The sequence below is a fragment of the Nilaparvata lugens genome, chromosome 1 (assembly GCF_014356525.2).
Source record: "Nilaparvata lugens isolate BPH chromosome 1, ASM1435652v1, whole genome shotgun sequence".
Taxonomy (NCBI): Eukaryota; Metazoa; Arthropoda; class Insecta; order Hemiptera; family Delphacidae; genus Nilaparvata; species Nilaparvata lugens.
The window spans coordinates 40,972,255-41,044,343 of NC_052504.1; the positions used below are offsets into that span (position 1 = coordinate 40,972,255).

Below are 72,089 nucleotides of genomic sequence, written 5' to 3' on the forward strand. Positions count from 1 at the left end.
CCTTTTTCTTTTCATTCTTCAAAGGTGCTGCGCCGTTTTACTTTTCCTCTCCTTTCAGATTATTATACAGCTGCTGCCAGCCAGGGGCTGTCGTTATCGGTGTTATCGGGAGATAACAAGCGATGAAGTCCATTGCTAATTGCTGTTATAATAGTTGGAGCAACAGGTTATTTCTTTTTCAGCGTTAGGTCATGCTTATCTTGTGGCTTTGAGAAGCCTGACCTACTGCACTAATTATTCTTTTTCTTTTCAGCTTGACACTCTTCTTTCATCTCTCTCTTTATTCATTCTGTTATCTTCTCTCTTTCACTTCCTTCTTGTTTTCTTGAGTGCTGTACTTCAGGTGTGCGATCATGGGTTCAACACGGAGTCAACCGGTACCTCCGATGCTGTATTTTCTTCTCATCGCCAACCCCCCCCCCCCATCCTTAGTAGGAGTGGGGTGTCACAAAGTGAATTTTTGTGACGGACGTAGAGCCGTCGTCTAATGTATAATTTAGCGAATTTATTTTATTTTAGAATAGGAATAGGATCGACTGCCGATATATTTTGTTAGATTTGCAGTTGTGTATATGCACATCATCACCATCGTCGCCAATCCCTATGAATCAGCAGCAGCCGTATCATCAAAACGATAAGCGGCTACCGAGTCGGGTTGGTATCGTTCTTCATGAAATTTCTGGAATAGAAATATTGTTTACCGGCCTGATTTAGTGTAGCAATTAGTATCATTGTCATCATTAGCTGCACCCTTAACATCAGTAGCAGCTGAGTCAAACCTGTCAAATGACCAGTGGCGTGATCGTCTTTTCAGACTCTCATTGGTCGGGGAGCTCTTTCCCCCGGCCCCTAATTTTCAGCGACCCCGTGCTGCTTCAAGAAGACCTGGGAGAGAAGCAGTTGTTCGGTGAAGGGTTTGTGTACGGCTGCGTTCCGAGCGGCGCTCCTAATAGTGGGTACTAGAGGGTTAATATTCTATTCTGTATTTTAGTGAATGGAATATTGTATGTCGAATGCCGACTGATTTGAAGGTGGATTTTCCTGGGGGATTTTCTTTCTTGTCGGTTATTTTTCCTAAATCCGTATCACTGGGGGTGAACGAGTTATCCTTGGTTTTGAAACCTGTAAGGGATCTCAAGTTTGTGCTACAAATAGTTGAGTGGGAAATTTAGCTAGGTTCTTATAGCAGATTATTTTTGAGTACTCAATTTATAAGTCTCAACTCTGTCGCTTCACAACGTTTTAATTAACTTATAATACGGGAAGTGAGGATCAGTTCGCTATTCTCCGTATCAGTATCCACGTCGATTCAGGTAATTGTATGTCAGGACTGGTAGTCCATATATTTTTCCTTCTCTGTAGTAAGGTGGCCTTCAGTTTAAAGAGTAATTCTTCTCCATTGAATTTTTATTCTTGTAGGGAAATCCCTGTCCTTTTGGAGAATAGTTATACTCAATTAATTTTTATTCTTGTGAGAAAATCCCTGTTCCTTTTGAGAAAAGTTTTCTCGATTAATTTTTATCCTTGTAGAGAGATTATTATCATTTATTGTAAATTTTCCTCGCGTAGTTTTCATACTATAGAGTGGCCCAGTATTTTAACTTTTCTTAGCAGTTTCGACTTGCTGTATTCCTAGTAGGAAAATTTCAATCATTTCCTAGAGAACTCAGGTACAGCTGAGTTGTCCTTGTCGAAGTTGGTAGACTGCTGCATCCTTTCTCTTTCTTTCTCTTAATTCTTCCTGTGTTAAAATCCTTCCTGATCTCAGTTCCAGATTCGAGATCGTCCTAGTCGCGGGTTTTCAGAACCGCGAATCCTTTCTAAAATCCTTAGAAACCTGTCTTCATTGATAGCAAATATTATTTGCTGGTTTTCCCTGTGGAAAACGCTATTATGAATACGTTAGCTGGACTTGGTGTTGAAGATGAATATTTACAAATTTTTAAATATATATATGAGAATATGAATTAGAATGTTCAGTAAGAGGAGAGTTTAAAGAGATACATGTGAAAAGAGGATTAAGACAAGGTGATGTTCCATCTGCAAAAATATTTAATGCCATTTTAGAAACACCTTCAAAAATTTAGACTGGCAAGATAAGAGGCATAGATATCAATGGGGAGAGGTTGAACTGCTTGAAATTTGCCGATGATATTTGCTTATAGGAAGAAGTGCAAGTGAAGTTAAGGATATGTAAATGAGATGATGGAAGAAACAAAACAAATAGGCTTAAAGTAAATTGAAAAATCAAAGGTTATGAGTTTCAATTGTCAAGCAGATGAAGTAATTGATTTGAACCAAGGAGGAATTATCGAAAATGTCAACAGCTTCATATATTTAGGGCAAAGAATTGGAAAAGACGGTCAATGGGGAGAAATCACAAGAAGAATTGTGTTGGGATGGTCAATGTTTAAAGATTTAATCACCTTTTCCGCTCCACGGTTATTATGGAAAATAAGCGAAAATTACTTCAGATGTGTATAATCCCAGTTATGTTGTATGTCTGTGAAACATGGACTCTCACAGGAAAAATTATCAGGAAAATGAGAACTAGTATGAGAGCAATGCTAAGGATCATGTTGGGAGTTACTAAAAGAGATAAAAAGATGAAAATATGGATATCCAAAGAGACAATGGTTGAGGACATAGGACGGTTGATAGTAGAAAGAAAATGGAACTGGGCAGGACATATAGCAAGAACAAAAGACAACAGATGGACAAAGAAGATAATAGACTGGTATCCACGAACACTGAAGAGAAGCAGAGGACGACCAACCAACAGATGGGACGAGGAATTTAGGAGAGTCTGCGGTGGAGCAACATGGCAGAGGGTAGCACAGGAGAGGACGGAATGGGAGAGGATGAAGAAGGTGTACGGCGGTGTTTGGCTATACAAAGACTAAATTTCAAAAGTGAATGTTATTTATCATGTTCATATTTCATTTGGTGCCAACCCAAGAAGTAACCTCAGCGGAAGCTGACCATGAAAATTTGCAACCATGAAAATTTATTTTATTTTTACTATGTACCAATAGGTAAATACTGTAAAAGTTGCAATAAAAGGTTTATTTATTATTATTATTTATTATTTATTTATTTCCTGTGGAAAATTCACGAATTTTCCCGTGATCTCAGTTGCAAATTAGAGATCGATCTTGTGGTAGTCCTTAGACTGGCAATTACTTGGAAAAGTCTATTGAAATCTTTTCCTGAATTAGTAGTCTCAGACTCGATATTTCCTCGTGGAAAATCCTGGAAAAATCCTTTCCTACCTGACAACGACAGACTGTTGTTTCCCGATATTATTCTACAGACTGTGTCTGTTAAAAATCTTTTCTATCCTCTCATAATAGTCGACATACTGACTATTAATTTAAAAGCGTTTCGGACGATTGAGAGTGATTCCCATACCCTTAAGGGCAGTCACAGATTGGCCCTTAATAACCGGCGCGCAGTCATCAGATTAGCGCGGAATCCTGTTTAGCAGCATTTCAGAATTGCTGAAAATCCTTTTGCAGCTGCAGGCTCGCGATTCAGAAATCTGACACCCGAAACCTTATCCTCTACACTTTAATTACCACATAATTGAATTGATATACTGTATTAGCTAGCAGGTCCAGCTTGCTGAGAGCTAGAGCGCAATTCTCAGATTGCGGATTATTGAGCAGACGTTTATTTGCTGTAGAGAATAATAATCTTATTATTGATTCTCTGTTCCCTATACCGTATACCTCATACCCTGCACCCTATTCTCTATAGCTCACACCCTATACCGTGCCCTATTTAATTATACCTTGAATACTACTAGTAACTCCATAGTTCCATCATACCTTTACCCCATAGCTCTCACCTTAAACCTCATAGAAAAACCTCGTCCTGGGCTTGCAGGTACCCTGTATTCCCAAAGGCCGAGGGCCGAATCGGCCAGCAACGGCATGGGCGAACACTCTTCCCCTGAAAGTAAAAATCTCGCGAAAGAAACAGAGGGTAAAGAATCAGGATAGAGGGAGAAGTGTAGGTCCGGTAACTCCACCTGTCAGTACGGCTACTGACCCCGACCCATATCCGACTGTAGCTAGTCCGCGTTGTAGCAATACTTCGCAATTATTAGGAAACCTAGAGGGTGGAATAGGTCATTGCTAATAAAATATTATTTGCTTCCATTTCCTACATAGACTCCAAGCCATCACAACCTGAATTTTTGAGTGTGGTCCAAGAATTTGGTCTTCTCTTTGGTCATACACTACATGTTAATGTAATCTACTCATCTCACCAAAGCTCAAGATAGTCAATTTCTCGATTGTCTCCATAGCTTTCAAATTTTGCTGTCATGAATGTGAGAACTTCTTTTTGAAGTCCTGGAAGACATTTGATATTCCTTGTCCACATTGATAGAGTTGACAGTCTATGTTAAAACTCAATTTGCATCATCCTTGATTTTTGAACTTAGCGCGTTGCCAGTATAGCCAACGTTTGGCAGATTTAGTCTGCATTGTTTTCAATATTTGTATCTTTGTAATAATTTCAATTTGTTGTCTAGTATTATTTGATTAATTTCAAATTTGTCCTTTTTCACTTGCTTTTGAATAATATTTGTGTTTTGTATCTTTATTCTTGCATTTCTCACTTGCGGAAATCGTTGTAGGTAGGTTTTGCTCCACTCGGCTTGCCGTGGCGCTGGTGTGCTGCTTCTTTGTTTCAACTCGATTCCAAAATGTAAAAATTGGCCAACTCTTGTTTTCAATTTTCGAATTTGAATTTATTCCAGCTGAATATTCAATACTTTCATGTTTCATTGGCATATTTGCGATAAATATGGCCTAATTCAATCAAACAACTTGTATGTCTTCACGGATTGTGTTTGAATCTCAAACTTCTGGTAGGTGTAACCTCACTTTCCATTTGAACACGCTTTTCTGAACTCAATTTTAGAATTTAGTTTAAAGCTCTTTCCAATTTTACATTGTTCATCTATTTCAATCTTTTTTAAAAAATGTCAATTTAGCATTTTGATCCCATTGAATTCTCAGTGATCTACTTGTCAAGTTGCTATTCCGATTTATTCTTTGTTCGGACATTACGTTTCAAGAGCATTCAATTATTTGCATTTCTGCAAAAATTCAAGATCATCAAGATTGCTTGATGTTTCTACAAATCTTTATTTCATATTCTTGTTTTCAAACTCTTTGTACTCTGAACTCTGTGTAGTTCAGAGCGCTGTTGCTACAGTCAACATATTTTCTTACCGTAGGGTATTTTCTTTCCTCTGTCCACAGTTTGGATTTTGGGAAACTCAATCAATCTCTCTACATCTCTCGAATCAATCTGCTACCGAATCTGTTCTACAATTCTACCTACGATCGAATCTACCGATAAAGGTCTGCAGTCTCTATTGACAGTTGAAATTGCATCCACTTTGGGGTTCCATATACCCTCCCACTCACTTGGTCGACTGTGCAATTTAGCATTCCACTTTAGGGTTACGTATACCCTCCCACTCTCTGGCCGGTATGGTGATGATGATTTCCATTGCTGGAGCATTTCTTACAAATGCCTACAATCTTCGACAGCTTTCGACATCCTCAAGATACTCAGTTTGAGTAATTGTATATTCATCATAAATTTGTAATATCATCCATTCTTATTCATTCATCTGTCTATTTTCATTCATTCATTATCATTCTTACTGCTATTGTTCATTTACTTATATAGATTTATCTTACTTATGAGCTGTGCCTACAAAGGCAATCAAAGAGTTTGTCATTTCAGGACATTGAATAATATTCAAAATTTTGAATACAAAATCATTTTATTTTTTTGAATCTTGTTTCTTTACAATTTGTTTCTTTACAATTGGCATCACATTCAACTTATGTATTTTGAAACTTACATCACAATCAATTCAACAATAAAAATAACAATTATTCACTACTTTTGAATATGAATATGAATATGAATATGAATTTATTACCAAATACAAAAAATATTTTTACAAACAAAATATTCATTAAATTACAATAGTTTTTGGCGTGACTGGAAGAAGAAGCCTTGAGCTCCAGCCACGAGTTCTAAAAATAAGAAATACATTTTTTAACTAATAACAGCAGTACAAATGATACATTCTGTTGATATATGGTAAATAATCTATGGATGTTGAATTTTATCAAATAGTCAAGTACTTGATAAACAAAATATAGATACACAGAAAAATAATATAAAAATTGTCAAGTTCTAATAATTTTTATACAATTGATATTCCAAAAATTGTTGATTTAGCCAACTCAATTCTCAATTTAAAATAATAGTTCTGTTTTACCCAAGATCTTATTAATCTCATTTGGTTTTGTTATTTTATCCTTAATAAAGTCTTCCGGAATTTTATTTATTAGTTTATTACTCTGATATTCAAATGGTGTTTACTAGATTTTAATGAAGTAAAGTTAATATTGAAAGCATTTACTACAGTTGGCCGTATATTATAAGGGATTGTGCGACGGGTAAATTGATGTGTATTTTTATTAATAAAAATAATTAAATTTGTCACATAAGTTTGACATAACGTTGGTAGATCTATCTCTTCAAATATTAATCTGCTGGGATAGAGTCTGGGTCTTCCAAGCGCAGCTCTAATAATATGCTTTTGTATTATAAAAAGTTTTTTAAAATGAGTGTCATACGCTGCTCCCCATACTTCTATATTATAATGGAAAAGTGAATGAGCATAAGCGTAGTAAATCGTTCTCAAAATATTCAAGTCTTTTAATTGGTTTATTCTGTAAAAAATTGTTATTAAATATTTCAGTTTGAAGCATAGATTCTGAATGTGAACGTCCCATTTAATATGCTGATCCACAGAAACACCTAAATATTTGATTGATTTAACTCTTTCTATTGTTGGACAAGTGCAGTTAATAGTGATGTTGTTATGACAGTGTATTATCAGCTCAAGCTCATCAGGAGGCTGACCACTTATGTTAGGGGAAAAAGATATGTATTTAGTTTTACTCGCATTTAGAGTTAAAATATGGCTGTTCAACCACGATTTAACTATTTCAAGACCACGATTAGCAGAGTTAAATGTTTCATTCCATGTTAAGCCTGAGAAGATTAGAGCAGTGTCATCGGCAAATGATAGTGTGACACCATTAGGAATATCAATTTTCAATAAGTCATTGACATAAATCAAAAAAAGTAGCGGCGATAGAACAGTTCCTTGTGGAAGTCCAAACTCTTTTATATTTGAATGTCAGTTTTATCATTTATTGTTAAAATTTGGATTCGATCTGTCAAATAGCTTGCAAATATATCTTTTGTTGTTCCTCTTATTCCACAACACTCTAGCTTATGAAAAAGGATAGAATGTGGTATAGAATCAAAGGCCTTTGCCAAGTCCAAAAATATAGCAAGTGTTTTTCTATTACTATCAAAACTTTTATTTATTAAATTTGTCAAGTGTAAGACAGCATCTTTGGTGGATTTACCTTCTTGAAAACCATACTGGTTACTCGAAATGAATTGTTTTTCCTAAGAAAGTCCATCAATCTAACTTTTATAATTTTTTCCATAATTTTTGATAAATTGGTTAATAAGCTAATAGGTCTATAGTTTTGAGGATTTGCAAGGTCCTTGGATTTAGGTATTGGTTTAATTAAAGCTATCTTGAATTTCTTTGGAAAATATCCTAATAAAAAACACTTATTAAAAATGATTTCCAGAGGGAAACAATGAATTTTGAGATTTTTTTAAACATATTCCACTAATGTTATCCACACCCGAGACGAGTTTGGTTCAGCTCATGTATAAATTTATTATTTCCGCAGTATCGGTGGTTTTAGGAAGAAGCTATTCAAAGGTCTCCAGGAGGTAGACTCTGGGATTTCAATTCGATTATTCTGTATCAAATTATTAGCATAAGACTGGCCAACTGTTGCAAAGTGCTTATTTAATACATTAGCTTCAATTTTGGGTTGAAAATCCCTATTTTATTGTTTGTAATCTCCTTTATGCATTCCCATGTCTTCTTCATATTACCTTATAAAATTGAAATTTTTCGTTGTAGTATTCTATTTTTGCATTTTTTATCACGTTGTTCAGAGTGTTTCTGTACCGTTTATATTCCTCCTTAATCCATTATTGAATGGTTGCTTATTCAACTCTCTATGCATCTTGTCCCTTTTTCTAATAGAATTAATAATGCCTTGACTAATCCATTGTTTTAAGGGTCTCCTTTTATGTGGTATTTTAAAAGTTTTTGAATTTTTTTTTATGTGGTCCGTCAGAGTATTTACAAAATTATTAACCAAATTATCAATGTTCTCTGAATTATTATCAAGTATATTATCCCATCTTTCATTCTCTAAGCATCGATAAAGATTCTCATAGTCGATTTTCATTCTAGTATTAGTCAATTCATTACTTTCAGGTTTATTCTGCTATTATTTATATGCATGGTTGTGATAAAGTGGTCGGTAATATTTGATTCAATTATAGTTGCTAATATATCAGGATTTATATTATTATTTTTGAGAAAAATATGGTCTATACATACTATATATCTATACATACTATGGTCTATACTTGATTTTGCAATTATTCGCATTACCTATTGTTTTGGTAGGATGAGTTGTATTCAGGACTCAGCCTACCTGGTCCTCTATTAATTTTGCTACCAGAAAAGTTATTTTGATAGATATCAGGTGCATATTTATCATTATAAGTTTGGCCGTCTCCGGTCCGGATATTTCATATTGACATATGCTTAGAAAATACATTTATTCTTATTCATTATTTTACATCAATTGTGTAATGATTATTGTCTTATACTTTTATTCATAGTGTTTATTTCTGTATGTTCAAGGGTAATATTTGAATGGAGTTGCTCATACTGATACATTCAACCAAGCACTTATGTCATTGTTCCCAACAATTGGATACAACACCAGTAGCCATCCAGTGTAAGAGGAGGTCGAACATTTTCAATTGAGGTATCGTTCCAATTTTCAATATGCCTCCTAAAGGCAAACGAAACAGCCTTCTCACTTTGAGAAGTGGCATCATTAAAAATCTATCTTGGCTTTATACTGAATATTTCAATTTTAAAATCAATGATGAAAATGATTTTCAAAGATTCCCATCAATCAACGTTATGATGCAATCAAAAGGAAAGGGTTGTGTTTCAATTGCCTTAATCCTTACACTGACAATCACAACTGCTCTTCAAAGAGATGCCAAAAATGTGATAAGCGACATCACACTGTTCTACATGATTCCTTTACTAGCAATTCAGGAGGTAAGAATGTTGTTTCTAATGTGATTCAGTCTCAGAATGAGTGCACCGTTTCTAGTGCCCATTCATCTTCAGCGTCAAATTCAGTTAGTTCACAATCTGATAATTCAGAAACAACAGTTGTTTCACATGCTGCTTCATCCATCATTTCTGATAATAAGTCATCAGTTCAAGTATTACCTACCGCAGAGGTTCTGGTTGTTAGTACAAATGGTGAATTAATTGCATGTATGCTTTAATGGACACAGGAAGTGATTGTTCACTCATCACTCAAGAGTTGGCTGATAGATTAGCTCTTCCTTCTCGTCATGTAACTAATCTGATTAATGGAGTGTCCAGTATGCAAGCCAAATCTACAGTTGTTCACTCAGTATTAATAAAATCATCTGATCATACTTGGTCAACGCAACAAGAATGTATCGTTGTTGAGAAATTTGCCTCATGTATTCCTCGTGTCACAATTGATCTTAACTATTACAAGATTCCAAGCAATATTCGACTTGCAGATCCAAATTTTCATAAATCTAAGAAAATTGATATCCTATTGGGTATTGACGTTTATGCCGCAATCATGACTGGCAATCAAATTATTGTGTCACCTGATGTTCCAATCCTACAAAATACAAAACTTGGCTGGATTGTTTTTGGCTCTTGTCAATTACCTAAATCAGTGTCACTCAAAAAACATCTAATCAATTTGTTACCAATTTTGTCTCCACAGCTGAAGTCTCCAATCAGTTGGAAACCTTCTGGAAGCTGGAAGAAGTCTCTTCAGTTATTCCTGTCTCTCCTGAGTGTGCTAGGGTTGAAGCACACTACAAAGAAAATACCATCAGGCATGAAGATGGTCGTTTCCAAGTGTCCTTACCTCGCAAGGATTCATTTGCCACCCTTGGTCATTCAAGGACTCAAGCTATGAAACGTTTCCATTCATTGGAAAAAAGATTTCTTAAAGAACCTGAGCTCAAACCTCAATATGTTGGATTTATGCAGGAATATGAAGATTTAGGTCACATGCACCCTGTACCGCCACCAGCCCCTGAGGAACAAGTCTATTATATTCCACATCACGCTGTCTTCAAGCCCGACTCCACTACAACCAAAACAAGAGTTGTGTTTGATGCTAGCGCCAAAACATCAACCGGAATTTCTCTCAATGATGTTATCTTCAAGGGTCCTGTTGTTCAGTCAGACCTTTTTGACATTGTCCTACGATTTCGTATGCGACCATTTGCTTTCATCGCAGACATAACTAAAATGTACCGCCAAATTCTTTTAGATCCTTCTGATCGTAATTTGCATCGTATTTTTTGGAGAGATGATACTTCAAAACCTCTTCAAGAATACCAATTGGCCACAATTACTTATGGGACAGCTTGTGCATCTTATCTCAGCACTAGAACCTTTAATTTACTTGCTGAACTTGAATCAACACCTGATTCTCCATTGTATCATTCAATTCATCAAAATTTTTATGTTGATGACCTAATCTCTGGTGCATCTACATTGGAACAAGCCATGGAATTGTCACATCAATTGCTCACCACTTTGAATAAAGGATGTTTTGAATTAAGGAAGTGGATGTCCAATTCCCCTGAGTTACTGAATTCACTACCATCCAATTTGCTAGAAACTTCCATTGTTAAACCAATTTCAGATCCTGATAATGGAATAACCAAAGCTCTAGGTTTACTGTGGAATTCCAATTCTGATAGTCTATCCATCTGTTCTAACATTGATAAAATTTCTGAAAAGACTTCATTCACAAAGCGTGAGTTTCTGTCAGTTATTGCTTCAACTTTTGATCCACTTGGAATCATTAGTCCCATCATAATCCTTCAAAAATCTTATTTCAAAATTTATGGCTTGCAAAAATTGATTGGGATGATAGTCTGCCCAATGACATGCTACTGAAGTGGTTGCAGATCATACAAGAACTATCCAAAATTTCAAGCATTTCAATACCACGTTGTGTAGTATCAAAAGATCAATGTTCCATAGTTGAACTTCATGGTTTTTCTGATTCTAGCGCTACTGCTTATGGAGCTTGTGTGTATGTACGCACCATCCAAAATAATGTTGTTCAAACTCATCTTCTTTGTGGAAAATCACGTGTTGCACCTCTCAAGCCTGTCTCCATTCCAAATTTGGAACTTTGTGGTGCCTTAGTATTATCACGACTCATTAACAAAGTTGTAAGTGCTTTGAATTCTCTTGATTTGACTATTTCAGGTGTTTTTCTCTGGTCAGATTCTCAAATTGTCTGCAAGTGGTTGCAGTCTCCTCCTGACAGAAAGTCAATTTTTGTTCCATTGAGAGTAGGTGAAATCCAAGAATCTACCTCACAGTATGTCTGGAACTATGTGAAATCATCTCACAATCCAGCTGATTTAATTTCTCGTGGCATGATTCCTAGTGAATTAGCAAACAACAAACTCTGGTGGCATGGTCCCCCATGGTTGGCTGATCCAACTGATAGTTGGAGGTCATTCTCTTCTCATGTAGCTATTCTAGCTCCCAATACAGTTCTTGTAAATACTGCAGTTGTTTCACCTTTATCCATTATTTCTGAACGTGTTTCCAATAGTTTTAAAATTATTCGTGTCACTGCTTATGTTCTGCGTTTTTTACATAACATTCATCAGAAAGTTGCTGATCGCCGTACTGACGCCCTTTCAGTTGATGAAATTGAAGATGCTGAAATTCATCTATTGAAGGCCATTCAAGCTGAAGCATTCCACAAGGAGTTGGAAATTTTACGTGCAAATGATGAGTTGAATGCCTCCAGTAAGTTTCATTCTTTGTCTTTGTTCATTCACTCTGATGGCCTCATAAGAGTAGGAGGACGTTTAGCTAATGCTAATATTGATTTTGATTTCAAGCATCAGATATTGCTTCCTGCCAATCACAAATTCACCAAGGCACTGATTTTTTATCATCATAACAAATTGTGTCATGCTGGTGTGCAAGCAACCATGGCTGCAATCAGACAACGGTTCTGGATACCATCAACAAGGCGTACTGTTAAGAATGTTCTGCGAAAGTGTATCAAGTGTTTTCGTTTCACTCATACTCAAGCTGCACAATTGATGGGTCAATTGCCCTCTGTGCATGTAAATATTGATTTTCCATTCATGAATGTTGGTCTAGACTATGCTGGACCTTTTAGTCTCCGTATTGGTGGTCCAAAGTCATGGACATTTGGTAAAGCCTATTTTGCATTTTTCATTTGCATGATAACTCGTGCTGTACATATAGAAATAGTATCAGAGCTGTCCACTTCAGTCTTTCTGGCTGCTCTCACCCGTTTCATCTCAAGACGAGGTATTCCAAGGAATATATATTCAGACAATGCTACCACTTTTGTGGGTGCAAATAATGATCTCAAAGAGTTAGGTGACTTCCTCAACTTGCCTAGCAATCAACAAATGCTTCAAAATTCAGCTGCATCTTTGCACATTCAATGGAATTTCATTCCCCCAAGAGCTCCTCATCATGGTGGTCTGTGGGAGAGAGGAATAAGAAATTTCAAGAGTATATATAAAATTATTGCTTTCAAACATATTTGGAATTTTGAAGAAATGTGTACTCTTTCTGCACAAGTTGAAGCTATTTTGAATTCTTCACCTATTGTTCCATTGTCTGAGGACCCTCTTGATCTTCAATTTTTGTCACCTGGGCATTTTCTCATTGCGCGCCCACTCAATGCTTTGCCTTCTCATAAGCAGAAATTCAAACATGTGAATTTTCTTGCACGTTGGAATAGACTTGCTGAAGTCACAAAGGAATTTTGGCAACAATGGTCTGAAGAATATTTAGTTACTCTTCAGAAAAGACATAAATGGTCTTCTTCATCACCCAATCTTCAAGTTGGCACTCTTGTGCTATTGAAGGATCCTGGGACACCACCAACACTCTGGAAGCTTGAACGTATTACAGAGGTTTTCCCTGGCTCGATGACAAGGTTAGAGTCATCCAGGTTCTAACTGATTCTGGTGTTTTCAAACGTTCTATTGCTAGTGTTGCACCTTTGCCATTAGATGATAGCGAATGATGCAAATCTCTTTAACATATTTTTTCTTTCTTCTTTGTTTTACAATTCTTCTAATTGCAAAACGGGGCCCAGTCTATGTTAAAACTCAATTTGCATCATCCTTGATTTTTGAACTTAGCGCGTTGCCAGTATAGCCAACGTTTGGCAGATTTAGTCTGCATTGTTTTCAATATTTGTATCTTTGTAATAATTTCAATTTGTTGTCTAGTATTATTTGATTAATTTCAAATTTGTCCTTTTTCACTTGCTTTTGAATAATATTTGTGTTTTGTATCTTTATTCTTGCATTTCTCACTTGCGGAAATCGTTGTAGGTAGGTTTTGCTCCACTCGGCTTGCCGTGGCGCTGGTGTGCTGCTTCTTTGTTTCAACTCGATTCCAAAATGTAAAAATTGGCCAACTCTTGTTTTCAATTTTCGAATTTGAATTTATTCCAGCTGAATATTCAATACTTTCATGTTTCATTGGCATATTTGCGATAAATATTGGCCTAATTCAATCAAACAACTTGTATGTCTTCACGGATTGTGTTTGAATCTCAAACTTCTGGTAGGTGTAACCTCACTTTCCATTTGAACACGCTTTTCTGAACTCAATTTTTAGAATTTAGTTTAAAGCTCTTTCCAATTTTACATTGTTCATCTATTTCAATCTTTTTTAAAAAATGTCAATTTAGCATTTTGATTCCATTGAATTCTCAGTGATCTACTTGTCAAGTTGCTATTCCGATTTTGTCTTTGTTCGGACATTACGTTTCAAGAGCATTCAATTATTTGCATTTCTGCAAAAATCCAAGATCATCAAGATTGCTTGATGTTTCTACAAATCTTTATTTCATATTCTTGTTTTCAAACTCTTTGTACTCTGAACTCTGTGTAGTTCAGAGCGCTGTTGCTACAGTCAACATATTTTCTTACTGTAGGGTATTTTCTTTTCCTCTGTCCACAGTTTGGATTTTGGGAAACTCAATCAATCTCTCTACATCTCTCGAATCAATCTGCTACCGAATCTGTTCTACAATTCTACCTATGATCGAATCTACCGATAAAGGTCTGCAGTCTCTATTGACAGTCGAAATTGCATCCACTTTGGGGTTCCATATACCCTCCCACTCACTTGGTCGACTGTGCAATTTAGCATTCCACTTTAGGGTTATGTATACCCTCCCACTCTCTGGCCGGTATGGTGATGATGATTTCCATTGCCGGAGCATTTCTTACAAATGCCTACAATCTTCGACAGCTTTTGACATCCTCAAGATACTCAGGTTGAGTAATTGTATATTCATCATAAATTTGTAATATCATCCATTCTTATTCATTCATTTATCTATTTTCATTCATTCATTATCATTCTTACTGCTATTGTTCATTTACTTATATAGATTTATCTTACTTATGAGCTGTGCCTACAAAGGCAATCAAAGAGTTTGTCATTTCAGGACATTGAATAATATTCAAAATTTTGAATACAAAATCATTTTATTTTTTTGAATCTTGTTTCTTTACAATTTGTTTCTTTACAATTTGAAAGTCTTTACAATTGGCATCACATTCAACTTATGTATTTTGAAACTTACATCACAATTAATTCAACAATAAAAATAACAATTATTCACTACTTGATTTTGCAATTATTCGCATTACCTATTGTTTTGGTAGGACGTGTTGTATTCAGGACTCAGCCTACCTGGTCCTCTATTAATTTTGCTACCAGAAAAGTTATTTTGATAGATATCAGGCGCATATTTATCAGTCCTGGTTAGTTCATTTTTAATCTTAGAAAGTTTTATGCTCTCCTAGATAACGAACAAAGTGTTAATGCTGAAACAATATCACTTTCATTCTATTTCAGTCTTTTATTGTTCAGTAGCCTTGCGATTTGACCTTTGGTGAATACTTTTTCAACACTTTTCTGGATAATAAACAACTCCAAACTGCACAGCTAGCAGGCATTGCAGGAAAATAACTTATGAAGAGGTCAAGAATAAACTAACTATTTACATAAACTAATTATTCACAATAAAGTGAAGTTTGATTTGTATTACAGTCATAATGATGCACACAGAAAGACTACAAACTAATATCTATAACAAAATAATAATCAACTGATAATGCACTGCAAACATTGCCTAACACTGCATTGTTTAACACACTACTCTACTCGACTGTTGATAATTATAATAATATATACACCGATAATAAAAAAAATAAACCAATAAACTGATCCCGATAAATTCGAAGCATTGCATTCATATAATTTTATGCATTGAAGACATGCTGGAATCGAGCACATGTTCTACAATTTATTTTTCCTACAGTTACGTTGAAAAGTGGCCATTGCTGCACTGATTACAGAACACAAAGAATCACTTTTCCGCTCTAGTGCGGGAAAAATTTTTCCTGCACTCCAGATTTGCAACATGGCAACGCAAAATACTTAGTAGGTTATATGGAGCAACAGTGCAGCAAAATCGAAATGAAGTTGGTAACAGTGACTGCTGTGGCTGCTATAGTGAGCAGAGGTGCAACGAAGCACACCGCGCAAATTATTACTATTATATATTATAACCAAGGACAACATTTTTATTCAATATGACAATAAATTAAGGTTTTTATCAATAATAAAATTACACAGAAAAACATTAGATGCATTTCAGGCAATTTTACCCATAATTACCCACTTTTCATATTCAATGGTAACTGTAGGAAAAACTTAATGTGAAATACGTGCGCAAAGTTCCTCTGCTGCACTCAAGAAACCATTCCGCCCTCGCCTATGGCTCGGGTGTAAACGTTTCTTTCGGTGCAGCAAACTGTCACTTTGCGCACTAGTTGCACAAATAACTATTGTACTACAGCCTACGTCACAGCTGCAGTTCCCCCACTCCAATTGCATTTCAACTCCAATTCATTAGATGAGTGACCAACCCAGTGAACTCTATACTAACTGGAACAGGCTGTCCAATGCTAAGCTACAGCCAAAAGTTTGTAAGGTGGCGTGAGTGAGACAGGCCTACCGTGTGGGATTCCCTTCTCTCTCATACTCATACATTTAAGCAGGTTGTTGCAACTCTTGAGTACGATTTTTCATTTTTAAAGTTAAAAAATGGATTTGAATGAGTATTAGGGCTATCAGTATTAGATCACAACCTTTTCTTTTAAATATTGTGATGTATTTGTCGTAAAATGCATAGAATTGAATAAAAATACGACCGAGAAATGGTGATGTATTGTGTTGCATTAGGATGCAAGAATGGGCATGTTAAAGGAAATGAAATACCATTTCACATGTAGGTCAAACATTTTTAGTCTACTAATTAATTTTAAGAAACCTTTTTGTTTTACATTCATGTCCAATACTTTTTTCTATATTGATCAGTTTATTTGACCAAAAATAAAACAACAAATTTGGTTATATTCCTAGTATACGGTGATAGTTTCTATGCTAATTGAAAATTTAGGCCTACTTTATAGAATCTGAAATAAAGAAACATAGTTGAAGAACAAATTAATCCTTATTCAAAAAAGAATAAATACAAATGATTAATAATTCTGTGTTATAATCATGAGATGACATAATTTATTTTAGGTTATGATGTCAAGTCTTGGCACCATAAAATAATTTTGAAGTAAATAACTAATCTTTAGTGGAATTGTGAAATTGAAAGAATAGATAGCCAAGTCAAGGTACCACTCAAATAAAATCGAATATTATTTTATGATAAAGAGAAGTCATATTATCTATAAAGCAATAAGAGAACCATGCAAAATTATAATTAAGCAATAATGAGAATTCTTTGGCAGAAATAAAATTATAAAGCGGCTTGTTTTATTATTGGCAGATTATAAAAAAAGATTGCTTGTATAATTTGAGGTTAGAATCCTTTGTTTTGATTTAATACATCAATCGATCTCAGATCAATCGACAATTTATTGAATCGATATCGAACAAATCAGCTGATTGCTCAATCAACTATTATGAATTAAATTATATTTTTACTCATAAAATTTGTATACTATATGTTAGGGAAGGTTTATGTAATGAGAAAACAATGATTATTATGTCATTCGAATATTTATTGAAATCTAAAAAAGTATGAAAAATGAGAGTATACAAAGCTCACATAAAAAATTAAATGTATATCACATTATAGCTTCATATATTGAGATTCATTTATTGGAATGTTCACAGGCTATTATCTAAGCTATTTATTTATAAACTTTTATTTATCTTTGTATAACAAAGTTGGAGAAACCCTGAATCTTAAGTAACCAATTACATCACGTTTTACTAAGATCAGAAAGCCAATCAGAGGAAGGCTTACAAATTGTTAAAGGAAGAGATGAAATTTTTCTGAGAATTGCTCTCTGGCTTGTGATCTTGACCTATGTGGCAGCACATGGATAATAGGGTCTTTTTTCCAATTAATTTTTAAAAGCATCAAGCCAATCCCTTTTTTAAATATCAAGTATATGTAATTAATTTTTCATTATTTGTGAACTCAGTGTTTGTTAAAGAGTTCTTAACTGTAAATTATTCCCGTAAATATATCTTTAATACTGATAGAAACTTGTAAGAAATCTGGACCATACACAAGCCCTGCAGAGTTGAAAGGATCCAGCTAATTAATTATTTGAGATAATTAATTATTCTACGAGAACTTCAGAACATCATTATAGTGAGTGTGCTAATTATCTTAAATGAGCTCATTTAACACTAAGGCCTTTATCAGTGAATTGGGGAATTAATTAAAGCACTAAGTTTAAGAAATTCGCAACGTGTCGAACACTATCATATATTTTATATGAACTCTTTTTATGAATCTATTTCATATATGTAGGAAGCTCATTTCCATGCATGGCACGAACCCACATACCCTGAGATTTTAAATTATTATTCATTGATCAAAGTATGTTCTATTAAATCTATAGACTGAACAGGTTTCAAGTTGTTAAATTCTGAACTGACTTGAAGTCCATATATCAGTATTAATAAAATATATATTCTTACAGCTCACAATATTGTGAATGCTAACGAATCCTGTGATAATTATTAAAATATTAGAGAATTTATTTATTCAAAGAAAATTATATTTATCAAGAAATATTTTGTCTATATTATAAATTTTATGGGAATATATTCTATGTTTTATGTCAGCATACAAAATTCTGGGAGTTCTTATTATTTTCCTGATTCATCTCGTGATATACAGTTTGAGCTGTCTTGGTACCAAGCATTATTATTCTGGAGCATATATAATTAGTGAATCAATTAATATTGATATTATTAAGAGCATTTATTACTTATCATCCTTTGATGATAGTAATACTATTCAGCCAGCAAAATCTTACTGATATTTACATTAATAAGTCTACAATATATCATATAAGTATCCAGAGAACTTCAAGAACTGGCGTTGTAAGTTTCAAGGAATTTCGAAAGGATAAATTGGTGCATACCTGTATTCATGACGAGCGTTTTAAGGATCAACTAGAAAAACCATAGTTGATTTTCATTATTCTCGATTGAATATATGGTTACTGATAATCAGTCACCAACTATCTTTTTGACTTCCTTATTGGTATTCCTCAATAACTTCACGAAAGCAGCGGTAAGAATTATTGATCACCAGGTATTGAAACCTATGGTGATTCATTATGTTGGGAGTATTCATGCATCTACTACTGAGCTAGAGCTGTGGTCTGAACCCAGCATATTTGCGAGCCGGCCGGCCTTAACTTTTTGCAAATCTATTTGCAAGCTAGGGATCTTAACAACTGCTCCAGTATATATCAAATATACCGCACCACAAGGTACCTACCTACTTTTAATTTGAAAAATATGATATTGATATTGCAGCTGAATTGTGATTAGTTTTTGAAACCTTTCCGTTTCAAATAAATAATCATTCAATTTACAATATTATAATAATTATTTAGCATATTTTACTGTTTGCTTATCATATGGTCATAATTATAATACAATTATTGTAATTGATATAAATGCTTCTTCATAGATTTCTTTGCATCATTTCTGAAACTCCCACACATACATGATTTGAAATGTTATCAGAATACCTAGTATATTGGTATCATTACATATTCAATAATCCTTCTTTATTGAATTATCATGAGTGTCCACATAATTCATTTTATTTACCTACTTTTATTTTTAAAAATATGAGATTGTTATCAGCTGAATTGTGATTAATTTTTGAAACCTTTTAATTTCAAATTGTTCATTTTACTCTGGTAATTATGTAGCATATTTTACTGTTTGCTTATCTTAGTCATATAATATAATAAAATGTTTCCTCGTTATTTGCTTCATTTCTGAAACTCCCACTCTTACATGATTTGAAATTACACCAATGCATACCTACATAATTCTACATTCATAGCCTGCTGTAAGTAGGCCTATATTATTTAATTGAGATATTTTCTTAAACAATAAATCATAAATCTTCCCTTTAACAATAAATCATATAATCCAAAAAACAATAGTATATCCTATCAAAATAAACATAAGACTGTTTTTAATAGTTTCAATTAAACACAGCCCTCCTTTGGACTGTGTATGAACAAAACTCGGGATTGGAATAATAAGGACTATGAGCCTGTTTTTTTATTCCCAATCATTTCATGACAGTTTATATTTGTCCTTGTTAAATAGAAATAAATAAATGATACGCTTCTCTGAAATCTGGCCCAAAGTTATTCCCTTGCTTGTGAAAAGTTGACAATACTAAAACTACTGCAGTCACAAATGAAAAAAATCTTTTCTTTATTCATATTCAACCTATTTCATTATTTTTGCTCTCAAAAAGTTATCAATGAACTGGAAAGGAAAAAGGAAAAATAACGCTTCCATGGAATAAGACATACAATATAGAAATAAAATAGAAATTGAAACTGTGCAATGCATTTTTCCATAAGAGCCAATGTGTTACAAAATTAAGAATCCCACAGCAATGCGGGTTGCCTATCTTTACCAGCTGCCTCACTTTCTTTGTGTTGCTAGTCCATTCCAGTTAGTATAGAGTTCACTGGACCAGCCTTCTCTCTACTAACTTTGGGTTAGACCTACTCGTACCAGTATAAATATAATATTGAAAAGTTATTTAAGAATTAATCCATTGAAATTACTTATTTTTGAATAAGATTTCTATTTTTCTATTATTTTTAGAAGAAATTTGAGTAGAATATCTACCAAATAACTTAATTTATGTTGTTTTGAAATTCAGATTGTTTGTTGTATCACAGCTTTTTAAATTAGCCGCCATTTCAGGTTTGTATAAAAATAAAATTAATCTGATCTCAGTTATGAAAGCAAATTTTTGAATCAAATTATGAAAAAATATATTTCCTTGATTAATTTGACAATGAATTGATTATTTTATCAAGGAAATGATCATTATTATTAGATTAAATTAAATGGGATGTATTGAGTAACAGCTGTTTTTGTCAGTGGCAAAATGGAGAAACTTGGCGGTGACCTTAGACCAGTTATACAATAGACACGCTGGGAAGTCTAGCCTCTGAAGCCAACATCTACTGCCAAATCCACCCATCTTGACGTCACAACCAAGCTAACAACAATGCATTGAATAACAACAATGTAAGTTGAACACCACAAACTCAAAAAAGTTTCTATAATTTCTATACGATGCGTGACGTCAAGATGGGTGGATTTGGCAGTAGATGTTGGCTTCATCGACTTTCAGTATGAATATACAATGAGCCGTGTCTATTCTATAACTGGTCTGAGGCGGTGACATTCAAACTGGTCTGAAGCGGTGACATACAAACTGGTCTAAAGCAATAATGTATAATAGTATATTTCGCACCTAGGGCCGAAAATGAGATATTTCCGGCTCGAAATCGGTTTTTAAGTCCGAGGCCGTAGGCCAAGGACTAGAAAAGATTGAGAGCCGGAAATACATTTTTGCCCATGGTGCAAACGCTATTTTTCACCACACCAAAAAAAAACTTCCCAATATATAAGAAATTAAAAAAAAAATAAAATTCAAACAGCCTATTTTGATAGTTTGAATCTTGGTTATGACAACTTTCACTGTCAATTAATTTCAATATTACTAATTAATAATTTACAATAGTGACAATATTTTTATACTATTAATATTTTGAATAATTGTTTGAATTTTTATAGCTCGTGCTTTGCGCCTGGTGCAATATCTCATGGATAGATGGATGAATAGAATTTTCATTACTATTTTGAAATAATGTGATTAAAAAATTAATATAATTGCATATTTCACAGTTTTGTCTCAAAATATATCTAAAAAATTGATTGAAATTTAAATTACGGTAACTAATATAAAAAATAGCTAATAAAAGTCGAAATTCATCGACAAAAAAAATGTCACTGACCGAGGTTTGAACCTAGATCATGTTTGTAATTCACTGAGCTTTGAGTTCTGATGTATTATGCCTTTACACTCTCGGCCATTGCATATTTTTGATCGAAGAGGCCTGTAAGTCAGGTAACGTATGTAGGCTACTATAATATAGTGTAGCCTATAGCGGCAAACTTGAAGCCGGTTTGCCGGCATTTTCACAACAAAATATTGCTCTGAAAATAGTTAAATCATAGAGAAAACATTCGAAGATTCAATCTTGAGTGGGCCTAATGTTTTCTCTATATGGTTTGATATTGAAGAAAAATTATCTAAAAGTTTTAATAATGAATTACGGAGAAATTACTAGGAATTTTTCAGTCAAGGCTGAGTTTCACCAGTAGGCTTACCTTAAACTTTAGATCTCTGCTGTATTTTCCTATTATTATTGTTGATTGTATTGCATTAAGAAGTGGAATTCGATAATAAAAAAGAAACAATTATTACTCTACCTCACTTTTAAATATTGATACAATTATTGTACTTTGATTTCAAATTCGATTCTTCACTTTTAAAGACTTGCGATACTTACCTTTCTGACAATGGACAATGCAGCCAACATTATATTGTTGAGGCTATGGAGATATCATCGTATTCTATTGTTTGATATCAAAAACACAATAATAAATATTAAATTATGAAACAGTAATTCATAAAATATATTATAGACATGATACCGCGATTCACGATACATAATTATATAGATTATTACAGTCGTTATGAGATTATCTCTATGATTTTTGTGAGATCGGACACGATCAGCTGTTATTCAAGGTCATTTTACAGCCCTAGGGCCGTAAAGTTTTACCGGCCTGGTCGGAAAACAATCACTTTCGGCCTCCATATGACGCACGTAAACCAGCTCATTACATCCAAGTGTGGCGAAAAAGCAATTTAAGTCAGCTGATAAGTCGGCTTTAGACCTGAGTGCTGCACGCCGACTTGGCAACGTTTTTCTCCTATCTTTCTTCACTGTCATTATAACGTGGACCTGCTCACTATAGGAACTTGTCAATCTCGACCTCTGTTACACGCTCTTCTCGCGTTCCACTCTTGCTCCCCCTTCGACCATCAATCGATCTGCTCGAGTGACGTCCGATTGCGGAGCAGAGCGAAAGTCTCTACGCACCTTTACATAGGAGGGAGTAGGGTTGTGTTTGTTTGCATCAAAACATGTCAACTTGTGGATTACATACCGGAAAACGGGAATGATTTAGATCTCCAAATTGTGCTCATAATTCTGAAAATATCAATCTCGTTTACCTCGAAGATCAAATTCCAATTTTTCTTCTAGATTATTAATAATCAAATTTAATTCATGGGACATGAATATTATTATTATAATAATGATGTGTTTGGTGAACCCAGCTTTACGGACCATTCTATATCTCCTATAGTTTTCGAGATATCCGCTCTTGAAGGTGTGAAATGGAAAAAATCCATGCTGATTATGAGCTTATAGAGAATCAAATTCTCTTCAATTTGATGGATAATTTCACATTTTTACGCATTTCCCTACGACTGTTGCAGCAGCTTTAGTGTTGAGTGAAATCTTCCGTTTTGCAACAATAGACCAATTGACAAAGGATTTGGAGGGAGTGTTATCAGCATTTTTGACTTTGCAGCTTTGTTGGGACTAGTCAGGAGGAGAAAATATCAAAGTCCCCATCCCTATCCCATGCGTTGAAGAGATGAGGGTGGTTTAAATGTTGCAATTTTCAGCTTTTTGCTTCCATGCTCATATCTTGGGAACAATGTGTTCAACCATCATGACTAACTATACAAAAATAAATTTTGATAAATTCTCTCCATCGATTCTTGAGAAGTTATAAGAGCAAAAATAGCAAAAAATTTGAAGCGAATGTGTTTTTTTTAAATGTCACACCTTCAAGAACGGATATCTCGAAAACTATAGGAGTTACAAAAGATGTGCAATGAATATTGAGGAATTTATGTAAGCTTCAATTTTGTATAGAACAATCATGTCCGTAAGATGCTTAGTTTTCGATTTATATGTGAGGAACCAAAAAATGGTACCTTTGAACAACCCCCACACCATTAGCACAGGTGGTAGGGGTGAGGAATTTTCAATTTTGTTATGTTTACCTCCTTACTACCCATAACAGAACTGCGGGGTCAAAAACTGTCTTCCAAACTTTTCCTTCTATATGGTACCCTTTTTTGAGCATTCATTGCCTGGACTAACATCAAATCAAAGATAATTTAATGCTCCACTACCCTACGATAGGGATTAATTTTTACGATGCATTGATGGAGAGTTATATGCCCTAATAAAGAGAAAAAAATTGGATGAAAACTTTTCATTTTAACAATTTTGAACCTTCATGAGTGAATATCTCGAAAACTGTTGGAAGTATCACAAAACTCCTCTGTACAAAAATTGTAGAGAATTTATCAAGCTTAGTTTTTGAATACGGTAGTTAATCATGTTAGTTGAATGCATTGCTCCCAAGATATGCGTGGAAGCAAATAGCTAAAAAATGCAAATTTTGAACTACCCTCATCCCTTTAGCACAAGCGGTAGGGATGAGGACTTTCGATTTATGGTCTCCTAACTAGTCAACAACAAAGCCAAAAACTGTATTCAGAACATTCCTTCCAAATTCATTGGTCTATTGTTGCAAAACTGGAGATTTCACACTCAACAGTAAAGCTGCTGCAACAGTCGTAAGGAAATGCATAAAAGTGTGAAATTATATATCAAATTGAAGAGTATTTGATGCTCTGCGATCTGATGGATTTTTCATCGATTTTTAAAAAGTTATAAGAGCTAAAATAGCAAAAAATTGGTGGCAAACGTGTTTTTTTGGATGTCACACCTTCAAGGGCGGATATCTCAAAAACTATGTTATGGAAAAAGTTGAGAGATTAATATTTTAGAAAATTTTGTACAGTGAACAGTATTTTGAACAGCTATAAACTTTTATTTTGTATGGAACAGTTTTTATTCTATGTTCGTAAGATACCGTACATAAGTTTTCGACTTATATGCGAGTAGCCAAATAAATGGTACCTTTGAACCACCCCCCTCTCCTTCAACACAGGGGTAGGGATGGGGATTTTTCATAATGTTCACCTCCTGACTACCCTCAACAGAACAGCGGGGTCAAAAATTGTCTTCCAAACTTTTCCCTCTATAGCCTACCCTTGAGGGTTAAGTGTAAGAGAGGGCCGACTGCGCCCTAACTTCGCCCTCCCAGGTATAAAATAAAGGCAGTCATTCTATTCTTTTTGAGCATTCATTGCCTTGACTATTATTGTTGTCTTGAATATATATTTCCCAAATAGCTGGAATTACGATTAACGTTTTTGAAAAAGATGTGATTTATATACGTTTCAGTTGTAGTACTCATATTTTCAATATAATTGTTTCTTTTTAGTTTAATAATTTCTAGTATAATTGTCATTTAATGTGAGGAAACCACTAGGATTATTCTAGAAACAACCTGTCTGACTGTTTTAGAAACAACTTGCTTATTTAATTTACAAATCAGGTATGTTTCTTATTAAATTCTATTAATCTTCTGAATGAGTAATTTACGGTAAACGTTCAAATGACAAGAATATGCGTAATTATTAGTTTTATAGGATTAAGCTTCTTTGGAGCAATATTAGAACATTTTGATTATTGTCAATTGTGTTTTTGAACGGGTAGATTAAACTCTAGAGACTCAACCCAAGTCAACTTATGTGACTATGATGAGATCCACTTTAAACTGTCAGCTTCTCATTCAACTGATACTGATCGTTTAAAGTAAATCTTACTATAGTCGTGGGGTATCTGATCGCCATCCTGCAGCGAGTAAAAGGTTAGGTTTTAGCATTTAAATGTCAACATGATGCTGGTATTATTGAAAATGTTTTAATAATTTTAGATAATAAACACAGAAAACGGAACTGATCTAACGATAACATCAACAAAGTTTCTATAAATTTCCTCTCAATAAAATGTACTGAATGCTTTCCTCATTTGACTATTCATTGAATAATCAACCTACTGAACTTATTCGTTAACAAAAAAAAAAGAAAATATTTAATCTTTGGCTGGATCGGTTGATGAATGTAGACTACAAAAATGATTTATTAGCCTATTGTTGTAGGAAGTTTCAATGACAACAAAACAGTTACTGCAATAAGTACTATAATAAATACGAATTGACAGATGGAATTTTCAATAAAAAAAAACAACAAAACGATTGAATCAAATTTACAGTTTCAACAATTACATTTTCAACATTGGGATACAAGTACCGATATTAATATTAGTAGAATTTTGGGAATTGGATTTTTTTCGAACTTGTGGTAAACCAATACGAACATAATTTTTGTATAATATAATTTGATGATAATCAGCCTTTACAATATAGTTTTAGGTATAATCAGACCTAAAGACTGCTGAAATGAGTTTTCCAATGTTTTCAGAGTAACAATTCAAGACAAGCCAAGGATGATAAAAAAGCTTAATGATTCTAAAACTCTGAAGTCAACACCTACTGAAAATATTGTAAAAAATACAATATTAGATTATTTTAAGAGCTAAGATTATTTAGGTGAAATTACTACCTTCCATACAATTTTTATATCATTATTAACACAGTTTAAAGTTTTAATAAATTAATAAATAGACTGATAAATTAGAACTGAATAGGTGTTGAATCTATCGGTATAAAGTTATCCAATCTGAAAATCAACATTCGGCCTTATAAGTGCCCTTTGGATGATTCATACAATATTAGAGGAATAAATACGGTTCAATATTTTTTAAAATAGTTATAGAAAATTATTACTAAAGGAATATTCGGCAGCAGAAAACACCATAACTATGAATGGTGAATAGTTTCAAAAGTAATACAAATTGCATTTAACACAATTTTGATCAACAGTTCATACTTTTCTAAGCCCTACAGGATTTATTTGGCTTCTCGTTATAGCTAACAAGACGTCATGGTCTTCCTGGCCACAAGAAAAGCCAACTTTTAGAAATGTTCTATGAAGGTAAAGCCGATATTCCGCTTGCGGCTTTACTGGGATGGTGATGAGGAAGGCGGTGAAGATGTATTATTCTCGGGCAAATTCGCTGCTATCAGCTGCTGATCTTTCACATGTTTCTCCACCTAAAATTGCAACAACAATTCAAATTAGGCTTATGGCTTCGTTCGTATATAGAAGTGCAAGCATTTGCAAATATTGGAACATATTTATTGGCACATGAATAATAACGAGCAGGACGAGTGTTTGACTTGCAAGCCAACTCTGACAAGTATTAAAATTCAAAGTGAATAGATTTCAATGAATTTCAGAGCTTACTCAAAACGAAGTTACCTACATTAACGATAAACTTGCATTAGTCCAGTCAATATAGACAATAAAACGGGGGTGTGCTTGCAATTTATATTACAATTCTGATATCCTAATATATTATTTGGGTACATAAGAGAAGTCCAGAACCAATTTCTTCATGTAAAATTTCCTTGTGCTAGATACAGAATGGGCCAAAAACCTCGTATTTTCGGCTCATTTTCCAGTTTTCAGCTATTTCCGCCATATCTCGTAATCGGACAGAAAATTTTGCTCTCGCCTTTTTTTAGATTATAGGATTCTGAATAAAATGACCTCATTCGAAACTCTCTATCTCCAGAGTATTGAGTTATAATTTTTCAAAAGAGAGTGGAATTTGAAGAAAAAATCAATTTTGATGAATTTTAGTTTTTGATCAACAATATCTTCCGATTGTTACCATTTAGATGTACAATTCAAAATCCCTGTGGGCGTATTTTTGTGCTCTACAATCTGAGATCAGGTAGAGCGCTCTATCTCATTATAGATTTCCCGGTACACCTGACAACAATGCTCCTTGTATTGTGAAAAACACCTAATTTTCAGCTTCAACCATCATCACCAACTGCATTGTCCTCACATTGATATTTCGCACAATGGCATTAGTTCATGAGATTATGTTCTATAAGAATCACCTGTTAGATGCACTTCATTTCAGTATTTCCTAGTGGAGAGGTGCGGTGAAGGACACCTCAAGGATCAACATATCAAACTTTGGCCACAATGCTCCGATTCCATCGTACTACACTTCATTCTTCTCGGCTCGTCAAAGCGGTCCAAAATCATGCATCATAAGTCAAATTCGGTCGAAAAATGGAAAATTTATTGTTGAGTGTAGGACGTGTTGAGTGTAAGCCGATATTCCGCTTGCGGCTTTACTGGGATGGTGATGAGGAAGGCGGTGAAGATGTATTATTCTCGGGCAAATTCGCTGCTATCAGCTGCTGATCTTTCACATGTTTCTCCACCTAAAATTGCAACAACAATTCAAATTAGGCTTATGGCTTCGTTCGTATATAGAAGTGCAAGCATTTGCAAATATTGGAACATATTTATTGGCACATGAATAATAACGAGCAGGACGAGTGTTTGACTTGCAAGCCAACTCTGACAAGTATTAAAATTCAAAGTGAATAGATTTCAATGAATTTCAGAGCTTACTCAAAACGAAGTTACCTACATTAACGATAAACTTGCATTAGTCCAGTCAATATAGACAATAAAACGGGGGTGTGCTTGCAATTTATATTACAATTCTGATATCCTAATATATTATTGGGTACATAAGAGAAGTCCAGAACCAATTTCTTCATGTAAAATTTCCTTGTGCTAGATACAGAATGGGCCAAAAACCTCGTATTTTCGGCTCATTTTCCAGTTTTCAGCTATTTCCGCCATATCTCGTAATCGGACAGAAAATTTTGCTCTCGCCTTTTTTTAGATTATAGGATTCTGAATAAAATGACCTCATTCGAAACTCTCTATCTCCAGAGTATTGAGTTATAATTTTTCAAAAGAGAGTGGAATTTGAAGAAAAAATCAATTTTGATGAATTTTAGTTTTTGATCAACAATATCTTCCGATTGTTACCATTTAGATGTACAATTCAAAATCCCTGTGGGCGTATTTTTGTGCTCTACAATCTGAGATCAGGTAGAGCGCTCTATCTCATTATAGATTTCCCGGTACACCTGACAACAATGCTCCTTGTATTGTGAAAAACACCTAATTTTCAGCTTCAACCATCATCACCAACTGCATTGTCCTCACATTGATATTTCGCACAATGGCATTAGTTCATGAGATTATGTTCTATAAGAATCACCTGTTAGATGCACTTCATTTCAGTATTTCCTAGTGGAGAGGTGCGGTGAAGGACACCTCAAGGATCAACATATCAAACTTTGGCCACAATGCTCCGATTCCATCGTACTACACTTCATTCTTCTCGGCTCGTCAAAGCGGTCCAAAATCATGCATCATAAGTCAAATTCGGTCGAAAAATGGAAAATTTATTGTTGAGTGTAGGACGTGTTGAGTGTAAGCCCATATTCCAATACACAAAAAATGCCCATATTCTGTATTCAAAGCTATGTATCTCGGTGACCCCTTATTATTAAAATCATTACTTGATCTTGAAATGTACAATGGAATTTTCTCATTCATCTGCTGTAAACAATTCATAAAACAATATGTTCGTGAAGTGAGATTTGATTGTTGAAAAAATCCGGGAATTGTAGATATTTTTCTCATATTAACGGTTTTGGTAGTTCTATGACAGGGAAAAGTGATTCAACATGGATTTTAGGCAACTGAGCTCGTAGAGGATGAATTTATCTACAATTTAGAATCAATCGTGAGTTTCTATGATGTATCAGACTTGTTTTAGAAACTCTTGATCATTAGTAAAATCACGAAAAAAATGTAAAAACTGAAATCGCTATTTTAAAAATCTTCTGTAACTTTCGAATTGTATTGGAATCGAAAGTATTATTTATTTGGGCGTGTAGAGGGGGACAATTTTCACATCCTCACAAGATTTGGAAATTTTATAAGACGTATTTCACAAGACATGCAGCTTTGAATATAGAAATTGGCCATTTTTTGTGTATTGGAATATGGGCTTAAGTACACTCAACAATAAATTTTCCATTTTTTAACTGACTTTGACTTATGATGCATAATTTTGGACCGCCTTGACGAGCTGAGAAGAATGAAGTGTAGTACGATGAAATCTGAGCTTTGTGTCAGAAGTTATAAGTGTTTGAAATTTTGATCCTTGAGGTGTCCTTAAACGCGCCTCTCCACTGGGAAATACTGAAATTAAGTGCATCTAACGGGTGATTCTCATAGAACATAATCTCATGAGCTTATGTCATTGTGCGAAATATCAATGAGAAGACTATGTAGTTGGAGATGATGATTGAAGCTGAAAATTAGGTGTTTTTCACAATACAAGGAGCATTGTTGTCAGGTGTACCGGGAAATCTATAATGAGATAGAGCGCTCTACCTGATCTCAGATTGTAGAGCACAAAAATACGCCCACAGGGATTTTGAATTATACATCTAAATGGTAACAATTGGAAGATATTGTTAAACAAAAACTAAAATTCATCAAAATTGGGTTTTTCTTCAAATTCCACTCTCTTTTGAAAAATCATAACTCAATACTCTGGAGATAGAGAGTTTCGAATGAGGTCATTTTATTCAGAATTTTATAATCTAAAAAAAGGCGAGAGCAAAATTTTCTGTCCGATTACGAGATATGGCGGAAATAGCTGAAAACTGGAAAATGAGCCGAAAATACGAGGTTTTTGGGCCATTCTGTATCTAGCACAAGGAAATTTTGCATGAAGAAATTGGTTCTGGACTACTCTTACGTACCCAAATAATATATTAAAAAATCAGAACTACAATATAAATTGCATGCTCCAATGTATATAGTTATTACATGTGTAACTCGCGAGATACACCAACAGAATGTTTCTAAAATGGAAGTAAAATACTTGGTAGCCGGGATAAATGCTCATTTGTTGTAACATCTGTTTTTGGACTAACATTTTTCTTGAAATTCGAATTTTAACCATCCTACAGTCTGAGGCCCGGTTGCACAAAAGCCTGTTAGATTTTAATCATGATTAAATTCAAAGAGAACCAATCAGAGGTTTTTTTGAAAAGAAGGCTTTTCTGATAGAGATAGCATAATGCTAGTACAACGTAATTTTTATAAGTATAGGTATGCGCAGACCGATGCGTACAAATTCGTTGCGGAATTTCCAAGAATTTAGACTGCGGTTTCCGAACGAAGTTTTCGTGTGAAATATTTGCAACGCTGGGGCAAACATACTGAAGCGAAATAATCGCAATGTGGAGCGCGGGAATGTAAGAGTATTTGAGTTGTACTAACCAAACAGTTCAGCACTTTAATCATCTAAAATTTACGGTACTAGTACTACATCATGACATCACCTGATGAAGAAGAAGCCCTACACTATTACTAGATGTGGCGGCAGACTGAAAAATATGAAAGTCCAAAAAAATGTGGGTGCATGCCATTAATACAAATAGATTTCAATTTGGAGAATACCATACTTAATGTCAGTTTGGGCAGATGATTTTCTTTTACTATAATTTGCATCTATATTTTCATTTTTCTTCGGTACAACCACACTGAAAGCAGAGCGGATTGTCGCGTCGCGTGGCGTGGTCAGAGCGTTCATGATACACACAGGAAGCAGCTGAGCGTCAAGCGTCTAGAAAATGGCGTTGACCAAGTTTGCACGGACATAAATTTGTGAAAACAATTACTTAAAGTAATGGATTTTAGCTAAGCCTGCTAGGACAGAGTGGGTTAATTAAATTAACTTGAATCGTGGACCATCTGTTTAATGTTTTAAGAAAGCATGAGTCCCAATTTTTTGAGTAGACTACTACATGCGAATGTCAACTTCAACCTTTGATTATATTATTTTTGAAGAGAGTAAAGCCGGATTTGGAAAAACAAGTCACTAATAATTAGAATATCAATTCCAATTATTGGTGAAATCCAATATCTGCTGAAGAAAGACTTGTAATTAAAAATTAATTACAAAGTTTAAAGGTTTGTGTTTCTTCAATGGTTCCAAAGAGGTTTTGTTTCTTCAATGGTTTATTTTTTTAAATAACTCAATGTTTTGTTACAAATGGTAATTGAGTAAAATATTTCTAATAAATTTATTAATTCAAGCCATCTAAATTCAAAATTTATAGTTTTCAAGTTTATTTTGGACTAAACTTGAAATTCTAACCTTATCTTGGACTTTGTCACCTTCAAATTTGGAAGAAAAATAGCACTAGTACTATCTTATATTTTTATCTACCAATAAGTGTTATTTTTATTGTAAATAAATAACACTAAGGTAACCATATTTCATAGAAACTTGAATAAAATGGATTAGAATAGCCTTACTTTTGATTTCAAAATCCAATAGATGAATGTTCTCTTTTGAATAATCAAATAATACACATTAAGAGGAATTTGGGCAAACATTAAATTTAAAATACTAGTGAACTAGATGGTAGTAGAAAATGTAGTAGAACAAGTGCATTATTATGTACAAGAGTAGACTAATAGTAGCCGATGTACATTTTAGTAGGGCACTTGCACTTTGACGCTCCGCTCGTAGACGATCCAAAAAAACAAACAAGCTTGTTCCAAAGTTTGACGCCACGCCACGCTCCGCTCCGCTCTGCGAGTAGACGCAGTGTGTTTTAGCTCATTGATATTGCAGACACTTGCAGTGTGTTTTAGCTCATTACTTAACATTATATTGTTCACGACGCTCCTTGACGCCACGCCCCGCTCCGCTCCGCTTTCAGTGTAGTTGTACCCTTATTAGATATAGCTAATTTTCCAGTTTGGATAAAAACATTACTCTAGTACCACATTTGAGGAAGGATGAAAAACGATTTTATATTTACATCAGAATGACTATTACTATTCAATGTTTTGATGAATTAATCAACTTGAGATTTTATAATCTCAATAATTTGTTATCTAACAATTAGCCCAGTCAATAAAGGTTTTTTCGATCCGAAAATTAAATAAAAGCTGAATCGATAGAACCCTCCCAGAGGGTCATTCTCCCAGAAGTCCCAAGAAATCCCCTTGGAGCTTTCCCCCCTAGCCCCCCTCAAAGTTGAAAAATGCAGGTAATCACGGAAAATCAATTATCTCTGTACCCATTGATTGGAAACAGTTCTATTATATGCCATTCGATTCGTTACATTATGGACTACAATATTAGTTATATTCATTTTTTCAATAAAATTAACAGTTTTCTTGATAAAATAATATATAAGTAAAAATTTAGGAAGTTTGCGATTTGATTTTTTTTGTTTTCTTCGATTAACCTCAAAGCAAGTAGTTTTTAAGAAAAATGAGCCGAATAATTAATGTAGCCACTCTCATTGCAAATCCATTGATGTATATTGTTATGTATTTGCGATTTGATTTGACGCCGTGGAAGGGGAAACAGTCGACGCGGAACGGCGCGGCTGACTCTCTTAGCCATAGTAAACAGCAAACTGGAAATCAATTATCTCTGTAACTATTAATCGAAAAAAATCTACCATATGTCATTCGATTCGTTAAATTAAGGACTATAATATTATCCGGATTCATTTTCTCAATAAATCGAACAGTTTCCTTGATATAATGTAATATAATAACATTTTATAAAAATTTAGGGGTTTTTCGATTTGATTTTTTTGTTTTCTCCGATTAACTTCGAAGCAAGTAATTTTAAAGAACAATGTGACGAATAATTATTGTAGCCACATTCATTGTGAATCCATTGATGTATATTGTTATGTATTTGCGATTCAAGTTGACGCTGTGGAAGGGGAAACAGCCGACGCGGCTGACTTCCTTCACCATAGTAAACAGAATAATACTGCTGTCTCATTTACACTATGGCGCTCGAAACAATTAATTTTGTCTATTGTTTTGACACGCGCTGTATATAGATTTTCACTTTTCAATACTCTAAAAAAATATTACAATTTTCTTGATTTAACCATGCTCATGATAAAAATCAGGATTTCGTTGCTTGCTCACAGAATTTATTATATTAATTTGAAGTGTGCCTTCTCCATACGAGTCAGAGGTAACACAATTAGATAACTTTCAGATATTGATGTTTTTCAACGAAGTTTCATGATATATTATGTGTCCGACTCCTTCATCTTATCCTTATTTTGTGAAAAATGAAGATTCAAAATTTCTTTTCATAGCTTTCCTTGTGTTTTATCTTGTTTCATCACTCTTTATAATTTAAACACTTGATAATGGAATGAATATCATCAGATCACGTGAACAAAAAAAAATGAAAGGGTTGGCCTACCTGAGATACTATATATTATGATAACACTGTACTCCTGATAAGTTGAAAATTTTCAAGCTGAAAGTAGATTAATTTGTTGCACATTCGGTTCAAATATTAACAAATGTAACCAAATATTACTAATATTATCACATATAGTGAGAACGAATTACTTTGAAGCTTTCTATTCTCACTGAACATGAAGAGGCAATACCAAGCCAGAATCGCAGTTCCGTTCAAATCATTATTATCAGAGCTTTCAAATTGATGCTATGTACCTATGGATGTTATCCCCATCTCACAATTTCCCTATTTATCCTTATCCTGATTCAGAATAAAGTAGGTAGTTGATCTCTATAATCACAAAAATCAATGTACAGTACCTATAATAAATAGTAAAAATAACAAAATTTCTAGTAATAATGCAACTTTTTCTAGGTACGAAAGCCAGAATCGCAGTTCCGTTCAAATCAGAGCTTTCAAATTGATGCTATGTAACTATGGATGTTATCCCCATCTCACAATTTCCCTATTTATCCTTTTCCTGATTCAGAATAAAGTAGTTGATCTCTATAATCACAAAAATCAATGTACAGTACATATAATAAATAGTAAAAATAAAAAAAATTCTAGTAATAATGCAACTTTTTCTAGGTACGAAATTCAAGGCTCATAAAATGACTTTTTCTCAATCACAGGCAGAAATTATTCCAATGATCATCATAATAGTAATTTAATGAAAATTGTTTGTATTGTACATTGTTCGACGTAAGATAAGCTACATCTTTAAGGTAATCAACGTATTTAGGATTATCATGTTAATGAATGAAAGCGAGACTGTGATGAGAAGATTAGTCAAACTGGAATATAAACATTATATACAATGCATATTTCTGATCAACTATAATCACAAATGATAGTATCAAGCCGAAATGAATTGAGCAACTGAATTTCAAAGTTACTATCCACTGTTCAAATCACACTGTGATTTCTTTTTACTTCCAAATGGATTGAATAGCCTCATTCTTCAACGTAACAATTATTGTAAAAAAATCAGTTGAATGTGAACGTCATCCAAATAGCATTTGAATTTCAATTTTCAGATCATGAAATTCATAAAAAACAAATTCTTGAGAAAATAGTGATGAATTGCAAACAGTGCAAGTAACATTGATACAAAGCGATACAATGAAAATCAACATCGATTAATTTAATACTGGACTTATCAAATTTATATTACCGTTAATCTATATTATTTTTAAAGCTTATAAAATGGAAAACCAACTTTTTAAATTTTCTCTACTGGAGCAAAACTTCGATAGAAAATAAAGAAGAGCCCATTATAAGCACAATATACTTGTGTACTAGAATTCACTTGAACTAACTCATCACTTCAACCCTTCAATGATCACAATGAACTACAATGGTATAAAAACCATGAAATTGATAATCAGGTACATTTTTCAAATAGCTTCACACAACTAAATCTGTGAATGCTGTGAATCTGTGAAGTCATAAGAAATCATGTTCAATAGATTTAATTTGAATGCTTCAAATAGAAAATGATCTATTCTTTTGGTGCCCTAATCAAAATCAGTTTCAATCAACATTAATCGACATAAAGAAAAGCTTCTGCCAATTTTGTGTAATGAATGACAAGATGCGAGTGGATGTGAAAAATCAATATGTTAACAAAAATAATAGAAGATGATGAATCATCTTTCAATTAATCTTATACGGTAGGGTACTTTGTGGTTAAATGTGAAACACTTTCATGATTTTCCTACCTTTTATGCATGCTTACTCTTCCTTAATTTGTATGTTTGCATGGCTTTCATCTTTAGAATCTACTGAATTTTCATATTGGACAATCTACATTGTAGATTCAACTAGTAAGAACGGAAGATAAGCTACTTTACAGAGAGAATCATAGAAAGCTTCAACTCAACAAGCCCAATGTATAAATTTTTTTATGCCTCAGCCGTCATATATATTTGGCTCAACTGAAGGTAATTATCAACCTGGCTTGGAGAATATTAACTGTAGAAAACAGCAAACACTGCACGCTATGATTTTTCAGGAAATTGCCACTGTTAACACTATTGTAATCTATGATTTATCTCAGTTTTTGACATTCATAACTTATGATAAATTTTAGCATAGAATTATGATCATACACACATATTCTATATGTATTATATTATGTAATAGTATGAATATTTTATCGATTGCAAACAATATCTTTGTCTGTCATAGAATGCATGATTTAGCACATATATAACAACAAAATGATTTTAGAGAATTAAAATGTGAAAAATTAGTTTCATCGTATGTCAAAACAATAGACAAAATTGATTGTTTCGAGCGCCATAGTGTGAATAAGATGCAACTTAGAAAGCAGTAGGCCTACTACTGTATTTTACTGTTTAATATGGTGAAGAGAGTCAGCCACGCCGTACCGCGTCGACTGTTTCCCCTTCCCAGCGTCAAATCGAATCGCAAATAAATAACAATATACATCAATGGATTCGCAATTAATGTGGCTACATTAATTATTTGTCGAATTTTCTTTAGATTATTTGTTTCGAAGTTAATCGGAGAAAACAAAAATCAAATCGAAAAACCCCTAAATTTTTACATATATATTATTTTATCAATGAAACTGTTTGATTTATTGAGAAAATGAATACGACTAATATTTTAATCCATAATGTAACGAATCGAATGACATATGATAGATTTTTTTCCCATTAATGGTTACAGAGATAATTGATTTCCAGTTTGCTGTTTACTATGGCTAAGAGAGTCAGCCGCGCCGTTCCGCGTCGACTGTTTCCCCTTCCACAGCGTCAAATCGAATAGCAAATTCATAACAATATACATCAATGGATTTGCAATGACAGTGGCTACATTAATTATTTGGCTCATTTTCCTTTAAAACTATTCGTTTCGAAGTTAATCGAAGAAAACAAAAAAAATCAAATCACAAACCCCCTAAATTTTTACATATATATTATTTTATTAAGAAAACTGTTGATTTTATTGGAAAAATGAATATAACTAATATTTTAGTCCATAATGTACCGCATCGAATGGCGTATAATAGAACTCTTTCCGATCAATGGTTACAGAGATAATTGATTTTCCGTGTTTACCTGCATTTTTCATGCTTTAGGGGGCTGGGGGGAAAGCTCCAAGGGGATTTCTTGGGACTTTTGGACGAATGACCCTCTGGGAGGGTTCTATCGATGGTGGGAAATTCAGCTTTTATTTAATTTTCGGATCGAAACTGCTTTTTTGGACCTTCATTTACTGGGCTAAATATTGAATAAGTATGAATCATTTCCAACAAATGTTCCGTGTTCGCCATTTTACTACTTGTGGTTTTGCAATGTTTGATTACATTTACAACGCAGACGAAACTATTGTAGTTCCAGAACTCGCCACAAAATTCGCAACGCGAAAAAGCGCTGCAAATGCTGCATGTAGCAAAAGTGGCGAATTATTCGTATGCGAATATTTCGCAACGCATCGGTTTTCGGCAGCACCGCAATGGTATTAAATTTCCGCACGGCAAGTCCTCCTCAGAATTGAATTTGCACCGTATCAAAACTTCGCAGCTGATTCGCGTCAGTGAGCGCCTGCCATAACACAGCTGTCGCGCATGCGCAATTAGCTTAGAGTACTGAAAATTCAACTAACCGAAACAATTTTACTTTCCTTGCCCTATTACCATAGATAAGGAAAGTATTGCTTTCCAAAAAAAATTAAGGTACCCCAATTTCCAAATTTCTATACGTTTCAAGGTCACCTGAGTCCAAAAAAGTGGTTTTTGGGTATTGGTCTGTATGTGTGTGGTGTGTGTGTGTGTGTGTGTGTGTGTGTGTGTGTGTGTGTGTGTGTGTGTGTGTGTGTGTGTGTGTGTGTGTGTGTGTGTGTGTGTGTATGAGTGTATGTGCGTCTGTGTGCACGATATCTCATCTCCCAATTAACGGAATGACTTGAAATTTGGAATTTAAGTTCCTTACAATATAAGGATCCGACACGAACAATTTCGATCTGATGCAATTCAAGATGGCGGATAAAATGGTGAAAATGTTGTGAAAAACAGGGTTATTCGCGATTTTCTCGAAAACGGCTCCAACGATTTTGATCAAATTTATACCTAAAGTAGTCATTGATAAGCTATATCAACTGCCACGAGTCCCATATCTGTAAAAATTTCAAGAGCTCCGCCCCATCTATGCAAAGTTTGATTTTAGATTCCCAATTATCAGGCTTTAGATACAATTTAAACAGAAAATTCCAAGTGGAAAAGATTGAGCATGAAAATCTCTTCAATTAATGTTCAGTAACATTTTCACCTAAAATTGAAAATAAGCTTGAAATTCGAGAAAATGTTATTATTTCAATTACAAACTGTTGGCAACTGTTGATGCTATCTCAAAGCTATAGATCAAAGATCTATTATCTATTAATAGATCAAGATTGGATCTTGGATCTTTGGATCTTTGAATCAATTGAGATGCGCGGGAACACTAGCGTCAGCTGATAAATTTTCATAACGGCAAGGAAAGTTGTGTGAGTGCGCCACACCAGATTTTTTTTCTGTTTTCATCTCATTCCATTGAATATACTAAAGTACTACTACCAAAGACCTCAAAGAGATAAGGTCTTTGACTACTACAGTAACAACTATAAATTATAACACCTGTAATGTCATTAAGATTCCAAATAGTTGAATTTTATAATTAAGTTTATAAGTGATGAGTAAAATCGCTCGCCCTTACTTATTAAAGCATTTTCGTAACTAATAACTTATAATATTATCTCTTTCAAGTTTTCTCATACTCCCAATATCGTTAACGTAATCTGAAAGCTGAATCTCCAAAAAAATTATTAATAAACTTTTGAAATATGTCATGATATCTATATTTATAAAAGCGGAAGGGGACTGACACATTCATTCACTCACTCATAATAAACAGAACTAAAAATCTACTGAACCAAATACTTTCAAATTTGGCATGTTTGTTCAGTTGGCCTTCTAGATGCACATTTAGAACGGTTCTTAAAAAATCCAAAGATACGCCCAAAATCTGCTTTTTCCATGCGTTTTCTGAGCTTTTTCAAGAACTAATCAGCAAAATATCTTTAAATTTGGTATACAGGCTCAGATTAGGTATAAAAATGTTCAATTATTGGAAAGTTTCGAAATAACGCCAAATATCATAGCTACCTCTAATACAGGTGGCCTGTATTAGAAATGGTCATGCAAATATACGTCCAAGATAGGCGGTTTTACTGCGTTTCCCAGCGTTTTTTCTTCATTTTTTCACATTTTTTAAAAACTAATTGAGAGGCAATGTTCAAATTTGGTTAACAGGCTCAGCTGAAATATAAGAATGTATGTGTTTTGAAATAAAGCTCAAGTTCCACCCAAGATCGGCGGTTTTAAAGCGTTTTCCCTGCATTTCCTAGGTCTTCCCAAGAAACAATTGACAGATAATGTTCAAATGTAATACAGAAGTTCAGCAAGTATCTAGAAATTTTGTCTTTGGAGAACATCAAAGTCAAGTACGTTCAAATTTGAATTCGAGTATTATTGATTCATATAGAAAAAACCAAATTGGCAAGAAAAGTCTTCTCATTCAGGCTGATGGCCATTGAACATAACATAAGTTCATAGCAATTCAAAAAATGGAATAGCGTACAACTTGAGTAAGTTTATAAGGAATCGAAAATGAAATTGTTATTTTGTTCATTAGAAACAATATCATTCTATTCAAATTTATTTCTTGGCAAGATATAACCAATAGAATTGTAAACTCCATACGAATATTAGACTCAAGATGAATTTACTACCAAGTTTAACTTTAAATTATATGTATTTTCTTAGAACTGATAATTGGAGTGTGTTACATCCAAAATACAATATATTGTGTAGTAATTATTACTATAATCAAATTAGAAACAAGAAATTCAGGGCTATCAACAAAGGACTCCAAATCCTTTCATCTTTTTCGTTTAATAGATTAAAATAAAGAAAATACATGAATATGCTTCTAAACTGAATATGTTAGCTTTCATTAGAATTGAATCTCTGGGTAAACGCATTGATAATGTTGCGGCCAGGAAATGAGTGCAGGGTAGTATAATGTCAAATCACTTACACTGCAGTTGGTTTAGTGGAGAAAGGAATCAATATGTTACTTACCATTCCACAATTACTGCAATAACATAGGCAATGAATTAAGAGTAGTTTACATTCTGGATCAACTCACAAGACTTCTCAAAGAAAAAATAAAAATAATGATAATTGACATATTGATGAAGACTTACCACTTTTTTAATATGATTGAACGCTTTGCTATCAGCATTGCCAATAACATTTTCAGGTCTATAAGGGGGAGTGATAGTAACTTGATTCAAGACAACTATATTTGGTCCTTGCCATGTTACTTCGTTTATTCTGAAATCAAAAAAATATAAAATTAATATTAACCTGAAAGACCACGTCAATATGATTAAATTTCTCACATTAAATAACAAGATTGATAAGTACTCAACAACTAGAGAATTGGATAGGCCAAATTGGAGAATAGTCTAAAGCCAGAGGACCAGTAATTTCTATGAAGCCAGAAAAGTCATAACTATTTCGTGATACGTTATCAACATACTAGTTACTTGAAAAATGTTGAGACTGATTAAAAATCAATAAAATTTTCTGATTAATGCGCTTAGAAATAATTGTTGAAGACAACACTATTCCACACCGGCAATTGTGTTACCTCTTAGAAGAGAAGATTTTAAGACAACTATATGTGAATACATAGTTCCACAACTAAACCCCCTATTAAGCAGTCTGATTTCCGAAAAAAATATGAGTTGCACTGACCAGGGTTTGGCGTTCATTACTCACTTTGAAATAGGATTCCAGAAAAATTTGAAAACCATAGCAGTCTTTTGTAACAATATTCATTGTTCTAATTGTGAATGGTGAGGATTATGCGAATTATCATGAGAAGTCACTCTGTTATAACAGTTTGTTTCGCTGGTTTGCTTTTCTGCGTTGTGTTGTGTTGACTCTGTTAGTGTGTGCGTAGAAGTTATAGTACTAAGAAAATCAACGATTTTCCTGGAGCATCAGTCTGGTTCATGACCTTATAAGGCAAGGAATTTGTGTCCGATTGATTATCAAACATGCCTTATTTGGTTGGGAATTTGGAAATAGCTGTCACTTGGTGGGAGAATGTATCTTAAATTGTAGTTGTACCGTTCCTTTCTATTGGCGGGAATTTTTCTAGAAAATAGTAACTGCCAATCACAGTTAACGTTGGTTAGGTTCCTATCTAGTAAGGCCGTTTACAGCTGTCCACGGCAAAATGACAGAAGCAAAGTGCATTCACTCAGCGTCTGTCCTCTGTTGTAAGCAGTACAAAATGTAGTCACAGAACTTTGTGTTAATCATGGCTTTCATGCCAGCTTTAGGCTTTTTAGTATTTGGCTCTGGAACCTTTTGTTCCAGTAGCATATTTAGTTTTTTCCGCCTCAGTAATTGCTTTAATTAAGAAGAGAGGATATCAAATTGGTCACCTCACAATGGAGATTTTCCTCCTATAACCGCTACTAAAAGTATGTCATAGATTTATAATATAATTAAGGAAATTATTATCGATGAAAGCTTCCATCAAAGTATTTATTGTAATGTAATTAAAGTATAATAATTGAGAATAGTCCTTTTGATTCTCTTGTGTAATGGAAGGTGGTATTTTTATATTCAAACTGATAAATGTTGGAAGAAAATGAACGGTATATGTTTTGTAGAAATTCAGAGTACCTATTAGAAGGAATTGAAATTTGTTTTATTTTAAATTATTTTTGAAGAGGAAGCTATTAACCTAAATTTAAATGACAGTACTTTGTGTTATAGATTTTATTTGTTTTGCTGATTCTAATGAAAGGCTTTCTTGATTCTTAAGGAAACACCTATTATGTAATTTACCTTTTAAATTACACTATATGTAATTTATGTAAGAGAGCAGACTGAACAAAATAACTACTATACTCGAAAGATCTTATAATGAAAAGTTATTCCATATACTAGTGAATTGAAGTATTGTATTATGGAATGCTATGTACCCATCTCTTTGTATATAGGGCATGACCCTGACTACAAATAAATCAAGTTATAAAAATAATGGCTATTTGTATTTTAAAGTATTTTTTTGTATTTGAGTTTCTTATAGGAAGCACCTAAATAATGTTGATTTTATTATATAACTGAAGTTAAGTTAATTTGTATTATCCTAGTTTTTTTTTATTCTAACATCCGTCAAAGTACGGGTCCATCAAAGTATGGGTCCATCAATGTACGAGTCCATCAATTTACGGGTTCATGAATGTCTTTAAGCCGCTGAGATGCCTCTGAATCGATGGCAGTCCTAGAAGCTTGGGGTATGCTGTCTCCTGTCCATCTGGACGTGTAGAGCTCGATCACCGAGCCTAGATTCAAATTGAAGAAACAGCTTTGAGGTAACAACTTTTTTCCAAATTAAACGAACGTCCCAGGAACTCCGGATGTGACAGAATGGGTTTTAGTAACTATAGACTTTCAAAAAGGGAGGGGTGTAAAACGTGCGAACCATCCAATCAATTAAAACGTGCGGAATTAGACTTTTTTGTTAAATCGTAACTTTGGAAATTGGGAATGGATAGATTACAAATTTTATTAATTTGGTTTGAGTAATAGATTTTCGGTTGTATCTTTACATTGAAATGTGAGGCCATATTTTCTCTGTAAGGATCCAGCTGGGAATTTCAGTTTTCTTTAAATTTATATTTTATAATCTACTAAAAACTACTAAAAGTTGAATTAGTATAAGAAATGTTTAAAGGTCCCTTATTGATAAATTAATGTTTTAAAATAATTTTGGTCTTAATGTTTAAAGGTCCCTTATTGATAAATTAATGTTTTAAAATAATTTTTGGTCTTAAAGTTGTAAAGGATCGAATAGAAGTTTCAAGGACACTAGCTTTTCTAAATTTGTTTTGATATCACATATTTTTGAATAGTCTTCCTATATAAAATTCCGTGATGTGATACTTGAGGAATATTTGTCTTTGCAGCCTTCATGATATAAAGATACAGAATAGTTATTATTGGGGATTATTAATATTTGATGTTTTAAAAGTTTCCAAGTGTGTTCTAAATGTTTGAAGAATTTTATGTTGATATTTCTTTTAAAAGATGTATTGTTATTTATGATTGACTTCTGAGAAATATCTATGATAATTTTCAATTCTTCTTTCTGAAATTAGAGTCCTTTAAGCTTCTTATGATTCAATCTAAAACGTTTTCAATGTAGAGCAGACAGAGTAGGTTATTACCGAATTATCTATATCAGAGATAACTTTCTAAATTTAGTAATTTTATTTTCGGTTTCATGATGTAACTTCATTTTGTTTTATTAACTGTTGAATTTTAACTGTAAGAGGTGACAATATATTTCATATCTTCTCTCTTATTTCGTTGTCTCTCTTGTCATTTCTGGATTCCCGTTCTCTAGTTATATTGTTCTAGTTATATTGTGTGTGCTTCTAAATTCTAAATTACAAATTAACTTTCTAAATTCATAGCACGGCACACTTTATTGACTTACTGCAGCCTTTGACACTGTGTGGAAAACGAGTCTCCTGCTGAAGCTGGGGAGAATGTTCAAATGTTCCAAACCCATCAGACTATTTGATAGGTTCTTATCAAATAAAAGTTATAGAGCTTATCTGGGGGAGCAGATAAGCAAGAAGAAAGTGCTGAGCAATGGTGTACCTAAGGGATCAGTTTTATCACCAGTTTTATTCAACATCTACACCTTAGACATCCCACAAATTAGAAGCAATATATATATATATATATATATATATATATATATATATATATATATATATATATATAAAATCCTTGAGACAGATACCTGACTAACATCCTGACTACCTGCATAATTAGGGGTTCTAAGTCAAACATCCTTCCATATGAATAACCAGCTGGCAAATGAAGTGCCAATTGTGAATATTTGTCAAAAGAAGATCCCAATGAATCGCACCTACATTGGAGTTACACTGGACATGTCACTGACTTTCCGAGAGCACTTGGAGAAGATCAGGAATGAATCGCACCTACATTGGAGTTACACTGGACATGTCACTGACTTTCCGAGAGCACTTGGAGAAGATCAGGAGGCTAGCTGGATCCAGAGGCTAGCTGGATCCTCATTGGGGAGTTAGTAAGGATAATACTCTGAGGACTACGGCTTAGATCTCCGCTTTAGAACAGGTCAGGGAAGATGTCCGAAGAATATGAATAGATGGGGCCTGGCGGATTCCCCTCTTTGAGAATGTGGTCTGGAGCAAACTTTGAGCCATATCATTGTTGTGTGTCTATTGACAAGGCTTCAAGGATGGCTTCAAAATTTGTGTAAAGCAGATGACGAGGCCATACTTTGGCTCATCAATTTGAATTTGCAATTGTGAATAATGTTCACTTCATTTTTCAAATGGGAAGTCATGTGATAGGCCTACATGATTTCGATACAGAATTTTAAAAGAAAATTGATGGCGATATCTGCAAATCGATATCTTGAAACCATTTCAATGATCTTTACATTTAAAGATACTAATAAATCATACACAAAAAACAGACTGCATTTGAATAGATCAGGTAAAGAAAAATTGGTTAATCGGATTACTCGATCAATTTTCCACGTAGATTTGCCTGTGTATCGTGAAGTTCAAAGAGTGACGATATGATTTTAAACTGATAACTGAGGACAAGGATGGATATCATGTTTCAAACTTAAATTATGATAAACTTTAAACTAAATCGAAAAATACTTTCAAAAAGAGATTCAGACACTTACAGTCGAATGTAGACGTTCGTTTTCCTCATGAAAAATGTGTGAAAAAAAGAAAGATCAAAGTGATACATCTTAACGTAGGATTACTGGCTTATAAGGTGGGTCAGGTGGAAATATTTTTGGATGATGAAAGCTCCAGATTTGTTTCTCATAAGTGAGCAAGGTCTGACTGATGATAAATTAAATTCAATTAAACTGCACAATTATATATTCTTGAATTATTTTGAAAGAAATGATATGAGAAAGGAAGGGGTCGCTATTTATAAGAATGATTCAACTATGACTGGAAGTTTAAAGATTACGGAGATGGGTTAGAATTTTTCCTAGCAAGGGATTTTTGAGTGCTGTGACATACAGGTGGAATTGGATAATCAACGTATAATTCTGTCATCAATATATAGGAGTCCTGATGCTAATGTTGATATATTTGTTGAAAAGTTGAGTGTCTATCTCAAAGAATTAGAACCGTTTTTAAACTCGCATGGAATAATAATAGGGGGGGGGGGATTTTAATGTAATTATTATGAAGAAAGATAGAATTGCAAATTGCTCTAATAACTTAATGAAGATTTTTGGTCTGAACTTGAGGATTCTCTTGCCTACTAGAATTACCGAACTGACGTCAACCTTCATTGACAACATTTGTACAAATTTTCCAGTCAATAAACATGAGGTGATTGAGTGTCATATATCCGATCATCATGCAGTTTCTATCACTTATAAACAGCCATCTGGGAGAATTGGTCGTTTTAAAAAATACATTACACGGAATTTGAATCGCCAGAACCTTGTAGAGTTGAAGAATAGATTGAGACTTGAAAATTGGGGTCGATGTTTGTAGCCATAATGCTGCCATAGAAGTGCTACTATATTGCTTTCACGATTCATATCGATTCGTGGGCCGATTGTCCTGGTTTCATGACGAATCCATATAATTCCACCAACTCAACTTGGTTTGATTGATAAATATAACTGTTCTTACCAATGTTAGTGTTGTCCCAATGACTTCCTACCCGTCTAGTTCCTTTTGTTAAGTTAATACAACTGAGAAAAATGTAAAATTTATAACCACTTTATTGATCACAATAATATTTGAATAATGATGAACGTTTATTTCAAATTAAAATCAGAACTGGAACAAATAAGAAAGGTTAAATAAGTAACGAGTTGATACTCACGTTTTACAAATGGTGAGGAATAATTTTTGGCCATCGGGTGAAACTCCTGCTGCTAATGCTGTCACTAACCTTCTCTTTTCTTCAACCTGATTTCTTACTCTAGTGTTCAACTGCAAAATAATAAAAAAATATTAGACAAAATATTATAGTTTGGTATAACCTACTAAAATGATTCTACAGATTTGAAGAGATTATATGTAGCAGAAATAATTTGGCGATACTTCCTTCAACTGCACAAAGATAGTTGATTACATTTAAATATGTTATGTTACGTTTGAAGGGACGGATTCAAGGATCCAAAGTTTCAAAGAACCCCACACGTCAACCGGAGTTTATTGTGTTCCCAAGTACGTTAGTTGGGCAAATCAATACCTGTGTCCTTTACAAGATGCAGGAGTTTTTCCCTATACTAACATTCCATTCATCACCTGGTTGCTTGTAGCCAAACAGAGCCCTTCTTCTTGCCCATAGTCTCTCGCAATCCAGTGTGATATGCTTGGCAGGCTCTTAAGACTGATTGGTCCTCGTGACCAACGTGGGTCCCACTCCTGGCCTTCATTGTAGGTCCTTCGGCTGAGGAAGAAGTCGCCAAATTGCCTCTTGGACACCTGGCCACCGTCGACTCATCATCTTGGCCCACATTTTGTGCCTGAAGTTCCATCCATCTCTGGTCTCTTGGGTTTTTTCTTTTTGTCCCCCGAAAACTTTGCAGGGTCAAAAGCCTCACGTCTACCAAGAAGTTTTGCCTGAAAGGCCGCCCTTCCTTGAGCAGCGGTGAGGTTTGGTCTTTCCACCAGCAAACTCGTGACCTATGTGAGTTCCACTCCTGTCCTTTTTTGTGGGATCGGTCTCCAGATTGCCTCTGAGGCGCGTGGCGACTGGCCACCCTCGACTCAGCCTCTTGACCAGCATTTGAACCTGGAGTTTCAATCGTCTCTGGTCTCTTGGGTTTTTCGTTTTGGCCCTCCGAAACTCTGCAGGGTCAAAAAGCCTCACCTCTCCCAAGAAGTTCTGCCTGAATAGCCGCCCTTCTTTGAGCAGTTGTCTGAGAAGCTCATCCTTCCTCTCCAGTTGAGATAGAGTAATTGAGCTAACGTCATCTATGTTGTGATCAGTAGAAGCCTTTTCAATGATGATAGCCTCTACATAAGAGTGCAACGGAACCTCCTGTATTCCTGAAGCACCCATTTCAGATTGAGGAACCTCCCCTGATGGGGCAGATCCCGATGGATTTGAAGGCAAGGCAACTTCTGGAGTTGCCTTGGGGTTTGGCTTGTTTATGTGGTTCCCACGAACAGCTAGAGAAGTGGAGTCAACCCAGTCAGAACCCCGTATGTCCAGGCAAGGCTAAATACCACAGGGGGGCGCCTGCTATCCTGCAAACACCGTTAGAGACATAATATAAAAGCACTACCCATCAGCACAATAAATGTTTTATTGTAGTAGCAAGTGAGAACATTAAAATGCATTACAACGTCAAATGGTAACAACAAAAGTAAAACACATAACAGATAAATACAACTATTAGGTACTAAACTATAAGTAACAATTGTACATAGATAAATAAATATAACTAATTCTACACTCAGAAATTGATCTTTGATCTCTCATGTAATAGACTATTAGGCGTCTTTCACACGATAGGAGACGTGCAACTTGACTGAACAGTGTTCACGTTTTATTGTCGAAGTAAATTGAGACCAATCGTGTCTTTCACATGGGGATCCCGAGCCAGGAACCGCCTTTTGTCACGTCTTTTCCCCTCGAGGCAAGCAGAAACCAGTTTTGATCGAGATACTAGCGGACAAATCGCCGCTTTCAAATGGTGATCCTACGTCTCTCCGGTCATTACTTTTTCTCAAAATCTATCTTTCTTGAAAATGAAGATGGAAAGATTCTGATTTCGGATTTGGATTCAGCGACCCCAAATTCTTTAAAACGTAAGTCCCGTTTTCGAAAATATCCGAAAACAAGGAAGATATGGCTGTTTTAATAAAGCTTTCTATTATCATATAATTATACGGTATAAACGAACAGGTACTGTACTATACAGTACGTATGTACTGTAGCTATTATAATACAACTTACAATGTATCCGTGTAGGAAACTTGGTGTGATATTTATCTTGATTTCTGAAAATCAAGGTAGTAAGATAACTTTGAAAAACCAATGTTTTCCTGTCGATTGACAAAACAGATTAAAAATTATAAAATTAAAAAACAGATTAAAATTATTATTAGACATATTATATTATATCTTACACTAAAAACGTGTAACAGATATCCAGATCACTATTCAAGCTATCAAGCTTTTCATAAATTTATTAAAAACTTCTCAAAACCTTTGCCTGTCTCTTCGTGAGGCAGGAGTATTGTTATCTTAGTACGTTTACCATATGATCATAATATGATAATGGAAAGATATATTAAAAACAGCTATAACTCCCTTGTTTTCGGGTATTTTTGAAAATGGGACTTACGCTTTAAAGAATTTGGGGTCGCTGAATCCAAATACGAAATCTGCTATCTATATTTTTAAGGAAGTTGGACTTCGAGAAAAAGTGATGAGTCATACTTTGAGCAAACGTCGGCTCAATTGTAAGATCCGTCGGCTGAATTGAAAGATCCCCATGTGAAAGCAAAGTAGAGCTGCAAAATATGAAATATAATCTTCCGTAATATGATCTTCAGGAGGCAGGATTCTGCTGTATGAAACTAGCCTTACACTTCAAGATTCATTTGGAAAATTTCATTGATTGTATAAATACGATTCTTCGACAAGTTACCTTTAATTTATTTTTAAGTTTTTTAATATCCATGTTTCTGATAGGAGGAGGTAGAAAATTGAATAATTTTATCACTGTATAGATAAAAGATTTTTGACTCCAACTGCAGGAGGGCGCCTGGTATCCTGCAGGCACCGTTCGGCTAGGGCCACACGAGCGCACATAGTGCGTGCGTCTGTTGCAACTTACTTTTTGCGGCCGTCGCCAATGACACCACACGAGCGTTGAGTGTGGTGCGTCAACGTCAGTTGGATTTACGCAATTGAACAGGCGAAGCAATAATTTTTGCATGTCTCGACGTGCGTTGTAGCATTTCTGAGCAGTTCAAAAATCACCGTCCGTTACGATTTCCGTTGCTTGGTACGCACGTACCTCGTGTGTTGTCACCAATTCACTTCTATGTATTTCTACAACGGACGTTAAAAAGTAAGTTGCAACGGATGCACGTTGTGCGCTCGTGTGGCCCTAGCCTTAGACACCTTATAAAAGCACCACCCATCAGCACGGTCCACATCACACCTTCGGTTGGCCTAAGAAGTAAGAATATGACCAGGAAAGACCGACAGATAGAAAAAGAAAGAATGGCACAAAGCTAAGTCAATGGAAAAGTGACATTCTTGAAATGAAAAGTTCCAAAGCATATTAAGAAGGAGAAGAAGGGCTTTGGAAAGGGGGTCCCTTTTAGTCGCCTCCTACGACAAGCAGGGATACTGTGGGTGAATTCTGGTTTTCAACAAATACTTGAGTTCGACTCAAAAGCTCCCCCAACCCACTAAAAGTACATTTAAATATATAATAGTAACTTGACCCTGGCCAAGAAGTGAAATGCATTTTAAAATGTTCCTCACTAACAATTCCCTAAAAACATAACGATAAGCCTACGTAACGATAAGTATGATTCATAAGAAATGAATTGGGCTACTACTTATTTCACAAAGGTTTCGGAGTTGCGCATGATTACTATTTTTCCCCTAACGCTACTGACAATTTAGAGATATTCTCGCGTTAAATTGACAAGACTTAGTAAAATGATAAAATTAGAATGTTATAAAGTTATTTGTACCTTTGAAATGTTTAATTCAGTATAAACAAAGAAGAAACGCATATGAAAAGGATACTTACTCTCTGCAAATTTAATGCTGGTTGATGTACGGGGGAAATATTGACTTCTTTTCTTACTTGTACATCACTTACTAAGGACAAATTCACTACATGTACATCATTCAACGATGCCTTTCCACTAGATGATGAGCATTCTGAGAAAATTGTTGAGGAAAATTCAAAATTTCATTTTTATACATTCTCAAGAGAAACACACATTAAAAATTATTAAATAATAATCCGAAGTCTTCTCTGTTGAGCGGATATGCTTTATGATACAAGAAGATAGGTTTCAAAAACAAAAATATTCATTTAATCATTATTTAAATTTAACAGGCAGGCTTTTGTGCAACTAAGCCTAAAGGTGTAACTCCTTAGCCAGCTTCTCGAGACTCGAGGTTAGAACCGCCGTGTCTATAGTCTATAGCACATAACCTATAAATTCATTGGATTTTTATGTTGTATGAATGTGTTTGCTACTATTTTGCTTTTAAAATTTATATCTAATAATGAATCATCGAATCTAATGAACTTATAGGTTATGTGCTGTACAAAGGCTTCAACAATGCAGTCAATCATCCCTGAGACAGCCGTAACCGTTCACCTTCCACGTCTAAAACCATGCTGAGCATCCGAGAACAGGTATTTTTTTCAAAGTGGGACACAAGTTGCTCCTTCATTAGGGTCTCAAGCACCTTACCCATCAAAGGAATGTTCGATATAGTGCGGTAGTTGTTCATAGACTCAGGGTCTCCCTTCTTATAGACTGGTATTGTGCGTGACAACTTCAGGGCATCAGGGAAATAGCCATGACTGAAACAGGCATCAAGCAGATGAGACAAGGGCACAGCAATCTCGTCTGCAACAAACTCCATCACACCAACAGTGACTCCATATATGACAGGGCTAGGGCAGTTCTTGAAGCTGATTATATAGCTCGAACAACATCTGACGGCCTGATTTTCTTCCACCTTTCAAATTGCTGCTGCAGCCCGGAGCATTAAAAAATCCTCTTAATCAATTTTTGTCTCAGCAATCCTTTCCACCTCTCCAATGCAACAATCAAATTTCTGATCTGAGACAGTCTCGGTGTGTACCACGATTTATCATCACGAGTCCTGTCAGACCGCCTATGTTTCCTTGTGGGTCCTCTGAAATTTCTGATTTTTTTAGGAAATAACCATCATCACATACATGAAAGTGTCGAAGAAAGCACAAAATGTAGTTTAAGGCAGATAGCGAGTAAGAAAACTGCTCCAGTCAACACCTGCATGTGCAGCCTTGAAGAAAGGCAGTTGGTCTTCCCTGATGATTCGATATGAGGTAAGTCCAAAGTCAGGCAGACTAATCGCAGAATCACTCAGCGTTTATAGGCTTAGGTCCATCATGATAAGCAATAACGGGATCAATATTATGGTAACTTTATTATAGGCGTAGGTCCATCATGATCAGCAATAACGGGATCAATTATGGTAAATTTATTATAGGCGTAGGTCCATCATGATCAGCAATAACGGGATCAATTATGGTAACTTTATTATAGGCGTAGGTCCATCATGATCAGCAATAACGGGATCAATTATGGTAACTTTATTATAGGCGTAGGTCCATCATGATCAGCAATAACGGGATCAATATTATGGTAACTTTATTATAGGCGTAGGTCCATCATGATCAGCAATAACGGGATCAATTATGGTAACTTTATTATAGGTGTAGGTTCATCATGATCAGCAATAACGGGATCAATTATGGTAACTTTATACTCCGAAGTATTCAAGGATGTTACAATTGTATCCAAACAGGAGCTGCCACGCGTAGGTTCACAGTTAGCAATGACTATAGGAGAAATTTCAAGGCAGAGTAGTTATTATTCTACACTTCCAAATTTATGTTCATGTCTCCTCCCGGTATACGATTTTTACGCAGCCTAGACAGAAACTGTGAACATCAATCTATCATCTCCAAGAAGTACTCAAGGTTTCCACACGGTGCACGGTAAACAAAGACTACAATGGTGGACAAGGTACTGATCTCCACACAGGCAGGTTCAATTTAAAATTCAGCACAATACTGCATAACGTCAATTGGTTTGCAATCCAAGCTCTCTCTAACATATATAGCAGCACCACAATTATTATAATTTGTCCGAGCATAAGCAGCAGCCAACTTCAAGGAAGAAACAGAGGAGTACTATTCAGTTTCAGAATTCATTAGATGATGCTCACTTTTACACAATACATCACTTATACACTTATACTAATACATCAGGACAAACATTGTCAACAAATGAAGAAACCAACTTAAATTTGGTTCTTAGACACTAAACATTTACATATAAAAACTTTACTATTTTATTTACAAAATGCACGGAATCCATGCATGGTCCATTTTTTACTGTACATGGTTTATTCAACTGACAGTCTTTTTGAACTGTCTCCTGAATAAAAAATACTTTAAGGCTAGTGTTTTAGACAAAAAAACATAATTTTGCTCTTTTTTCAAAGTCAATTTCGAATTTAAAACTTGCTAGCCAGTTTATCAACTATTGGGTCTGATAAGAATCGCTGAGCTTTTTCAGTCTATGTTGTGGGAGGTCTATGTTGTGATTATGTCTTGTCCCATAGCTGTACCTGTCCTGTCTCAAGATTGGGTTTGATTTCTTGACCAAAATAACGACTTCCAAGATATATATGGAGACTGCCGTTAGTATTCCTGTTTTTTTTTTTTTTTTTGAAGAGGGGTTTGCAATGCTCAATGTAGTTGGTTCTTAAAATATTTCTTATTACTCTCTTTTGGATTTTCAGAACTCTCTCTAGATTTTATTTTGCAGACGATCCCCAGGCAGCTATACCTCAAGTGTGAGACAAATAGCGAGTGGTAGGCAGTTATTGCTGTTTTTTCATCGGTTATATTTCTCATTCTCCTAAAGACAAATGTTGCTGATGAAAGTTTTCTACATAGACTCTCTATTTATGCTGTTTCCATGACAGATGATTGTCTAGAATGACACCAAGAAATGTGGTGAATTCTACTGTTTGCACAGTGCTGTTTTGTTGTTCGTGTTGTACATGGTGAGTCGGCGTGAAATTTATGTACACTGTTTTGTTGTTGTTAATTGCCAGTCTCATTTCGCTGCATATTAGTGTTCCTCCTGCAAGCGTAGTCAACAAGGTTATTTTGTGTCACATTTTTAATTGCAGGGAGTAGAATATTGGTGTCATCCGCAAAAAGAATGCACTTTTTGTTACCTTGAAGCCTGTCTGGAAGGTCATTTATATATATATATATATATATATATTAGAAAGAGCAATGGTCCTAGGATCGAGCCCTGTGGCACACCCCTCCTTACAAGTCGGAATGACGACATATATGAGTTTATTGATGTTTTTTGTTGAAAATCCAGTTCCACATACTGCCTTCTGTCCTTTAGATAATCTTCGATCCATTCTAGTGCACTCCCCTGGATTTTCTTAAATTTCAATTTAGTTTTGAGAATTTCCCAATCAAGGATGTCAAAAGCTTTGCGGATATCAATAAAAGAACCTGAGGCTGATTCTTTGTTTTCCCATATTTTGCATATCTCATCACACAAATCAGATATTGCTGTTGATGTGCTGTGGTTCTTTCGGAAGCCATGCTGATTTTTTTGACAATAGTTCGTTTCTTCCAAGGTGTGTTATTAGCTGGTTGTAGGCCGCTCGTTCAATGATCTTGGAAACGACTGGCAGATTAGCTATTGGTCGGTGGTTTTTTGGGTCAGGTTATCTCCTGATTTATGATTTGGATAAATCTTTGCTATTGTCAATTTATGTGGGAATTTTGCCTGTTTGAATGATTCATTTATTCCAAAACACCAGATCCTCTATACCATATTGGCTGCTATGTAGTTCAGTAAGCACTAAGGTGGAAGGAAACAAGTTATGTCCATTGGTGGTTCTTTCTCCCACCCCATAATGGTGAATCATGGCGTGCCACAGGATCAGTGATGGGCCCTCTACTCTTCCTGAACGCGATCAATGACCTTGGGCCCATTGGACCTGTCTTAATGTTTGCAGATGACGCCACAATCTACTCAAGCGGGCAGACGGTAGAACAGGCGGAATTACATGCACAGAGAGTTTTTAGCAGTGCCAAACAGTGGTTTGCAGAAAATAGACTCTGAATGAGGGAAAGACCCAACAACTGGTCTGTGGACTCCGTAGCATCGCTGACTCTGCCCATCATTGACTCAAAGTTATAATGGGCAAGTCACATTGAGGGAGTTTGTTCCAGGCTGGCGCGGGTGGTCTAGGTTTTGCGCAGACTTAGGACCCTTCTCATCTGGAAGAACTTGATCATGGTTTATCATGCTCTCTTCCATTCCCTTCTTCTGTACGGACTCTTGCTGTGGGGACATGCGGCGGGCTGCAAGAGTGTGCTGATGCTCCAGAAGAAAGCACTTAGGGCCGGTTTCCTAGCTCGGGATCTATAAGTTCTGGAGTTACAGAGTCCAGGACTAAAATAAGCGCTAGGGTCTAAATCGACTTTCTGAGTCACGATTTTATCTTCTTAACTCCGGGGTCTATCAAGTTCTCAACTTATTTGAGTAGACACGAGGGAAATTCAAAATATTTTGCTGTTGTATTGTTGGCATTACAGCAAAACGAAAACAGCTGATTGCAGCGGGATGATTCAAATGAGCATGCTCTCCAAACTATTTTCTAAAAATACGTTTCGATTTCTTTGTAGGCCTATTCAAAGCAAAACCTAACCTTTTGAAAGATGAATGAATAAACATTTCATTTTACATTATGCTATTATTGATAATTGATCCTAACCAGTGATTTTGGAATAAAAATTTCATAGACTATTTGAAAAAGTATTTGTTTTGAAAAAACTGAAATAATAATTTATTATTGTTATATCAATATGTTGACTAAGACATTGATTAATAACATTCAGATTGGAAAATAAATTCAAAGGCGATCCTTGTATTATTTTTCTTACATTAATTTTCAGGTTATATCACAGTCGTAAAATAAGGTTAGTTTTTTACGCATAATTCTGATACAATTTTATTCCAAAAAAACTTGCTAACTATAAAAATTATTAATTTAGATGGACTACTCCAAATAATTTAGGCATTCCATGACATCTATTTGGCTTTTCATCTACTTTAAAACAATAACTGAATTGTGTTTGTTCTGTTAAGTCTAGAACTTAAATTTAAACCCTACCCTAGTCGAGGGTTTAAAATCACGCTGTTTTAAGTTCTGGACTTGACGATTTTTAATAAATCCTCGACTCGGAAAGAGGCGAGAATCTAATTCAAGTCCTGGACTTATGATCCCTTCACTCAGAAAGTGAAATTATAAACTCCAGGGTCTAACGTGATCTCTGAACTCCAGTCTATTCAAGTCCTCGTCTACGTTAACGCTCTGACTCGGAAAGCCAATTTTCTGACTCCAGAGTTTAAAGCCAGTTAAAATCTAGAACTTGGCTAAATCCCGATCTCGGAAACCGGCCCTTAGAGTTATCACATCAGATAAAGATATTAGGAATATAATTATAGGAATATATAGCATATTAGGAATAACAGTGGGGTATCGTGAGCACTGTGTTTGCATGTTTGTTTGACTGGGCGGGCATCCTACAACCAGTGCAAGGAGAGCAGTCAAGTCCGCACGGATCAGATCTTCACGGTTATAATACACGGAGGAGGCTGGCAATTGATATTCCACGCTGTACAACTAGTAAGAATAGAAGGACTGTTTCCCCATTTTTGCCCTTCGCTTGTTCAACGACCTGCCTGTCAATGTGAGGAATCTGCCAGGAAATTACTTCAAAATCAAAATAGTGAAGTGGCTGAAGAATAACCCATTCTACACCATGAGTGAATATTTCGATGCACACAAGGACAACATAGCCTGACCTGCCATCTTAGAAGTAATTTCATGACGCCATCTATCAAGTTAACTGGTCATTGATGAAGAAAAAGGGATAAGGAATAAGCACTCGTAGCGGCAGCTCTAACCACGCCTCTGGACGAGCGTTTAGAGCAGCGTAGATAGAACCGCTGAGACTAGAACACAAAATCATTTGATTCGATGATTCATTAGATATGAATCGTAAAAGCAATATAGTAGCCAACACTTGAAATTCATCTGCAATCATAACGTTCATAACAACATAAAAATTCAATAAGTCATCAAACCAAATGAATTTATAAGTTATGAGCTCTAGTCGCGGCGTCTCGAAATGCCGCTAAGGATTTACACCTCAATATTTTATCAAATATGAGCTAAGCTGGTAAGTTTAATTAATCTTCTTGTATTAAATTATTACTTTCGGTTTAAATCAAACTTGATAGTTTTCCATGTTATATTTAAAAATAAAATGAATTCACTTCTCTTTTAAAGTCTACTAAAATTATGGACACACAAAAGTTATCAGGTAACCTTTATTTTTAATACAGAACGACACATCTAATTTCAACCCAACCCCATAGTTAATGAAACAAAATCATATGATGATTATCATATCCTATTATATTAAGCGAGCAATTTCTGTATGTACATATAAATTTGGTTATGTGGTTATCTGGTTGTATGGGTAGATATGTTCAAGAGAATTCGAAAACGGCTCTAACGATTTTTACGAAATTTGGAATATAGTAGGTTTATGATATAAAAATTCGATTGCACAAGGTCTCATTCCTGGGAAAACTCGCTGAAGGACATGAAAAGGATAATTCATCCTTGGTAAAACAGATGACGATTTCTGTCAATAACAGAAGATGCGTGTGTCTGTGTGGGAGATCAGCTGTGTAATCAATATTAGCTTACCGTATCTCGCGATAAATCTAGAAAATTTAATTGAGTCGATCATGATTTGTTGACATGAGATGGTACTGTATGTGTATATATCATAATATTCAAAGTTAATCATTATTTTACTGTTCTAAGTGATTATTAAGTGTTATTTTGTTATTCAATTTGGTATGTAAACAATCTAAATTAGAAATCTTATGTTTTCAAATATTTGGACTGAAAATTTGACCTGAATTCAAGTGTATGGAACATAACCTACTTTTTGGAATATCTAGTGTATAAATCAAAATTCGGGGAAGAAACAGTTTTGGGCTATGCCTGTTAGTCCTTTCCCAATCATTCTAAAGAATTGAGATCTGTTTATCAATAAATAAATAACAAGCGAAGCTCGGTGCCCCGATATTGAACATAAATTAGCAATAATTCAATGTTTATTTAGTTATCAGGTACCCTTTATTTAATATAGAGCAACACATCTAATTTTAACCCAACCCCATTGTAGGTAGACCTTAAGTTTTGCAGATCATAAAACAAAATCATATGGATGATTATCATATGAACATAAATTAGCAATAATTCAATGTTTATTTATATTTTGGGTCTTTATATAGGAAATAGGTCTTCAAGAGTTGAAACTATTTGTGTTGGTAATAAAATGCTATACCTTTCCATATCTTGTTTCTCATAATTGTGTTTGGGCATGCATGACTGCACATGTGCACTTGAACGAATCTAATGTGATCATACCCTGAAGCACGGAATGAATAATCTAAAAGTTTTCTCGGAGAGATGACAACATGATTTTGAACAGTGATAAGATAAGAAAACAAGGCAAGAAGACTTTATAGAACAAGAAAGCTTAGTTATAATACGTACCGTATATAAAAAGATCCATTATAACTATCAGAAAATATGTGTGGAAAAAATCAACAGTTATTAGCTTACTTCAAGTAACTTTTTGAAATCTAAAACTAATTGTAGGTTAAGCATGAAAGACTTAGCATTCCTCCAAGACTAAACAACTAAGATAACCTTCATTGGTTGTGAAATGTATCAACTACATAAAGTTATCAATAAAAATAACTAGCATAATATACAATTGATAAAAGTGAACAGCTTAACAAATGTTACCAATTGAATCTAATGCAATGCGGTTAAGCGTGCATTGTCATTCATACTAAGCAACAAACGTTACTACTTTCCAATGATTGAATATAGAAAACAATTAAAACTCTGTGTTCATTTGAAAGAACAATATTGAGTAAATGAAATAGTCGAAAAGACAATACTCAAATGAGTATGGATAATATAATACACACACAATTATGATTATTTAAAATTACAATGCTTGTTTTAGGCTAAATAGAAGAGGTGGTTTACCAGCTTCGATGCATTTTTCAATTTCAATAATATTACAGAAAAGGATACTTAGTATAAGCATTTTTGTTTGAGGATCGAATGCTTGAACCTCTCCTTCAATTTCCTTATTATAACATGTTTTACAATACACAATACTTCCTATACCGAAACAATCACTAACACCAGCCATTTTTACATTATCCAATCATCATTCTATGTTTTCTATCATCCTCTGTCTCACCACTTCACCAACACTACAAACACACCTCTCCATCAATAGGGATGCTCTGCTTTCTTGATATGGAGTTGCTACAGCCACGGCAGAGTGGGCTGCTTGTGTCTTTTCAATGACATCAGTGAAATCACTTTCAACTTATTTCGAAACTCCAGTCTTTGTATAATCATAAAAGAAGTATAATAGTATATTCTACTTTTTAATCTGTGGACTGGTAATATGTAATTTTTATCACAGATCACAGTTAATATTAATGAATTAGTCATTTGAAAACACCTCATATCCATTTTTCATCGAAATTGAGTTAGGCATATTAGGAATTTTTTGTAAAAGCAAGATGAACCTAATACAGAATGCGGCAGCAAAACTTCCTTTTTTTAAGTGAATGAATCTCTTTGTATGGATCGGAAAGTTTGTATTTATTTTTTGTAATCTAGACATATTTATAAAGTTTTGCTTCGATTAGTTTTGAATATCAAATTTGGGTGGGTGAAGTCTCCCATTCTCCATTTATACCACAAAGTAGAAGGAATTTCTTCTCTGTGCATACACTGAGTAAACCGATTCCTGTCGTTTGTCATGACTCCTGCCAGCATTGCAGGCGTTATGTAAGCAATTTCTTCCCTGATGTAGGGTCCTGTGACGGCTCACATAAACAAGGGATTTCAAAGACCCCCATAAAAAAATTACAAGTGTTCGAATTGGGAGATTCATTGGGCTGGCCACTCCAAATCGCTCCTTATTGGGATGAGGCATCCTGGAATTTGTTCCCTCAGTTGAAGTCACGTTCAGAAAGTTCCTGCATGATTACCATCTTGTATAGATGGAAATAAATATCATCACGCCGGTTACACATTGGGCGGTTTCTGCCGCGGCGGTGATTTCGGTCGCCGCCGTTCGAGCAGTAGTCTATGGAAGCTTACACACTGGGCGGCAGAAACACCGCCACAGAGAAGAGGATCCCTTCTCTGTGACACCGCCCAGCCAAATTGCCGCTGGCGGCAGCTGTGCAGCCGTCCTCCGTCCACTGCCACTGTGACTGGTGATTTTTTTGCCGCTCTTGTCTACGCAGTGGCGTACGCTACCAAATGGGTGTTTACACATTTGGCGGTTGTCTACTGTCACCGCTGATCAGTCTTCTTTCTCAGTTGCTCCTAGTCAGAGGTCTTTGAAAATCAGCCTTTTAAGTTGTGTCTTGTTGTAAAGTTTGTGAGTTGTTTATAACATTCATTGATTCTTTTGTGGTGTGTTTGTGGTTGAGTGTGTGTTATTCTTCAAGTGTTTGTGGTTGATGAGTGTGAGAAAATAAGTGAGTTAATATACAATGAGTTGTTGATATAATTTGTAGAACAGAGGCTAGTTTTGTAGGACAAAATGTGCAAAATGCAATTAACTGAACACTCATGAAACAGAGAAGTCATAAAGCCTTGTACACACGTCCGTACAGATTCGCGCGAACAATCGTATGTACACATGCCTCGGCATTCACTGTACGTCCTTGTGGACGCGTTCCACGTATGCCTCGGCATTCAAAAAGCTATCTGATTTGCAGACGACACGAAGACATGATAGATGTAAATTTTCCACATCATGACAACAATGGTGTCATTCCATCATTGAAGATAATTATTACAAAATACAGCTGTATCATTTATTTCAATGACTTGTATAATAAAATCGAAAATAAAACTTAACAAACGATGTTGGTGGGTTGAACGATTGTAGGTTGAACTAAGAAAATAAATTGCCACATGACATAAGATATGAGATTGTCAATTCAAACTTTACTAGTATGTCAAAACATTATTTTGTTAATATACTGAATCTAATTCAACTAGTTATCCATACAAATGATACCATCATGAGGGAAGCAATAACTTTACAAGAACGCTTGGCCCTAACTTTGAGATTCTTGGCATTAGAGATTCATTTCTTGGTTTCCAATATCTATTCTGAATCTCAAAAAGGAAAATTTCTACAATAATTCCAGAAGTTTTGATGACCTAATCAAAGCACTTAACACTGTTCTACAAAATTGACAGTCTTCTTTAACAAAATTAGCCATAAATTGAATCAAATACTGAATTGCTGCCCATTTTAAACTAACTCTGCTCATACACATGACAAAATAAGATTCTCCAAAAGATAAGCTTCAAGGAATACAAGTTCAAAGTTTGAATAAATCTCTCTATGGATAGCCTAGCTATCTAAAACATATAATATCATATTGAAGATTACAATTTTAATTACCAACTCTGATTGATAACATAAAATAAACACAAGATGATTTGATAGCCACAGTAAGATAATATGTGAGCTATACTTTTTGTAGGAACCCTGTAGAGAAGCTATTTTCACTTGAATTATGCAGTTCTAAATTTGTTAATCATGATTCAAATTATATACTCCATGCTTGTTTCTATTTAAATATTTGACAATCCACATACTGAAAGATTACAAAAATCCTACAATTTACAATAATTAGTTACGGTATTGGATCACAATTTGATTTGACATTCATTAACCTAATTCATTGGAATTAGGTTATGACGCATTCAATGTTTACGTTTTGCCTCACCCGTATGGCAAAAACGCGTCCACACGTACATTCAATGCTCGCCCGAGGCGCCTTTGAGCACGCCAAAATACCGACAGGGTTCTGGCACAGAGAAGGGATCAGAGAACTCATCTAGTGTTTCGCTAAATGGGTGACCAGCAGTGTGGAGTGGGTGTGGAGGGGGGTAAAGTGGGTGACTAACAGTTAGTTCTTCAACTCGCTACGAGAGATCAGTACCATCGACAGGCCTTCCCCGCTAATTCAGAAATCCCCCACCAACAGTTGTAGTACTCTGTCACCTCCTCCCCTTGCACCGCTATTGTCATTCCACATCCACATTCAACAAAATAAAAACAAGTCACGATTGGCAATTATCCAATATTACTAGTAGATGATCGGCTTGCTCTGCTCTGCTGTATTTTTAATTTTATGAAGCACACACTAGTACAGTAACTTCTCAGAGAGGAGAAAGGAAAGTAATATTTTCTGTGTGATACTACAGTACTCCATAATTTCCCTCTCAGTATTATCTCATGCTGCTGATATCAACATAAAAGCTGTTGTTCCTTTTCCAATATAGGTAATTCATAATAAGTTTGGAATTATTTTATTTCTATGAATGCATAAATAAATAAATAAATGAATGAGTCGATTCTATTACACATTGACAAATAATCTGATAATGAGATCCTTCCAGAATAATTTTTATCAATGATTAAATTGAGGCTCCATCAATTATTGTTATACTTTTTTTTCAATTCAAAGTGAAACTTCAAATCAAATTATTCATTTATTTTTTTTTTTTTTGTGTAGTTGAGAAGTTGAGATATTGTGGTAATTATTCATATTGAATGAATGATTTATCTTTTGACAATTTCTTAGTCTTTTTCATTCAAAATAATTAATTATTAAATCACCATACCATCTATTCATATGATTAGTCCATTAATAAAAATTAAAGTCAAATAAAATTATTCTTTATATCTTCTGGATTAATTGTAACTTACTGGAAACTGGGTATACAGAAAAAAATATTTCATGCTTTTTTCTATTTGACTACTTGCTAGACAGCCATATTTATTTCTGAGTACAAAACTCATAAACTCAAATAATGAATAGATCATGAAGAAAACAGAAACCTCCATAATTTATTTCCTTTCAATAATATATTTCAAAGTAAAGAAATATAAAGTAATAAATTTGTTGACAGTGTGTGATATAATATATCCCAGAATTAAAATTCAATTTAATTCAATGGAATTGACGAATGCAAATTATATAAAAATCTGCATAATAAATAATTTACACATTCTATGAAACTTATTTAGTAATAGGCTATATCAAATAATAAATAGTCTATTATTTTTGCAATTACTATAACCTACTATTAGCTATCACTATATGAAAAATTACTAATAACTACTGATACTATTCTAGCATATTATGATAATATACGGTTAAAAGAATTTATCTTTTTCTATCTGTATGAACTTGTGACCCCCGTGGTTCAGAGAACTCGCTCAAGAACTGTTTTGCATTGTAATCTTTAAAACCCTCAACTTTTGATTATACAGAGTTTATGAAAATTGATAAAGCTGCTAAATATTTCTCTTACAATAATAATTTGACAGCAGTTTCCATTGGGAATGTTATTTGAAATGAAAAATTACTCTAAAAATATTACTCTGTCGCTTCAACATCTTTGACACTCATATGGATCCAAAATCATTTTTTTTAATGTTTGATACATGATTTCGATACATAGTTCCAAGAGAAAATAAATAGCCAAAACCGCAAATTGATAATTATATCAACCCGTATCATTTTGTTGAATACAAAAGTTGTAAAGTATAAAGAACCAGCTAAAATCATATGTCAGCGTGTGTGATAGCTCCCAAATCAACGTTAGTAGACAGTCTACTAACTCTGCTCCCAAATAACCTCAGATGATGTTACGAATGAATGAATGGAAAAACTGTAGTAATTGCATGCAAAGAATTCTTCAGCTGACCAATGATAGATCATAACAATTTTTTTCTTATGCACTTTCAATGTTATTTTTGTATCCTGAAAAGGACGAAAGAGCGAGTCAATTTGTTGTCCAACGAACTTGACCTGTAAAAGGGTTTGGAGAATACGTGTTCATAATTTGAGAAGATTGATCAATTCTTCTAAAGTTATTGTAGAACATACAAACAGACGGACAACGACTTTGTCCTTCAGTAAGTCAAAAGTTAAAACTCATGCTAGTTCAATAATTAGTCTATACAAAACCACTATAAATGAACAAAATATATTTACTAAGCTTAATTTATAATGAATACCAATAGAATATATGAGCCCAAAGTTAAACAATAATATTCAACATTCCACAATAACATCTATATTCCCAACAAGAATAGAAAATACTTCGAAATTCATCAGTCCTTCAATGTTACGAAAAGCAATACTATGAAAATGAAAATACAGTTGAACCTCTGTATAACGAGTCGATTATCCCGAGAAAAAATTCGCTGCTGAGAGGTATTCGTTATTGAGAGGTTCTGTCAAGAAAACTGCCACGATCCTATGGATCTTATATCGTATCACGGCGGTAAATAAATGAATATGGTACATAAAACATATCATCGCAACGTAGGTAGGGTACCTATTAGGCCAATATTAATATAAAAATTTAAATTTTTGCTGTTGAAAAAACATGTTTCTTTAATATTTGTAGAATCTAATAAGTAGACTCACCATTTATTTCCAGAAAGCTTGATTTGTACTATTAGTAGAGCTTAATCAAAGTACATACTCTGTAGCAATATTTTTCAACTTTTTACACTACTATTAGATGGAACGCAAAATATGGTTAACTACACTATAAATACTAGTCTATAATAACTCAAATTTCCTATTTTTTTTTTGTTGTTTTATATTTGAAATAGTGAGTAATATCGGTTGGATTTTGCATTTGAATAAAACATCATGTTCGATAAACGACTCACATCTATTCAAACAGTCAGACATATAGATTTTCAAGTACACCTGATAACAATGCTCCTTGTATTTTGGAAAATACCTTATTTTTAGCTTCAATCATCACCAGCAACTCCATAATCTTGTCATAACATTGAGAATTCGCACCATGATATAAGTTCATTAGATCATGTTCTATAAGAATGAACATGAGTAATACTAATACAAAGAATAATACTAGGGAAAGTATCTTTGATTTCATGATTTTTTCAACAATCTAATCTTACACTAGGATCATATTCTCCCATGAATCGTTTTCAGCAACTAAAAGATGAGATTCTGTTCTAAAATACAAGATCAAGTATTTTTCTATAATTTATCTGAATATAGAAATTGGCCATTTCTTTGTGTACTGGAAAATGAACCATATATTTTAGGTATATTTGGGCCATTCTGTATCTTGCACAAGGAAATCTTGCATGACAAAATTGGACTTCTCTCATGTATCCAAATTGAGAATTCAGATCTACAATATAAAATGCAAGCACAGCCCTTTTGATGTCTATAGTGACTGAACTATAGTAACTGTAGTTTTTTCAAACACCACTTGTGAAATAGTGGGGGGGGGGGATCGGGGCGATCCGCGCCTGTCGCCACCTTCTATAGAAGATAGATGTGACTCACGTTATAACATTATAATTAGTCCAGTCAATTTAGACATGAAAAAGAGGCAATATTTTATATTCATTGTAGTTCTGATTTTTTAGGGTTTGTATGCATAAGAGAAGTCCAGAACCAATTTTCGCATGCAAAATTTTCTTGTACAGAGTGGCCCAAATACCTAATATGTCTGGTTCATTCTCCAGTTCTGAGCTATTACAATCAAATCCAGTCATTGGACAAAAAAAATCGTCTCTCTCCTTTTTTACTGTACATAAAATTCAGAATAAAATGAAATCATTCAGACCTCTCTAACTTCAATCAGTTCTATCCTACAGTTTTTCCAAAACGAGTAGAATTTCATGGAAAAATCAATTTTGATAAATCTTATAGTATTTAATCAACAATATCTTCCGATTGTCACAATTCAAAAATGTATAATTCAACATCCTACTAGGCGTAATTTTGTGCTCTACAATCTGAGAACAGGTAAAACGCTCTATCTCAAAGATTTTCAGGACACCTCAAGAATCGAAATTTCATTCATAACTTTTGATACAATTTTCAGATCTTCCCGTACGCTCTTTCTTTTCGGCTTGTCAAGGTCCCAAGTTGGAAATCATATATCATGAGTCAAGTTCCCAAGAGAAATGGGAAATTTTTTGTTGAGTGTACACTGTACTTCAACCCATATTCCATACACAAAATAATGACAATTTATTTATTCAATGCTGCATATCTTATGAAATAATTCAGATATAAAATCAAAATCTAGTCAAGGATGTGAGGAATTTCCTCCTCTTCTCACTCCAATCAACAATACTTTCGATTTCAATACCATTAGAAAGTTGCAACCGATTGAAAAAGTGACGATTAAAGTTTTACAATTTTTTCGCAATTCCACTGTTAATCAAGAGTCTCTTAAACGAGGATCATACATCATAGAAACTCATGATTGGTTCTAAATTTTATCCTATAGGAGCTCAGTTACCTTAAATATTTATCTTCAACTACTGTTTTCCATCTTAGAACTACCGAGATCGTGAATATGAGGAGAATATCTTCAATCTCTTGATATTTTCAAGTGATTGAATCGTACCGTGCGTCCAAGTGAACTATGAATAAAAATGATAAAATCAACAGCATTTTTTGCATTTCAAGTTTATCAACACGGTCGGAATTGATTAGCAGATTCAGCCACAAAGTTTCTTCTAAAAGGTCATGAAGATTATTTCAAAATCGATTTATGATTTTAGTTTTGCTCTTTATTGCTCTACTTATAATTTTGTATTATATCAAGCAAAGGAAATACATTTACGACAAAAATACACATACATAATAACAGGGGTAGATAAATCTTTTTAAAGAGTATCAATCAATTTCCTCCTTATAATATACAATGAAACTGGATGTTATTTTACTTAATGCTAAGAAGATTATAACTCTTATAAGTTTATAATGAGAGAAATTCATTGAATTTTCAAATTACTCCCTCTTCCCCAATCTCCCGCTAGACGGCTAGCCTAACAGCATTTAGTTCATATGCAAAATTAGAACTTTCCACTATGGGTACAGTCCATGAAAAAGGTTGATAACCATTGGCTATTCAATGAAAACAAAAAGCAACTGAAATAATATTATTAAGGTTAACAATCTTTGGCTATTCAATGAAAAAAAGTAACTGAAACAATATTATTGTTAATGAGCAGTTTTGACATCATTTATTAAAATCATTTTAGAACAATAATAGAGAAATATAATGCTGCATTACACAGCACCTCAAGAACATGTCATGATTAAAATTATTCCATGCTCTTTCTCAATTTTTAAGTTCAAAATCGCAATATTATGGATTAAATTAGATTGATTTAAATTTTTTCAATTATTGAATTGAAGTACATAATGTAATAAAGTTTGGATTATATTACATTTTTATAATGGACAACAGTTTATCTGGCTACTCATTCACTTATTGTTTTCTAGTTCTTGTTGATTAGAAATAAAAATTAATCCTCTTTGTCACTGGAGACGCAGCATTCATGCGATCTGGAGAGTTGAGAGTAGCAAGTGATTAGAATAAGAAAAATGAATGTCTAGTCTATGTATTATTAGCAAAACAATGACATGCATGCATGCCTCAAGCCATCAATCCTGTCAGCAGTTGTTTTGTTGGGGGGAGAGAGTGGTGTGAACTGGTTTGTTGGAGAGGGAAGTGTAGGATGCCAATGACTCCCCACTACGTCCCCCTACAACAGTACTAATCAAGCTCAGACAGAAATCGTCATTTGCGTATACAAGCGCTTTCTACCGGAATAAGTGATACTACACATTAGGCGAAACAATAGTCGGTAAGAATGTTCCCTCTGATCCTTCTCTGTGGTTCTGGTTCGCCCACATGCCTCAGCGAACAGTGTCCAGACGTGCGAATGCAAGCCCATACACGTATGCTCACCCGAGGCAAGCGTACGGGTGTGCACCGTTTATCACATTTGCGATGAAGAACTACCTACAACAATAATTATTTTGGCTACTGATCATACTGCCTTTGTGGCAGTAATTTTGCCTCTCGATGGTTGGCGGAATTTTTGCCACTGAATGTGTAAGCTCGACTTTTTTCGAGGCGGCGACAGCAGTTTCGCCGCCATGGCAGAAACCGCCCAGTGTGTAACCAGCGTTATTCGTCTTACAGAACGATAGGAAAGTCTCCCCAGATGCAAGTTAGCAAAATCTTAATGTGAGAAAATTATTTTTCCAATTTTTTTTAAATTTATTACCGTATTGATAAATCTATTTCAGGGCGGAGCTCCTGAAGTTTACACAGATATGGGACTTGTGGCAGTTGATAGAGCTTATTAATGACTATCTTTAGTTATGAATTTGATGAAATTCGTTGTAGCCGTTTTTGATAAAATCGCGAAAAACCCGGTTTTTGACATAATTTTCGCCATTTTAGCCACCATCTTGAATTGCATATGATAGAAACTACCATTTTTGTGTCCGATCCTCATAGTGTAAGGACTTTGAGTTTCAAATATCAAGTCATTCCGTTAATTGCGGGAGATGAGATATCCTGTACACAGACATACATACAGACCAATACCTAAAAACCACTTTTTTGGACTCAGGGGACCTTGAAACATATATAAAATGGAGTACCTCAATTTTTTTTGGAAAGCAATACAAAGTAAAAACAAATATGTCTACAAAACAGCTGAAATGAAAAAATTTTCATATAATACCATTTATTTCCGTTCTACTATCTTTTCGAGCAATTGGTTAAGCTGTCAAAGCTCCTAATGGAGACATGTTTGGACTACCACGTTTTCAAGGTCCTCCTTGCACATTTTATAGTTTTAGTGGTACCAGAATTCCGGCGACGAAGATTGTATTGGCCATTGATATAGAGAATAAGATTAAGAAGAGCGAAGTCCGCTATGATGCCACTGCGCTAGTGTAGCTACCAAAAATTTCGGGCAAGAAGTTGGGTATTTGTATTCGCTGTGTAGAAAAAGAGCCTTTTTCAAATGATAATATTTTTTTATTGAAGCAATGAAAAATATTCAAAGTATGGTAGTTTCATGCAGTGCTTATGGATGTACGAATCTGCATGCACCAGATAAAAATATTTCTTTTCATACATAAGTATTTTTATATTTTCATCGGTCATGTTTCATGCAGGCTAAGCCTAGTGCCAAATGATCGTTTCAAGGAATATTGTGCTTAGGTTGATTCATTATCATTTGCCAAGTAATAAAATATAAGTTTCGGTAATATTATAATAAATATTTATTTCCATAGATCCAATATAGGTATCCATATTCCATTCCATTAATTTGTCTTATATTGTAATATTTTGTGAACTATGAAAATATTGTATGCTAAATTTGTATTATAAAAAATATTATTTGCTAAAATTGTCTATAAATTCTTCATCATTGCTATTGTTTTATTTTTTCCGTTCTTATAATATGTAGTTATTTATTATCTTATATTAAATATAGGAGTATAGAGTATAGTTAGGTAGGTACCTATACTCAAGTGCAAAACGAATGAGAAACAGTTTCACGAAATATTGTGATAATGGTTAACTTATTATTATTTGCCATCTAATAAAATATACAGTAATATTAGCGATCTATAATTTTTGTTTTATTTTCTCCATTCTTATAATATGTAGTTATTTATTATCTTATATTAAATATAGGAGTATAGAGTATAGTTAGTACCTATAGGTACTTAAGTTGCAAAACGAATGGAAACAGTTTCACGAAATATTGTGATAACAGTTGATTTATTATTATTTGCCATCTAATAAAATATACAGTAATATTAGCGTTCTATAATAAATGTTTTATTTTCCATATCCTACATGTAATAGGAAAATATTGTAAAAATGAGATTCATTTGCTAATAGAATGGATCAAAATCTGTAGAGAGGTAGGTTCACTAAATTAGATGTTTGGTCGAGTTAAAAATAATGTTCAATGAACAAATCATTGTATCATATGGTAATGGAAATGACAAAAAGTTGAAAAAAAATTATATTGAAATCCATCAAGTATGTCAAAAGATATAACGCAATGAAAGTCGATGTTTTCCCATATAAGTCTGTCTGGGCGCCTGACTTCTTGCCCGATATTCAATGGCGACGAGAAATGAAGGAGGCATCATGCTTCCAAACGCTTGAAGGTATAGCTTAGTCATCTAACTATATATATCAATGGTATTGGCAGTAGTGAAATGGCGATTTGATGGCCGATGCTAAAGACACGGCAGCTGACTTTCAATAATTGTTCTCTGTCAATACTCGATTACATCAGTGCACAGAATTAATAATAGCATGTTATAATACATGCTATGTTATAGCATAGCTTATAATTATAGGAGATTTCTCTGATCAGTGGTTTGACTACATTTTGTAGACCATGATAAGGCTAGTTCACACACATTCGGTTCTGTTCGGTTCGGTTTGCTTTCTGTTCGTTTTCGACTGATTACGATTATAAGTGTGAAACGGTAATTCGGTATCAAATAGATACCGCATAGCACCTAACGCCCATTTGACACTAATAAATTCCATCATGTATAAATTCGTTGCTAGCGAGGGACTACTTTCACACACATTCGGTTCTGCTTGGTTCGGTTTGCTTCCTGTTCATTTTTGGCCAATACCGATAAGTGTGAAATGGTAATTCGGTTTGAATTCGGTTCCGAATAGCAACCGCATAGCACCAAACGCCCACTTGACACAAATAGGTTTCCACAAATAAATATCTCAAACCGTTTCAATGATCTCAACATTTAAATATAGGTACCCACTGATAAATGGTAATAAAATTAAATTAATCAGTAGATACATTGGATAATCAAGTGTTATTAAAGACTAATAGAACAAAAGTAGCTTCTACTCAAAAATGTCTGTGTAGCAAATTTGTCAATGTCATAGCAACTACTATCACAAGTAGTATGGTAGGTATTATTAATATTACGCGTATGTTACAGACAGGCAGACAGACATTAACAAAAGTGAGAACTTAAAAATTAAGGCCTGGTTTCCGAGCTCAGGATTTTTAGCTCTAGACTTGAAACAGCTGGAGTCAGAAAATTGGCTTCCCAAAGTTGGGTGTAGTTCCAGTTTTATGATAATCTTTTATTTTCTCATTTCTGTAATTGGAAAAGTTTTTCCTTGACAAAATGAAACAATACTAAATAATTAAAAATAGCTGTAACTTTACATAATTCTCTCTTTATTTTGTGTTCAATTTTCTAGTTTTTCGGAATTTATTTGATATGTGAACTCCGACTATGCCCTGCTTCAGAAAGTCAATCTTCTGCCTCCATGCAGCTGTTTAAAGTCTATAACTTGGCTGAATCCCGAGCTTGAAAATCGGCCCTAAATAATATATGTTGTTTATTATTCAGCTGAAATCATAAGTCAGCAAATAGTCTGTCAGTCTGACAGTCTATGTGATAACTCCCAAATAATATCAGCTTTTTTAAAAATGAATGGAAAAGTTACAGAAATAGCATGCAGTTATTTCCAGCTGTCTAAATGATAAATCAAAACAATTTTTTCTCTTATGCACTTCCAATGTTATTTTTAATAACATTGAGTGAGTCAATTTTGTTGTCCAACAATTTGACCTGTAAAAAGGTTTGAAAAATGAGTGTTCAAAATTTGAAGCTGATTGATCAATAATAATCTTTCTAAATCTACTGTCAAACATTCATACAGATGGAAAACGACTTTCGCCTTCAGTAAGTCAAAAGTAAGAGCTCGCTAATGCTTGTTCAATTATTCACATCTTGCAATAAAGCCAAAACTCAATCACACTTTCAGACAAAAGTTGGGCTATTTGTAATTATATAATTATTTATCATAGATTATTTCAATCACAAAAAAAGTATCAAAAACACATTGACAATATTGTTGAATCTATATATATAAAAACGAAATGGCACTCACTGACTGACTGACTCACTCACTCACTCACTCACTCGCAGAACTAAAAATCTACCGGACCAAAAACGTTCAAATTTGGTAGGTATGTTCAGTTGGCCCTTTAGAGGCGCACTAAGAAATCTTTTGGCGATATTTTAACTCTAAGGGTTGTTTTTAAGGGTTTAAAGTTCGTCTTTTAGCATGTATATTCTTTTTCTCCCAATCTCTTAATTATAATTGAAATTTCCATATCATATGTTACTATAGAAGTATAATCTAGATAGAGTACCTCTTCGAAACGGTTGTTAACTGGCAACTAAATTAATAATTTTGTCAGGTTGGCATTAAGTTGAGTTGACTTTGTTAGGTTGGCACCAAGTTGAAGATTTAAATGCATTTATCGCGGAAAAATTGATTGGGCACTGCTACTTCAATCCTGGGAATATTATATTACTAGCCGTCAGGCGAAGCGAGCCTGATGGCTAGTATTATAATATAATTATATTATTTATATCATGTGGTTATAGCATAATGGATATGCATTTTATCACAGCTCTTTCTATTGAAAGAAAAAACTATATGGTAACGTGAAATCGTTCCTAGCTGATAGGAAAATTTAAGTGTCTCAGTGTATTGAACTTTACACTTGATTCAATCCATACTATAAGTCATTTAAAATTGAGGTGCCTTCCGAATCTTTCAAGCATTATGATTCTGAAATTCTGATTGCTGGTGACTTCAATGTTGATTTTATCAGTGATGCTTCAAAAACTTGAACTGTTATTGAAATGTTGAAATGTTATGGACTGTATATCACCTGCACTGAGCCTACAAGAGGAAGAGCTTGCCTTGACAACGTTGCAGTTAGCTTTCAGTCTGAAATTTGCAGCACAAATGTGATGGAGTTGCATGGGGATGACCACTCTGCTTTGAGGACTGCTTGCATCCTCCTGACAGCAGCTGAGGCACGTGTCACACCCTCTTATACCTAGCATGCTGACTACATTTTTCGAACGAGACCAGTGCATGAATCGGCCCTTGAAAAGTTGAGAGGTGTCTTGTCTAGTACATTCTGGAATGATATTTTCCTCTCCTCAGGTGGTAC

General features: G+C 34.4%; 3 protein-coding genes across 5 annotated transcripts; 2 read left to right on the forward strand and 1 right to left on the reverse strand.

The window, feature by feature from the left end:
• Window positions 1-8,709: 8,709 nt before the first annotated feature.
• On the forward strand, window positions 8,710-13,272 carry LOC120350841. Its single transcript, XM_039425796.1, has 2 exons — window positions 8,710-8,984; window positions 11,932-13,272. Exon 2 carries the CDS (start codon window positions 12,262-12,264, stop codon window positions 13,270-13,272), a length of 1,011 nt encoding a protein of 336 aa, XP_039281730.1. The 5' UTR covers window positions 8,710-8,984; window positions 11,932-12,261.
• LOC120352640 lies at window positions 9,126-11,571 on the forward strand. The gene is made up of 2 exons (XM_039434062.1): window positions 9,126-9,289; window positions 10,008-11,571. Exons 1-2 carry the CDS (start codon window positions 9,146-9,148, stop codon window positions 10,203-10,205), a joined length of 342 nt encoding a protein of 113 aa, XP_039289996.1. The 5' UTR covers window positions 9,126-9,145; the 3' UTR covers window positions 10,206-11,571.
• Window positions 13,273-25,621: 12,349 nt separating the features above from the next.
• Window positions 25,622-58,413, reverse strand: LOC111056417 (protein LSM12 homolog). 3 transcript variants are annotated; one of them, XM_039434083.1, is made up of 6 exons: window positions 58,199-58,382; window positions 49,980-50,113; window positions 46,073-46,182; window positions 40,324-40,453; window positions 28,003-28,084; window positions 25,903-26,811 (listed from the first exon to the last, which is right to left on the reverse strand). In XM_039434083.1, exons 1-6 carry the CDS (start codon window positions 58,317-58,319, stop codon window positions 26,801-26,803), a joined length of 588 nt encoding a protein of 195 aa, XP_039290017.1. In that variant the 5' UTR covers window positions 58,320-58,382; the 3' UTR covers window positions 25,903-26,800. The 3 variants fall into 3 exon arrangements, with proteins under 3 accessions (XP_022199471.1, XP_039290017.1, XP_039290006.1); XM_022343779.2 differs by lacking the exon at window positions 28,003-28,084 and having other exon boundaries at window positions 25,622-26,893; window positions 58,199-58,413; XM_039434072.1 differs by lacking the exon at window positions 25,903-26,811 and having other exon boundaries at window positions 27,990-28,084.
• Between the last annotated feature and the right edge of the window lie 13,676 nt (window positions 58,414-72,089).

Coding starts and splice junctions, on each gene's coding strand:
- LOC120352640 (XM_039434062.1), top strand. CDS start 9,146: ATGATGCAATCAAAAGGAAAGGGTTGTGTTTCAATTGCCTTAATCCTT. Junction 9,290..10,007: donor CTTTACTAGCAATTCAGGAG/GTAAGAATGTTG, acceptor TTGTCTCCACAG/CTGAAGTCTCCAATCAGTTG.
- LOC120350841 (XM_039425796.1), top strand. CDS start 12,262: ATGGCTGCAATCAGACAACGGTTCTGGATACCATCAACAAGGCGTACT.
- LOC111056417 (XM_022343779.2), bottom strand. CDS start 58,319: ATGGCTGGTGTTAGTGATTGTTTCGGTATAGGAAGTATTGTGTATTGT. Junction 46,183..49,979: donor CAGCATTAAATTTGCAGAGA/GTAAGTATCCTT, acceptor ATTATTTTGCAG/TTGAACACTAGAGTAAGAAA. Junction 40,454..46,072: donor TTCCTCACCATTTGTAAAAC/GTGAGTATCAAC, acceptor TTTTGATTTCAG/AATAAACGAAGTAACATGGC.